We start from the raw sequence: 66,649 nt of genomic DNA, 5'->3' as shown, positions 1-66,649 counted from the left end.
AAGAAGAACAAGAAAAAGAAGAAGCAGGAGAAGCAACATCCGCTGTAAATGGCATCTCACTGGCACCAGTGTCTGCTCACGTCTGCATTTCTTCTTTAATGTGTAAAGGATTATCGATGACTTCAAATTGACCACATTAATGAGTGTGTGTGTGTGTGTGTGGGTGTGAAAGTTTGGCCTGTGATGGACTGCAGCCCCCCTTCTATCTTGCGTACAACTGGCTCTGCCACCCCACAACACTAAAACTGGGTAACCCTGGTTACAAAATGGATGACTGGATGGATGGAAGCTTTTCAGAAGGACCCAAAAACAAGACCGCAGCCCTGCACTGCTTGGATGAGAAGACATGTTTCTATAGTAACATTGGCTTGAATATTAACAGGATGCCATGGTTACCATAAACTGTGAAAATAAATATTTACTGGATGTGGATAAAATGTTAAAATATAAAACGAGCTCATCAAATGATGGAGAGAAAATCTGCCCACGTATTGCAGACCCGCCACACATCCCGTGTAGAATGTAATCCGTGCAGGGAACAAAGGAGGGGAATTCTAAATGCATATTTTTCAGTTGTTTGTGCGTTTTGCTCAGTTAAAGCATGAAAAGCTGAAAATAGTCCTGCAGAGCACTTAGCCATGGCTAGCATATTTTGAAGTTATTTTTATAAATGTCATTTTTATGGCTTGTTTTGCCGACTCTGCTGTTGAAATGGCCCCACATGAGCTGCTGGCGTTGAAACTGCAAATCGGTAAATATTGCATACTTCTGATTAGAATATTCAGCTATTATTTCAGCCCACTTTGCTAATTGTAGGGCCGTGGGGAGCCTGAGCTTATTAAAGCTGCTGGCCATAATTTACAGTTAATATTAAAATTTATATTTCTGGGGCACCCTGCTGGTGAAGTGGCTACTCACATGTAGCAAGACTTTGAATCCCAGCCATCCTGATGGTCTCCAGTGGTTACAATTGTAATCCTCGGCTCACTTTTATTTTTGTGCTTTTTAATTTCAATGCTATTATGGAGTTTTATAATATATATATATATATATATATATATATATATATATATATATATATATATATATATATATATATATATATATATATATACTCAGCAAAAAAAGAAACGTCCTCTGACTTTCAACTGTTTTTACTTTCAGTAAACTTAATGTGTAAATATTTGTATGAACACTAAAAGAGTCAACACCATAAGACATAAACTAAAAATGTTTCACAATGTGTCCCTGAATGAAGGGAGGCTCAAAATCAAAAGTACCAGTCAGTATCTGGCGTGGCCACCAGCTGCTTGAAGTACTGCAGTGCATCTCCTCCTCATGGACTGGACCAGATTTGTCAGTTCTTGCTGTGAGATGTTACCCCACTCTTCCACCAAGGCACCTGCAAGTTCCTGGACATTTCTGGGGGGAATGGCCCTAGCCCTCACTCTGCGATCCATCAGTTCCCAGACGTGCTCAATGGGATTGAGATCCGGGCTCTTCCACTGCGAGGATGATCAGCTGTCCTTCCTGTCTCCCTGTAGCGCTGTCTTAGGTGTCTCACAGTGCGGACATGGCAATTTATTCAGCAGTCCTCATGCCTCCCTGCAGCCTGCCTAATGCACGTTCACGCAGATGAGCAGGGACCCTGGGCATCTTTCACAGTCGGTAGACAAGTCTCTTTAGTGTCCTGCGTTTTTAGAACTGTGACCTTAAATGCCTACTTTCTGTAAGCTGTTAAGGTCTTAACAACCATTCCACATGTTAATTAATTGATTATGGTTAATTGAACATGCATGGAAAACATTGTTTAAACCTTTTACAATGAAGATCTGTAAAGTTATTTGGATTTTTAAAACATTATTGTTGAAATACACAGTCCTGAAAAAGGGACGTTTCTTTTTGCTGAGTATATATATATATATAAATATATATATATATATACAGTGGTATGAAAAACTATTTGCCCCCTTCCTGATTTCTTATTCTTTTGCATGTTTGTCACACAAAATGTTTCTGATCATCAAACACATTTAACCATTAGTCAAATATAACACAAGTAAACACAAAATGCAGTTTTTAAATGATGGTTTTTATTATTTAGGGAAAAAAAATCCAAACCTACATGGCCCTGTGTGAAAAAGTAATTGCCCCTTGTTCAAAAATAACCTAACTGTGGTGTATCACACCTGAGTTCAATTTCCGTAGCCACCCCAGGCCTGATTACTGCCACACCTGTTTCAATCAAGAAATCACTTCAATAGGAGCTGCCTGACACAGAGAAGTAGACCAAAAGCACCTCAAAAGTTAGACATCATGCCAAGATCCAAAGAAATTCAGGAACAAATGAGAACAGAAGTCATTGAGATCTATCAGTCTGGTAAAGGTTATAAAGCCATTTCTAAAGCTTTGGGACTCCAGCGAACCACAGTGAGAGCCATTATCCACAAATGGCAAAAACATGGAACAGTGGTGAACCTTCCCAGGAGTGGCGGCCGACCAAAATTACCCCAAGAGTGCAGAGGCGACTCATCCGAGAGGTCACAAAAGACCCCAGGACAACGTCTAAAGAACTGCAGGCCTCACTTGCCTCAATTAAGGTCAGTGTTCACGACTCCACCATAAGAAAGAGACTGGGCAAAACGGCCTGCATGGCAGATTTCCAAGACGCAAACCACTGTTAAGCAAAAAGAACATTAGGGCTCGTCTCAATTTTACTAAGAAACATCTCAATGATTGCCAAGACTTTTGGGAAAATACCTTGTGGACTGATGAGACAAAAGCTGAACTTTTTGGAAGGCAAATGTCCCGTTACATCTGGCGTAAAAGGAACACAGCATTACAGAAAAAGAACATCATACCAACAGTAAAATATGGTGGTGGTAGTGTGATGGTCTGGGGTTGTTTTGCTGCTTCAGGACCTGGAAGGCTTGCTGTGATAGATGGAACCATGAATTCTACTGTCTACCAAAAATCCTGTAGGAGATTGTCCGGCCATCTGTTCGTCAACTTAAGCTGAAGCGATCTTGGGTGCTGCAACAGGACAATGACCCAAAACACACCAGCAAATCCACCTCTGAATGGCTGAAGAAAAACAAAATGAAGACTTTGGAGTGGCCTAGTCAAAGTCCTGACCTGAATCCAATTGAGATGCTATGGCATGACCTTAAAAAGGCGGTTCATGCTAGAAAACCCTCAAATAAAGCTGAATTACAACAATTCTGCAAAGATGAGTGGGCCAAAATTCCTCCAGAGCGCTGTAAAAGACTCATTGCAAGTTATCGCAAACGCTTGATTGCAGTTATTGCTGCTAAGGGTGGCCCAACCAGTTATTAGGTTCAGGGGGCAATTACTTTTTCACACAGGGCCATGTAGGTTTGGATTTTTTCTCCCTAAATAATAAAACCATCATTTAAAAACTGCATTTTGTGTTTACTTGTGTTATATTTGACTAATGGTTAAATGTGTTTGATGATCAGAAACATTTTGTGTGACAAACATGCAAAAGAATACGAAATCAGGAAGGGGGCAAATAGTTTTTCACACCACTGTATATATATTGTGATGGACGGCTCATCCCGGCCAACACATCCAGGCTGCTAGATGTCATCTTCCCTGTAGCACAGAGGCGCCCCGGGTTCCCGCAGGGCACCATGGGAGATGAAGTTTTGGTTCACATCCCTGCCGGGTGCCATGGGTGCCATCATAGGATGCTGCAGGGAGACGCGAGGATTTTTATTTTCCCTATAGCCCGGAAGTACTCCCATGTCACGGGGACAGAAGAACAGGAGTACTTCCAAGCTGAAGAAAAATATGTCTTTATCTGACCCGGAAGTGCCCTGGAATCACATCGACAGAAGGACAGCAGCACTTCCAGGTCAAGGACTATTTAAAGGTCTATGAGAGACCCAGCAAGCTGAGCCGGAGTTGGGTGGTAGTGTGACGGAGCTGCTGGGAGGAGAGTAGGATTTATTGTATTTGTAATTATTGATTTATTGTTTATTGTGGTGGTAGTGGTGCACTGTGGCACCATATCAAAGAAAAGAAGAAATTAAAATTATTTCTAGTACTTTTACTTGGTGTCCTGGATGTTTGTTTGTGGGGTTTGAGGAGCGACAGCGCCCCCTAGTATTACATATAAATGTAAGGTGACTAACTGGGTGACATATCAACACCCAGCCTCCACCATCGGTCGTAAAAACATGAAATTTGGAAGACACGTTCCTTTTATGTCGTAGGCACCCGCTAAGAAAGGTTTTTTCCAAATTCTGCCCCTTGTGGGTGAAAAAGGGAAAGGTATGTTTTTTACAAATTTGATCATCATACAAATAATGTAATAAAATTTTTTTGGAGAAGAAAACATAAGTGTAAAGCACTTTGAGCTACTGTTTGTATGAAAAGGTGCTATATAAATAAATCTTGCTGTTGCTGAAATGTTGCTATAAGAAGCAACTTTAATAAACAATTATTGATGAAATTTCAGATATGAAAAATTCAATAAAAAAAATCAATCTTCATAATAAAAAGTGTAAAAGGGCCCTTACGGAAAAGTTGCAATCAAATATGTGATTTAGCGCATATAATCAGAAATATAAAGACCTGATATACTTTCAAATATTAAAAATATACTATGTCAATATTTATTTAATAATAAAAAAAAAAGTATTTTCAAGAAGTTCAACTTAAAAAGATAAAGACATAACCAATAGCATATTAATTAATATTACCGTTGCTGAGTTATTATGAGCGATGTGTCTCATGAATGCTTTATTTGAGACTAGGGGGCTCTGCCCCCTGCTCGCTTCGCATGCCAACCCCCGTGTAGGCACTACGCCACTTCTCGGATCTGCCGCTCACGTATGGGCAAGTGAATATACAATTTAAACAGCTTGTTATTTTCATGGGAATTGATCTGCATAATAGAATGAACTACTTTACATTACAGCAAGTAATTAACCATAGTAAAAAAATAGTTAAACGTAATAAATTGAAAGAAAATTATGTTTCAGGTTGTGTTAGAGTTAGGCTTTGAAATTAACACACAAATACTTTTTAAAACTTACACTTTTACTGTAAAACTTCAGTAAAAACAATATTTTTTGTCAATATCGCTTTGAATTTTGATTCCATGTTTGGAGTTACATCGTGACAACGCAACGTATAACTAACCGTTAACCGACATTTTTTTCGAATGTTTGTCTCTCTGATTTATTAATTGTCTTTGCCAACGCTATTCTAACGGGAAACTGTAAACATTTTAATATGAATGAAATATCAAGATCTCCTTTGGTGTCTAATGTTATCCAGGGAAGACGTACTACATTACCTTTCTTGTTGCCTGTTAAAATTTTACAAGTCAGAATTGTCGACCAATTTTGAATACAACTAATCTGGTCCAATTGCATAGCCCATCACTCAGATATAAATTATGCAATAACATTACGATACATCCTTCTTTCTACAGTAATTCGGCCGGCGGAAGACCAGACGGTGTTAACGGTTGTAGTTATCCTTCGTGATATTGTAAGTTATGTTCTCATCTTCCACACCATCAGCACCAACTGTTTCAGCATAGCCTATTGATACGCATTTAACCAATTTGCAGTGTATCTAATCAACAATTTTCACGTTAATTCATTTGACTTCATCGTTTCTTGGTGCTAGGATTGCCTGTGTAATCATTTCTTTTGTTGACAACTCTTCGGGATGAAATTCTACAATAAGATTTGGACATAATAATATAATAATATCTTTTATTGGGAACTTAAAATGAGGAAAGTGTAAAAATTTCTAAGAGCGCAGGAACCGTCTGACAAAAGCATTCACACGAATGAGAGGTGAGACGGCCGTGGGCGTGGACCGTTAACCAGAAATGGTTGAGAGGAGGGCGGGACTTAAAAAAATCTCTTGGCAAAAGTCTCGTCTCGTCTCAAGATTTTCTTTTATAATAGAGAGATATACAAGCAGATGCTAATAAATAAAGATGTGTTTTAATAAAAAGTTTTACTTAGCTCACACTGATGAGCTGATTTCTACTATCTATTTAAAATTAGTGATAACTGAGACTGCAGTTTGTTGTGAAGTCATCCGAGAAGGGGTGAGTTCTTAGAATGAAATTGATATTTCCAATTATTCAAATTATTTATTTACTTATTTTTACTATTATTAAAGGTTTACTCTGTTGGCCTAGCTCTCTTTCTCATTGGTGGGACTTGATTTTTGTTAAACTTGACTTGTTTGTATGGAATGCTATTAGATTTTAATAACATCAATAAAATGGAAAAAAAAGAAATTGATAAAAAATTCTTATCTTTTTTTTATTTGAAATAATGCATCATGAAGAAGTATTTTTCTTTTTTGTTATACGTTTTATTTTGTAAATTTAGTGTGACAACTTTTAAGTCAAATTATCGCAAAGCCGGTGAAGCAGCGGGTGTCAGCTAGTATTACAATATTGGCTGACACTGTCTGCTGATTCTGTTACACTTTTAGAAAAGACACAACACCCCCTTCGACTGTACACATAAAGGGTCTACACTGGGTCCAGAAAGTATTCACAGCGCATCACTTTTTCCACATTTTGTTATGTCACAGCCTTATTCCAAAATGGATTAAATTCATTTTTTCCTCAGAATTCTACACACAACACCCCATAATGACAACGTGAAAAAGTTTACTTGAGGTTTTTGCAAATTTATTAAAAATAAAAAAATTGAGAAAGCACATGTACATAAGTATTCACAGCCTTTGCCATGAAGCTCCAAATTGATCTCAGGTGCATCCTGTTTCCCCTGATCATCCTCGAGATGTTTGAAATTTGTATAATGTGTGTTTCAAATGAAGCGTCTGAAGTCTAAATATTCTCAACTGTAACAGAAATTTGTCGTTTTTCACCCACTAACAGAGGGCCATTGAGGGCTAAATCCCTCGTAAAGGGTCAAACATCAAAAATGACATCAGATTCCTACTCGCCGACATTGAAATATTCTAAAACGACACCCCACATGCTTATGTGTGAAATTTGTCATGGTTAGCCTTCTAGGAGTGGCTTTTAAAGGGATGAAACCACCAGTAACGACTCAAATATCAAAAATATGATCATATTCATGACCAGCAACCTCAAAATAGCATAAACAACACTCCACGGGTCTGTATTAACAGTCCGCAGCTTTCCAAAGCTTTGTGAAAAGGAGTAACTCTGACCACTCGTAACTCACTGAACCCATGGGGTCAGTTGATGCAGCTTGATTTACTCTTCATCATAAGAGAGGAATTTTCTACACAAAATAAGGTCCAAAAATAGTCTAAAAAATAGGGTCAAGAGGGCTAAAAACATGGAGAGGAGAACCAAAACGCTCAAAACACTGCATAACTAATCATCAAGACGCAACGAAGAGCGAGTCATATTTGAGGGATTTGTCATACCAGTGAGTCAAAAACAAACTGAATTGATTTTAAAGATGCACAGGACATCTCAACAGAAGAGAAACGGAAGACTCTGGAGTCAGCTGGAAGAAAGTTACAAGGTCTGATGAGAGTGAAATTGAGCTTTTTGGCCATTAGAATAAACGCCATGGTGGAACACTGCACATTAGAATATGAAAGGCACTATATGACAGATAGATAGATAGATAGATAGATAGATAGATAGATAGATAGATAGATAGATAGATAGATAGATAGATAGATAGATAGATAGATAGATAGATTATGAAAGGCACTATATGATAGATAGATAGATAGATAGATAGATAGATAGATAGATAGATAGATAGATAGATAGATAGATTATGAAAGGCACTATATGATAGATAGATAGATAGATAGATAGATAGATAGATAGATAGATAGATAGATAGATAGATAGATAGATAGATTATGAAAGGCACTATATGATAGATAGATAGATAGATAGATAGATAGATGTTAGATAGATAGATATAGATAGATAGATACTATATGATAGATAGATAGATAGATAGATAGATAGATAGATAGATAGATAGATAGATAGATAGATAGATAGATATGAAAGGCACTATATAGTAGATAGATAGATAGATAGATAGATAGATAGATAGATAGATAGATAGATAGATAGATAGATAGATATGAAAGGCAGAATAGATAGATAGATAGATAGATAGATAGATAGATAGATAGATAGATATATGAAAGGTACTATATGATAGATAGATAGATAGATAGATAGATAGATAGATAGATAGATAGATAGATAGATAGATAGATAGATAGATAGATAGATATGAAAGGCACTATATGATAGATAGATAGATAGATAGATAGATAGATAGATAGATAGATATGAAAGGTACTATATGATAGATAGATAGATAGATAGATAGATAGATAGATAGATAGATAGATAGATAGATAGATAGATAGATAGATAGATAGATAGATATGAAAGGCACTATATGAGATAGATAGATAGATAGATAGATAGATAGATAGATAGATAGATAGATAGATAGATAGATAGATAGATATGAAAGGCACTATATAGTAGATAGTATAGTAGATGCCTTCTTAAAGGAAGGACCAGGGGAGAGAACATACACAGGGCATTATCTCCTCCGGAGCGGTAGAAGGCTGCCCCTGCAACGCATAGTGGATGTGGCCAGTAAGATCACTGGTGCCCCACTGCCCTCCCTCAAGGACATTTTCCTCACCCGTCTCACCCGTAGAGCCATCAGAATTGCTGGTGACTCCTCCCACCCCTTTCACTCCCTTTTTAGCCTCCTGCCCTCAGGGAAAAGGTACCGGAGCCTCCAGGCCTGCTCCACAAGACTGTCTAATAGCTTCGTCCACCAAGCTGTCAGGATGCTGAACTCTGTCCACTACCTTCCCTCCTTGCCCCCTGTCCCTGGACCGTAACAAGAGTCACTATCTACCAAGTACCCTACCTCATCTGCTATTACTAGGACTCAATATTACATCTGCTGCTAACTGTCTGTCTTTTTGTACATCTCATAAGCTACTCTATAATGCACCTTCTCATTTTTTTTACTGTAATTGGCTTTTGCACTAATGACTATTGCACATTGTACACAGTTCTACTTTACAAGTTCTAATGTTATTTACCTTATATGTTATACTTTTTATATTTTATTGTACTACTATTGTACTGAGAGAAAAACAGTATTTCGATTCTCCTGTATGTTCTGCACATATAGTGAATTGACAATAAAAGGCTATTTGATTTTGATTTCATGGGAGTTGGAGTTCAGCACAGCCCTAAGCCCTACTTTCTCAGGTTTCTACCTCACCAGTAAGTGTTCTGGACCATGCTAACCGGCCGTCGGAAGTACTCCCAGGTGCAGGATAATAAAAGCCCACTGCCACTGCTCCAAGAGCCAGAGTTGGGAGGAAGATGGACGAAGCTTTCTGGAGGAGGAGGAATGGAGATGGAAGGAGAAACACACAGAGCAAGAGAATAGGAAGAAAGGGCTGCTGCTTTTTTATTGTGCCTGGCGCTTGTGTACTGTGCTGTTTAGGTGGGAAACGTTTGGGAAGAGTTTCCCACAGCAGAATTAAAAACTTGTGCCTGCGTCTGTTTTCTGTCGGGTTTGAAGAACTGGTGCGCCCCCTGCAGGTTAGATGGTCATTGATTGAAAAAGTGCTGGATGTCAAAATTCTCATTAAGCCTGCGGATTTACATTTACCATGCCTGAAACATCTAAACAATTTTCATTATTTAATCTTTTTATATTGCGTATAAATATTTTCTTAACTGAAATATTTTCATATAAATGGTTCTTTTTTCATTTCCACTTCAGCTTTTTGTATTGAAAATTGCACTTTGTATATTGCACTGTATGCATATATAAAAGAATCTCAAATTGCTACTGTCCTACTTAAACCATATACAGTACTGAAAAGTATTGTGCCGATTCATATAATTCAGACAATACCTGTATTAATGTATGCACTTATTTATTACCGAAGAAAGTCCGTAACCCTCACGTCTGTTCTACACAGCCATTCACGTGTTTTTCACGCACGCATGACCACGCTGCGTACGCCGCTAAAGCACGTTCTGCCCCGCCTCCTAGTCACCTAGCAACAGGTTGATGCAAACAAAGTTGCCGGTTGCCTGGTTACCGTAGACCGCCGCGGTCTGCACTGCACAGCACCTTTGTAAACGCGCTGTTTGAGTGCGGCACCGAGAACTTTGCGAGTGGATATCATGGCTGATGAAGCGGCAGAGGGATTTCCTCGTCTGGAGCTCCAGTCGATTATTGGTTTTAATGGTAAGAAAATAATGCTGTGTTTGTTTGTGAGCGTCTGATTTTTTTTTGTACTTTTTTATTTGCTCAGCCGTGTTTACATTTTCTCAGTAGTTTTAAGTGGATGATGTAAGGTCATCCATTAGAATAACTTTATGAGCAAACTGGAACATACTTCCCCACTTTTAAAGCAGTAAGGAGCCGGTTTGCCTTAGTTGCTGGAGGAGCGAGAAGCTGTGCAGCCGGTGGAGCGGAGTTCGGCAGAAGCTCTCGCTCAGTTCCCAACACTTACATCCCCTTGAATATTTCTCTGCCCCAATCTCTCTGTTCCTGTTACTCGTAGTTATTGTCTCTAAACACTTCAGCCCCCTTCCTCGTCGCTGCTTTCTTTCCATCACGATGCTTATGTCCATTCTCTTGAAACGGTCGCCTTTTCTTACCAGGAAATGTCCCGGGAGGCCTGATCACCCATCCTGACCAGAAACATGTCATCTATCCGCTGGGAAGTACTGTGATCATCCAGAGTCTGACCACCCAGAAGCAGGAGTTCCTCCAGGGCCACAGCAACAATGTGTCCTGCATCACTGTGACTCGAAGCGGCCAGTATCTGGCTTCTGGACAGGTCACCCACATGGGCTTTAAGGTAAACTTAACAAACCGTCAAGATGATTCCAAAGCGATATATACTAAGAATGGAGCTGCCATCTTGTAAACTTTGCACCCAAACTGTGTGCATCTTTTTAAATCGTGCACTGCATGTGTCTTTTCATAGCAGATTCTAAAGGTATTCCAATCCCATCGCTTTCTGACCACTTGTTGAAGATTTCATTTAAAATTCATACATCTATAATTTTGGCCCACCAATCTACACTCAATAACCCATAGAATGGTTTCCCAATATATATATTAAATAAAACAAAAAACTGAAATCTCTTACTCCTGTAAGTATTCAGACCCTTAATTCAGTACTTCATAAAAACTCCTTTGGCAGCAGAACAGCTGCAGGTCTTCTTGGGTGAGTCTCTACAAGTTTTGTACACCTGGATTTGAACAGTTTATCCTATTCTTCCAGATGCTCCCAAGCTCCGTTAGATTCGATGGTAAGTGTCTGAAAACTGCTATCTGCAGGTGTCTCCATGCATGTCCCTTTAAGTCTGGGCTTTGGCTGGACCACTCAAGGACACTCACAGACTTGTCCTGAAGCCACTCCGGTGTTGTTTTGGCTTTATGTTTTGGGTCATTGCTGTGCTTAGATGTGAACAATATATATATACATAGTGAAAAATGCCACACTGGGATTGGCATCATGTCCAGAGCAATACTATATATAATATATAGTATAACTATAGAAAAATGTAATATATAAAAATACATAAATATTATATAAATATAATATAAACATATATTATCTGTCTATATATTTAAAATTATTTATATATTATATAAAGCTCCGGTTTCCTCTCACAGTCCAAAGACATGCAGGTTAGGTGCATTGGCGATCCTAAATTGTCCTTGGTGTGTGTTTGTGTGTGTGTGTGTGCCCTGCCTGGGGTTTGTTTCCTGCCTTGTACCCTGTGCTGGCTTGGATTGGCTCCAGCAGACCCCCGTGACCCTGTGTTAGGATATAGTGGGTTGGATAATGACTGACTGACTATTATATAAAAATATAATATTTAATAATTATATAAAATATTTTATATATAGGCGGCACAGTGGCACAGTGGTAGCGCTGCTGCCTCGCAGTTAGGAGACCCGGGTTCGCTTCCCGGGTCCTCCCTGCGTGGAGTTTGCATGTTCTCCCCGTGTCTGCGTGGGTTTCCTCCCACAATCCAAAGACATGCCGGTTAGGTGGATTGGCGATTCTAAATTGGCCCTAGTGTGTGCTTAGTGTGTGTGTGTGTGTGTGTCCTGCGGTGGGTTGGCACCCTGCTCGGGATTGGTTCCTGCCTTGTGCCCTGTGTTGGCTGGGATTGGCTCCAGCAGACCCCCGTGACCCTGTATTCGGATTCAGCGGGTTAGAAAATGGATGGATGGATTTTATATATATTATCGATCTGTATTTAAAAATATATACAGGCACAGGGGATGGCAAGCGAAGCGAGCAGGGAGCAAAGCCCCCTATTATATATATATATTTATATATATATAGTGGGTTCCATGGGTGCTGTCAGGGGGCACTAAAGGGACTAGTGAGCCCTACTTTGTTGGACTCCAATCTCACCTGGAAGTGCTTCTGAGCCACGGTTTTGGGACACTTGAAGTGCTCCTGGGGTGTTACGTAAAAGGAGCTGCCCGCCTCAATGCAGGGAGCCAGAGTCGGGAGGAGGAAGACAATGCTGGAAGAGCAGAGGAGAGAAGACAGAGTTGCGTAGTGCTGAGAGTTCAATATTGTAGTGTAGGAAACATCAGCTGTAAGAGTTTCACACGATCAAAACCCTTTCTTCACTGGAGAACTTGTGTCCTAGCTTTTGAGTTGGGAGTTTGGGAAGCTGCAGCAAACCCTAGGGGACCACCATATATTAGACTCCCTCATGAGAAATGAAATTAAATCCAATTAAAAGATGATTGCCATCAATTAACTACGTCAAGCATGCAAGCTACAGAAAAGGTCAATAGTCAGAGTTAAATGTTAACGAGTTAGGGGAATGATAACACCATTAACTTTTTCATTCCAATGTCAAGTAGGCATGCATGTTAATGATAAATAAAGCTTTGCAAAGCGACAACCATGAAGTCCCCGTGGGCACCCCTTGGTGCAAATGCCTTGCCCACACTGCTTACTGATTACACCGCTATTTGGCAGACTGGCATGAATCACAGTTAGTACTTGAGTGGCAGAGTGGCCACCCAATCTTTCTGCCACTCCTTTTCTTCTACGCCTTCTTTTTGCCGGGTGTGTATTTATTTATTTATTTATTTGTTTCTTTCTGGAGCTGATTTGTGGACATGTGTTATTGTAAGCCGTGCCATAGCCATTTGTAGACTGTGCCCAGTTGTAGCTGGCTATGTGTATGGCTTTGTGGCTGTCATTCATGCCAAGTGTGTACCCAAGCTATTTTAATGTTCTTTCATTTGTGTAACTTGATGTCGTCCCTTGTGTGTGGGAACCCGTGTATGGTGGTCAATGCCCGAGCTACATCTTGAGGCACCTTGTTTGTATCAGCCTTTGTTCATGCCAGCTGTGAATTCTTTGTATCTCTTTTGTGCATCTTAAGAGTTTCCTGTCATCTGTGCGAGGCCATCGCGGGTCCCAAATATGCCCGTGCAGGCCTGACATTTAAGGAACACGAGGCTGCCAGTTTAACCCTCATCCCCGATGCTCTGTGTGACCCCAAGTGAGGCGATTCATCTGCTTCTGGCCCGACTGCACAGAATCATACAGCATCTTACTATGGTTGCCTATATGCTGTTTGTGATGCTTGTTTTTAACACCTTATTATTTATTGTTCTTATCTGCACCAAATTCAAGGCAGTTCATTTCTTCTTGTTGTCCCATTTTATTGTTTGTCAGCAGGTTTTACAGAGAGACCACGACATAATATTAGAAACACATCAGCAAAGAACACAGCCATCAAACATTAACTTATGTAATAATACGCCAAAGACATCATAAAGGTTTTGGGGCAGCCACCCATATATTGTTTTTCCCAGCTGCAAAAGGGTTTGTTGTATCATAAATAGTTCATTTCACAGAGTCCAAACTAGAACTGGCTATAGTAGCCCAAGATGGAGGCTTTAAAGGCCTGAAGAGAACCGATGTCATCAAAATGGCCAGAACCAGAAGTGACGTCAACAAAGGGGCCGGCTTTGGAAGTGATGTCAGCAAAGGGGCCGGCTTTGGAAGTGATGTCAGCAAAGGGGCCGGCTTCAGAAGTAACGTCATCAAAGGGGCGGCGGAAGTGACATCAGCAAAGGGCGGCCGGAAGTGATGTCAGCAAAGGGGCCTGCTTCGGAAGTGACGTCAGCAATGGGGCCGGCTTCGGAAGTGGCGTCAGCAATGGGGCCAGCTTTGGAAGTGATGTCAGCAAAGGCACCGGCTTCGGAAGTGACGTCAGCAAAGGGCCGGCTTCGGAAGTGACATCAGCAAAGGGGCGGCCGGAAGTGATGTCAGCAAAGGGGCCGGCTTTGGAAGTGATGTTAGCAAAGGCGCCGGCTTCGGAAGTGACGTCAGCAAAGGGGCCGGCTTTGGAAGTGACGTCAGCAATGGGGCCGGCTTCGGAAGTGATGTTTTTCTGAGGCGCCGAAACCTTGCAGGATTTCCTGGGAAAGGTCTGTAGGGAACTGAGAAAGACAGTCAGCGCACTCCGCCGCTCCCTGGTCAGATGTTTCATTACACTTACTGAGGCCCTTTAGCTGCCTCCTAAAAAAAATAAAGTAACAAGCATAATACTTCAATGAAACATCAGATCAAACATAACAGACATAAAAGTTAAACCAACATTTAGGCTTGACTAATGGTGCCACATGAAGGGGTGGGCATCAAACTACAAAAAGTGGCAGTTGAGGGTGCAAATATGGGTGCAGCATTGGCTCAAACACAGGAAGGAGAGGGTGATGGTGAGGAGCCTGTCTGATGTTAAGAGAGGTGTCCAGCAGGGGTCAGTGCTGGGGCCGCTTTGATTTTCCCAGTATGGGAACATGATATTGACTGTACTGCGGTGGGCTGGTGCCCTGCCCGGGGTTTCTTTCCTGCCTTGCTCCCTGTGTTGGCTGGGATTGGCTCCAGCAGACCCCTGTGACCCTGTAGTTAGGATATGGCGGGTTGGATAATGGATGGATGGATGGATATTGACTGTCGTACCGTCCAAATTCAGATCTTGTGTAAGTCTCTCTGCAGGAAGGCAGGGTCAGATGATGAGAACTCTACGAGCAGGATCCTCGCCTGAGTCTTGAGGTGGTCTCCAGGTGGTTACGTGACAGATAAAGAAAGCAAAGTCACAGTGGTGCCTCTGTCCCCCGTGACACTGAAATGGAGCTAATAAACCCGGCACGTTTTCCGTTGGCCTCCCCTTTTCAAATGATTTCATAACCGGTTTTCCTTTTTGCTCTTCCTTTATCTTTTTCTGCCTTGAGAGATGCTGGGTATATTGGGAATAGGATGTTAAGGATAGAGCTGCCAAGTAAGTGGAAAAGAGAAAGGCATAAGAGAAGGTTTTTGGATGTGAAGATGATTGGTGTGATATAGGAGGGGAAGATATGGAAGAAGATGATCCGCTGTGGTGACTCCTAACGGGAACAGCCGAAAGAAGAAGAAGAAGAAGATTACATCTTCTTTATGCTACTTGTTTTTGTCTGCATGCTGTATTTTTACTCTTTAAGCTGCTTGTCTGCCTGTGCCAGTTGTTATGCTTGTTTCCATTTGTATGGGCACATCAGGAATCCTTCCTCATTTGTCCGTGCTACTTATCACAGACAGCTTGCACAGTGTGTGCTGTCCTTTGTATCCTATGCGTGAATATGACGAGTGCTCCCTGCTTTTGCCAGTTGTCAGAGTCTCCCATGCTGCCATTGCACCATTTTGCCAGTTTTTCTATTTATCCTGTTGTGCTCATTAGGAAATCCTCCCATTTGCACCAGTTGCTTTTGCTTCTCGTCTGTGCTCATTTTGAGAGTCTCCTATTTGTGACAGTCATGTGCCCTGCTAACTTGGGCTGTGAGACCCGCTGTGAGTCCTTCTTGCTTGTGCCAGGCTTTTGTGCTGCTTGCTTTGCGCCCACTGAGAGTGCCTGCCGTTTGTGCAGCTGTTTGTACCCTTTGAAGGTCCCGAGTTCTCCCTGCTTTTGCCAGCTGGCAGTACTTCTTGTTTGTACCTGTGGTTAGAGTCCGCCATCTCTGCCACTTGTCTGTGCCTCTTGCTTGTTCTCAGTCGGAGAGCCTTCTGTCTGTGCCAGTTCTCTGTGCTTGTTGCTGGTGCCCCGTGTCGGTGCATCTCACTTACGGCTGCCGGTAGGTTCTCTGGTTTGTGCCCTGCGTGAGTCCTTCCTCCATGTTGCAGCCTGCTACGTTGCTCATCTTTGCCTGTTATGGAAGCTCCCATTTGTGCCAGTTGTTCATGCATCTTGCTTGGGTCAATTATGTGTCACCTTTTTTGCCAACTTTCATTTGCTCTAAGCCAGCAGGTGGCACTGCTAAGCAAATTGTAACAGCCAGGAAAAAAAAAACTACACGGTGGGACCCCAGGGTCAAAATTTTGGGTTCTAAAGGAGTCTGTCTTGCCTGTACGTCCCTAAACAGCACCTATGCAAAATGCGGTCCAGGTCAGTCAAAGGGTGTCAGATAGAGACCAGACAGACAGACATTGTGTTTTATATAGAGAGATCAGATTAGATACACTTTATTAATCCCAATTCAGCAGCAGAAACATAACAGAAACAAGGATACAGCCAATCAATCAATCATTCAATCAATAAATAAATTAAAGTAAATTTCAAAATGAACTTAAAGAGTACATCGGGTGGAAGCACTTCTGGTGAAATGAGCATGTGGCTAAAAGTGCTCCAAGAGAGCGCCTCCTGGAGGGGAATGGGGGGATTTTTCATGATGGCGTCCATCTTTGCCACCCTCCTCTTTTCCACAATGGCTTCCAGGGTGTCCAGAGTTGGCCCTTGTGATGGTGCAGGCTTTTCTAATACGTTTTTCCAGACATTTTGCTTCTTTTGTGCTCACAATTCTTCCCCTGTAGACTGCAGCATAGGCACCACACTGGCTACTATGGACTGGTAGAACATTTCCAGCAGTTTGCTGTACACATCAAAAGACCTGAGTCTCCTTAGGAAGTCCAGTCAGTGCTGGCCATTCTTGTGCTGTCGGGCCAGTCCAGTTTGTTGTTCATATGAACCCCCAGGTACTTGTAGCTCTGCACCAGTTCCACATCCTCCTCCTGAATGGTGAGTGGTCTCAGAGGCTTCTTGGCATGTCAGAAGTCCACCACCAGTGCTGCCTATGATGGAGGAGTCATCTGAAGATTTCTGTGGATGACAAGCACTGGTGTTGTACTGGAAATCTGTTATGCAGAGGATCGACAGGAAGGGAGACGGGGCCGTTCCCTGTGGTGCTCCAGTGTCACACACCACCATTTCTGACCCACAGTCCCTCAGCCTCACAAACGGCTGTCTGTTGGTGAGGTAGGCCATGATCCAGGAGATTTAAAGCCTTCAGTTTTTTCCCCAGTCGATGGGGCAGAATGGTGTTAAAAACATAGGAAAAGTCAAAGAACGTGATATTGACTGTAGTACCAGCTTTGTCCAAGTGGGAGTAAACTCTGTGAAGCATGAAGAACACAGCATCCTCCACACATGAGTGCCTATATGTGCCTGATAGGCAAACTGCAGAGGATCCAGATGTTCTGAAACATGAAAGGGATTGCAGCTTTTTTATCACCAGCTTCTCAAAGGTCTTCATGCTGCGTGAAGTAAGAGCAACTGGTTTGAAGTCCTTGGGGTCACTGGAATGCCTTTTCTTCGGTTCTGGGACCACAGAGAAGGTTTACCACCTTCTGCAAATTCAGGGAAAGGGAGAACAGGTGTGGAAGGACCTGATAGATAGATAGATAGATAGATAGATAGATAGATAGATAGATAGATAGATAGATAGATAGATAGATAGATAGATAGATAGATAGATAGATAGATAGATAGATAGATAGATAGATAGATACTTTGGCATAGTTGGCAGTAATAAGATAAATAGATATATATGAAAGGCACTATATAAAAGATAGATTTTAATTTTAGCGTAGTAGGAAGGATAAGGTAGCCAGAAAAAGGCCTGTGGTGGCCACACTGTATACAGTGGAATCTTGGGTCACAAGACAGATGTGAAAGGCACAATATGTCTGGAGTGTGGTGGATGCAGCAATGCGCTGTGTGTGTGTGTGTGTGTGTGTAGGAGGAAAGGTTGTGTCATTTTTGAAATATTCTCAAAGCCTCATTTTGAAATTGCGACACTTACTTTCTACAACAAATCCAGAATATAAAATACCTTTAAAGAAGTAGGTTAGACCCTCAAAATTCCTAAGAAGCCAGGAGATGCTGTCCTTACCCGGAAAATTTTTGGTGGTCCCTATGAGGCTTCCATACACTGATTGAGTTTCTTGAGTCCTTCCTTTGAAGAGTCCACCTAATCCATGGTAAAGTGCCACTTGTCACTGATGGGTGTTGTCCACTGAACCCTGGCATGTGATCTCTGCAGTGTGAAGGCAGATGGCTGGGTGTCCAACAGCTTAGACATGCAGAGGCTCATTATATGGAGTATCGCGGGCACATATCAACGTGTTTTTCTTGTCTTCAGGCTGACATTTTAATCTGGGACTATGCCAACAGAGAAGAGTATGCCCGGCTGGTGCTCCATAAGGCTAAAGTTGAAGCACTGGCTTTCTCACCTAATGGCACCTACCTTGTATCTCTGGGAGGTCAGGATGATGGCAGGTAAGCTTCATTTATTTTCAAAAAAGAAAAAAAAATGGAAAGAGAATTATTATTTAGAGAAACTGCAGAAACTAAAGGCTACAGGACATCATTCTCACCTGCTCATCACTGTCTCCCTCTCTTCCCTCAGTGTTGTTCTGTGGAATGTTGCAAAGAGAGAAGCAATATGTGGAAGTCCGGCCTCCACCCACAGCTCAGGGATAAGCCTGGCGGTGAAATTCCCCAACCTCAGAGACGACGTCTTCATCACAGCTGGAAAGTAAGAAATTGCAAAGACTGGCGTGCTGGCCAGAACGTGTGCTAGCATTGTTTTTCCATGGTTTCCTCTTGCAGTGTATGCCATTTGATAGATAGATAGATAGATAGATAGATAGATAGATAGATAGATAGATAGATAGATAGATAGATAGATAGATAGATAGATAGATATGAAAGGCACTATATGATAGATAGATAGATAGATAGATAGATAGATAGATAGATAGATAGATAGATAGATAGATAGATAGATAGATAGATAGATAGTGTAATAACTGGAGACCAGAGGCGTGGAAAGGTTTGGGGCAGCCACCCGTTTAATGCGGTTTCCCGGCTGCAATAGAAATTGAGGCATTTTCAAAACAGTTGTTTACACAACAGAGTCCAAGACAGAACTGCCTGCCTAAGCAAAGGCAGTGAGCTTTATAGCTCAGAGGGCGGAAATGATGTCGTCCTCTGGGCCGGAACTGGAAGTGACATCACCCTTGGGGCCGGAACCGGAAGTGACCTCATTCTTGGGGCCGGAACCGGAGGTGGTGTGTCCTTCCTGGAAATGGCGGCTCCTGGTGGGATTTCCCGGGTAAGACCTGCAGAGAACTCAGAAAGAGCGTCAGCGTCCCCGCCCCCCCTGGGCAGATGTATAAACAGTATTGTCTAAGCCCTTCAGCTGCTTCCCATGCACACGTGTGTGACAATAGATAGATAGATAGATAGGAAAGGCACTATATAATAGATAGATAGATAGATAGATAGATAGATAGATAGATAGATAGATAGATAGATAGATAGATAGATAGATAGATAGATAGGAAAGGCACTATATAATAGATAGATAGATAGATAGATAGATAGATAGATAGATAGATAGATAGATAGGAAAGGCACTATATAATAGATAGATAGATAGTTATAACTGCTATCCAATCCTGTACAGGATCCAACTCTGTTGAAAGGGGCCAGGGTGGCTTGTTTTTCACTTGCCCACTCTGCACTGGCAATGCAGGGCAAAATGGCAGAGGTGTAATGAATTCCTTTTAGCCTTCGTTTTGCATCGTAACAGCAATGATGTGCACCTCATGCAGGCACCTTTTCTGTTTAGTAGTAAATATGCAGCTTGAGCAGTGCAATAAAATGCTGCCATTGGAGATAACAGCAGCATCAACTGAGGACAGCAGACAGAAAACGCTGCCCCATCTCTCACATCGCTGATCAATTTTCAGACTTAAGATCAGTCCTAATTTTTTGAAGTGTGTTCCAGTAGGAGACCTCATTTCAGATCTTCATGTCCCAAATGGTACTGTGGAGGCCAAGGTCAGGTCAGGTCAGATTGGGGAGCAGACACTGGTACAGTGTGTTGCCATACCCACCACACAACAAAACTTGGGATCCTGGTTGGCAACTGATTGGCAACCCCCAAGGCAGAAACATGGTCCAGTCCCACCCTCTGGAAATGACTGGTCATCCCTAACTGACCTTACTTTTTGTCTCTTTCTTCTCCCCTCTTATGTGTCATGTCACCTGCCCTCTAGCATCATTGGAGAACAACGCACTCAGGCCCCAACTCTCTTTCTCTTCCCAGTCCTGGCCCCCCACTGATTGTGTCTTTCTGAGGGGCATCTGTCTCAGTTACAGTCATATCGCTCTCTAGTGGTGTCTGTACTCAGATATTGATATTCTGCTTTGAGGTGTTCCTTCAAGACTTAAGGCTGCCATGTGTCAACACGATGGATCCCTCTTGCCCATCAAGCAATCATTCTGTCTACAAATGTAGTATACTTAAAATTCAGCACATCAAAAACAGCCAGCAGTCTCTCCTTCACACCCAGAGCAGCAGTGTAACACATTTGGTAGCCCACCGTGCTCTTATCCTGTTCAGTGATCATTCACAACTTTTAATTATTGCTTCACCTCAGCTCATCACATGTGCAACCCTCACGGAGCACCAGTGAGCCCCCAAACTTTCCAATACAACAACACGAGTATCAGTTCCAGTAATGATTTATTTTCACAAACACTTCTACAGGTGATGTACAAATACCACACACGCACAATTCCTTCTTTGTCTTTTTTCTCCTTTTCCTCTTCTTCTACTCCTCCAGGCAAGCTTCATCCACATTCACTCTGGCCTGCCTGGATGAGGTCAGGGGGCTTCTTTTGTGCCAAAGCCAGGAGCTCTTCTGGTGTGACCCTACTACAGGTAGGAGGTACTGCTGGGTCAGGCAGAGATTCCTTGAAGTGGGGACAATTTGTCCCTACGGCTCCCCCTGGTGGCACCCATGAAACACGGACAACAATTCCCTGCCTGCCCCGCAGGTATCTACGCAGGCACTGTAGTCCAGGTGGACTTCCACCTATTGTGTTAGGAATGGAAATAGTCCACACAATTGGCTTCTAACTGTCCTTCCACTAAACTGGCCTCCCAGCCTTGTAAGCAGTGGCAGTTTTTGATATGGGCGACATGGGCTGTTGCCCAGGGCCGCATCGTGGTGGGGGTGGCATCTTGGGCAACGGCAAAATTTTTTTTTTAGCGCATGCCCATGCTGCCCCGACATTATGCCAGCGTATTGCATGGGCACCGATCGGTTTTCTATTGCCCATTTGCGGGGAGTAAGGGCGCCCTCCATTTGCAAGGTGCGCCTGCTGCTTGCTGCTTGCCACACAGGGAGGAGAGGAGCGGGGCGGCGGGGGATTCTCTGGCTGGCTGGCACGGCATCTAATAACCATCTCGCAAAATAAAACAAAATAAAAACAAACAAACAAACACAAAGGCACCAGACATTATAAAAATAGACTTATAATTTGCACCGATGTGTTTTCTAAATTCTATCACGGCCATATATGCGGGAAGTGAGCGCGAGGGTCCTCGGTGTGCCTGCTTGCTGCTGCTGCTGCGCTTAAGTCTCACACACAACCTGTCGAAAGGAGAAGGGGTGGGGTGCTTCCAAAGACGGGGTGTTCGCCCAGGGCACCAAACAGGCTAGGACCACCCCTGCTTGTAAGAAACCTTGAAACTGGTTGTGAAGCCAGCCCATGCCTGGTGACCATCACACATGTCTCTTATGCTTTTATTGTTTACAACCATGCCATTCAATTGACTTCAGAGAAGTTTATTATTTATTAAAAGGTGTTCCCATGTTTGCTGTATCCATTACACTCAATGTGCAGCAATTTAGTGATAGCAGACCACAATGCACCACCTCAAACTTCGCCTCCACCATCCACCCAATCCAAATCATCTCCAGTGTAAGGACAATTACATAACGCACCTTGAATGTCTGATGCTTAGATACTAACAGTAAATAAGGTCACACAGGCTGCTGCATAAAATACTTGGAGACACAGGTGACAGACATCACACCTCATGGAAGGCTTTCAAGGAGGTTGTTGAGAATTCTCTTGGCAAGTACAGGACCCCAAACAACGTCCTGCTGGCTGACAACATGCTTCAAGCATACAAAACCATGAAGTGCAACATGCTGCTAAAGAATCATCGTCTGCACTCACTCTTGGACTTTTCTACAAATATTTATGCAGTCGATGGATTGAGAATAACAGTGGACCCAGGATAGAGCCTTGTGGAACACCATATTGGATATCATGTGTCTTCGAGTTGTAATTCCCACAACTAACAAAATATTTTCTCCCTGTCAGGTAGGATTCAAACCAATTTAAGACACTGCCAGAGAGGCCCACCCATTGACTAAGGCGATTTCTAAGAATGTTGTGATCAATGGTGTCAAATGCAGCACTCAGATCTAAGAGGATGAGAACAGATAAATGGCCTCTGTCTGCATTTACCCGCAAGTCATTTACTACTTTAACGAGTGCAGTTTCTGTGCTGTGATTTGTTCTAAAACCTGACTGAAATTTATCAAGAATAGCATCATGCTATCATGGTATAGAATATGTATGAGGACAGTGTGACTGTGGTGAGATGTGTGGTAGGAATGACAGCCTGCTTCAAAGTGACAGTGGGATTGCATCAAGGATCGGCTCTGAGCCCCTTCCTCTTTGCCATGGTGATGGAGAGGTTGACAGATGAGGTCAGACAGGAGTTTCCATGGATTGTAATGTTTGTGGATGACATTGTGATATATAGTGATAGTAGACAGCAGGTTGAGGCAAACCTGGAGAGATGGCGGTACACACTGGACAGAAGGGGAGTGAGAGTTAGTAGGAGTAAGATGGAGTCCATGTGCATGAAGGAGAAGGAAGGTGGTGGAAGGGTGTGACTACAAGAGAAGAGGTGGTGAAGGTAGACAAATTTAAATGTTTGGATTCAACAGTCCAATGCAACGGAGAGTGAAGAAGAGAGTGCAGGCAGGGTGGACTGGGTGGAGAAGAGTGTCAGGAGTGATTTGTGATAGAAGAGCATCTGCAAGAGTGAAAGGGAAGGTCTAGAAAACGGTAGTGAGTCCAGCTGTGTTGTACGGTTTAGAGATGGTCGCAGTGATAAAAAGACGGGAGGCAGAGCTGGATTTTCGCTCAGAGTAACGAGGGTAGACAGGATTAAGAATGAGTCTATTAGAGGGAAAACTCAGATACAACAGTTAGGAGACCAAATGAGACAGGCTCGATTGAGATGGTGTGGGCACGTGCAGAGGGGAAATGAGGGGTACATCTGGAGAAGAATGTCAAGGATGGAACCGTCAGGCAAGAGAAAAAGAGGAAGGCCAAAGAGGAAGTTTATGGAAGTGGTGAGGGAGGGCATGAAGGCAGTGTGGCAGAAAATGATGGAAAAGACAAGGATAGATGGAGACGGATGATCCGCTGTGGAAACCTCTAAATGGGAGCAGCTGAAAGAAGAAGAAGATTTGCATTGTTATTTTTTTTTATTATTATTATTATATAGTCAATTAGTTTACATGAGAAGCAATGATAGTTGAAGGTGGTGAGCAAGATGACTGAATATAATAACTTCCATAATAGCCTGCCTGTGGTTGTAATTAACTGAGGAGATTGAAATCCTTAGCTTTAAATCCCTGAAGAGTTAAGATTTAATATATGAAAGAAAGAAAACATTCAGAAGCAGTACACTAGCTGGAGCTAAGAGCATATGGCTCCCTGATGAGTGGAGTGGACAGGCAATAAAGAATTTTATTCTCATAAGATTAGCAAGGTGACCTAAACAAAGCACGCATTGAATATTAAAGCTCATTAGAAAGTTCAAAGCAGGTAGCCACTTTGAAAAAACGAGCTGCCACAAGTGGATGCTCAGGAGTCTCGTTGTCCACTTGATTTCTTGGATGTGACTGGTTGGGACGATGCTAGGGGGTCCTACTAGTTAATTGGGTAATAGACAAATGACTTCTTTCTTTTTTCTAAACAGCTGCACCTTGCGGGTCTGGGAGCTCGATCTGCGCAACCGAAAAATCTGGCCTATCGAGTGCCAGCTGGGCCAGCTGAAGAGGATTGTCCAGTGTCTTGAGGTAGGTAGATCATTTCCTGAATTTCATGTGGTCGGTCTGCCCCTGCTTGTTTTATTTAGCACCTTTGACAGCAGGTAGAGAGCCGCACGCCTTTCACAGGATGGCACAGTGGAGGCAGGGTTTGACGCTGGTGCCTCACAGCACCAATTGACTCTACGTGGAGTCTGCATGTTCTTCCTTAGCTGCAGAGTATGTGAGTTTTTCCTTCATGCTGTTGTTTTCCTCTCACATCCCTAATGTTATGATATGAAGTTTCGACAGTAGAAAAATGGGTGTGAGGCCTACAAAAAAAAAAAACAAGTAAGGAAGCAGGCCACATTCCTAACTGGTCTTCCCAAACAGAGGCCCACCTGAACTCAGCCAGGCCCATAATACTAGCATATGGCAGCTTCACCTCAAGAAGGCCCAAAAAAATGGAGATCTGGTAAACCAACTAGAAATAAAAAGCTCCACAAGGGGAGGGATGACCGTAAACCATTGGCTTAAATTAGAAGGACAAACAGGAATGTTTATAAATGGAAGATTAATTCAAATAAAACTATATAATTCAAAGAAAAAACAGCAAGAGTCACAAAAGAGTTGCCTGAAAGGCAATCCTAAGCAAATCTATGATAGAATATTCGTGCCAAAATGACAAGCAATCCGACATGTTGTGGTATAGCGGGTCCACGGCTACAATAAAATGGCCAGGTTTTAAATCCATATTGTCACTCTCCGTGGGCGCGATTGAGGTAGTTGGGGCGAGTCGCACCTGCATGTGCGGGTGAGATCGTTCTCAATTGCTTCATTGGCTTCCTGCAGTGTGTGATTAAGGCACTGTGCCCATGGAGACAGGTGTGTGTATATATATATATATATACCTGTATATATACAGGCTGGCACAGAGGGATGTAAGAAAAGAGAAAAAACAGAAGGAGGTTAAAGGACAGAAAAAGGCAGTCATAGGAGATGACCCAGACACCAAGAAGGAGAAGGGAGCTCGAGCTGGAGCTCCAGACGGGAGCATAGGCAGAGGCGCTCTAGGGGCTGGGTTGCCCCACTGACTGAGCGTGCAGAGTGGGGCGAGCGAGACGTAAGACCTCCCAATGGATCCAAAGAGCAACTGAGGGAGCGCAAAGGAAGACAGGAGGTGTGCCGACCTTGGACAGTCTGGCTGCTCAGTGTGGCGGGAGCCAAGACGGGGGTTCGGAATAATGGAGTTTGTGCTGCAGAGGTTCTGCCGGCAACGCCTGTGATGGGTGAGCCGGGGAGACAGAAGGTGGTGGGCTGCAATCAGATGAAGAAAGACTGCATTTTAATCTGTTTTAACGGAATTATTTATTATGGATTTTATCCCCAAGTTTCACTTATTTTATGGATTCGTTTTTTGGTTTTTTTTGAACACTGCACAATGGACATTTTTGGTTTTGTTTTTGACTGTTAAATGAAACCACATGAGCACTTTCCACAATCCCCGGCTCCATCTGAGATTTGTCCTCAATTTGTCAGCCATAACTATCGACGGTGTTGGTTCAGCAGACTCCCATGTGGGAAGAGGGAGTCTGTAGGGACCGGCATCGTCACACATGTTAACTACATTGAAATGTAAAGCACATGCCTGTGGTGCGTTTACATTTAGCACAGTCTTAATGTGTCATAATTAAACGTATATATCAATCTAATGATGGATTGCTTTTCGTGGAATTGTTGTGCCAGTTTAAAATGCAGTACTAAATTTTGATTCACATCCATAGATCACGTGTTTATAACTAAAAGCAAAGCAATCCTGTTGCATTACACTTAGGGGCTTCTCCGAGTGTATTGCATTTCGATTCGCTCTGCCGTGCTCAACATTTGGATTGTGAATTTACCCTTGGGATTAATAAAGTATCTATCTATCTATCTATCTATCTATCTATCTATCTATCTATCTATCTATCTATCTATCTATCATATAGTGCCTTTCACATCTATCTATCTATCTATCTATCTATCTATCTATCTATCTATCTATCTATCTATCTATTATATAGTGCCTTTCTATCTATCTATCTATCTATCTATCTATCTATCTATCTATCTATCTATCTATCTATCATATAGTGCCTTTCTATCTATCTATCTATCTATCTATCTATCTATCTATCTATCTATCTATCTAACATATATTGGTTGATTAGGAGCAGGCGTGATGGGCCTCTGTCTCTGAAGTATGAATGAGACACCCGACTGATCCGCTCACCTTTACACGTGTGTGTGCGATCAGCCAAGCACCCCAATCATCCCTTTAGTGACGCACACTCAAACACACCTGCACCCGATTGGAGCCTGCATTTCCCGGGACTCGAAATTTTCTTTAAAAACCTGCACAACTTCGAAATATAGTTGATTTCATATCTATTGTGACAGATAGGGAGTGCTGTCGTCCCCTTGAACCCTCGGACCAAACACCAGATAAAGGTCCAATTATGATTTATTTTATAATAATAATGTGCACCAAGCACCCTGCACTCCACAATACTCATGCAATAACCAATAATAATCAATACACAATAAATCCTCTACCCTCCCAGACGCGTTGCCACCCTTCCTCCCGACTCAGCTCAACTCTGGGATCTCCCACAGTCCTTTTTATAGTCCTTGACACGGAAGTGTTTCTCTCTCTGTCCATGTGACTTGTAACATTTCCAGGTGAGATAAAAACTCCTTTTCTTCAACCCGGAAGCACGTCATTTCTTCTGTCCATGTGACTCGGACGCACTTCCAGGTTGGAGGGAAAACAATCATTGTTCCTCCCTGCAGCACCTTCTAGCGGACCCCATGGTATCCAGCAGGGCTGTGATTAATAACTCCATTGTCCATAATTCCCTGCTGGCATTCGGGGCACCTCCATGCTGCAGGGAGGGCTCCATCTGGCGGACTGGCCGGCCGTATATCACATTATCTATTATGATGTCATATGTAGCTTTCTATCTGTCTGTCTGTCTGTCTGCTTCCTAATATAGTGCCATACACATCATTCAACTGATCTGGATCAGCTCAAGCTTTCCACTGTCTTGATTTAAAGTAATTTAACCAATGGAATTAATGGATGAAATTATCGCTCTAGAAAAAGATGTCGTAGAAGCTTCAGTGCCTCTTTTGGGCTCTCTGATACCACACACACATATCTGGCTGAGCCGCAGCAGATGACAGCCCCGGAGTTCATCACAGGATTTCAAGAGTGACCCTACTGCTATAGCATTTCAAACGTCCTCTTTATTTACCTCACAGAATTGCTGAGTAGCCAGCTGGCATTGGACCCTCAGAGGTTTACTTTATACAAATCTATATACATTTTTCACGTTTTATTTTTAGTTTCTTTTTTGCTTTCTGGCCTTTTGGATCCACTGGAACTCAGCTCTATAATTTATTGTCTGTTATCTCGGAGTGTGCAGCAGTCATAAACCTCAAGATCACTGTGTAATTCTTAGATGCATTCATTTGACATTCATTTTGTAAATCCAACTCTTTTTTTGTTTATTCACCGCCATGTGGAGTCTGGGCCTGTCCTGGCAGTTGTGGGCACAATCACTTTCTTACTTAAATAATACTTCTTTATAAGGAGAGCGACTCTCCCCTGAAGCTCTGCGTCCTCCAAGGAGGCACTTGTCAGCTTGATGAGTGCGCCATTCTCACACAATGAGCATTGTAGATGTAGGCAGGTCTCCCAGGACTTCAGTAATATTCAGCAGTTAAGGTCAAAGAATGGAACAGAATGAACATTTCCAGTAATATTTTTCTGGAAGGACTGCAAAATTGTAAACATAATTATGGCTCAAATCATTTCAAGTTTAATTTTTTTAAATGAAAAAATTTGAACTGCATGCATCTTAATCTTTTTTGCAGAATGTCAAAGAGCACACTCTCAGGAGCCCATTGTAATTAGTTTCTTTTTAGTTTTTTTAGACCGCATCTGCAATTGTTTGCATTGTTTATCTTTTTTTTTAGAGTTAACTGAAGTCATTGTGTCACTTTTTTCCAGCATTTTGTATATTTTTTTAATGATTGTCGTAGCCCCCCCCCCAACCTCCCACCCTATACTGTTTACTGCTATGAAGTCATTGTGTCACCTTTTTCCACTATTTTGTGTATTTTCATTATGATTGTTGCAGCCCAACAATCTGTTTACCACTCGTTACACTTTGTGGCCACCAGGTGGCAGCCCCCCAAACACCCAACAGAAGTGCAGCAAAGAAGAGGATTTCATTTGGTGTGAAATGCTTCCCAGTAAGCGTTTCCCACTCTTCAGTTACAAGTACAAGTAAATACCAAGCACACAGCAATGCCCTGTCATTGTCTTCTCTCTCTTTCTCCGTCACTGTCTCCTCCACTCCTCCCAGCAAGCTTTGTCTTCCTTCTCCCGACACTGGCTCCCAGAGTAGTGGCAGGCAGTTCCTTTTATATGAAACCTGGGAGTACTTGACCCAGAACCACAGGTCTGGCCCAGGACCACATCTGGGTGAAGTGGTATCGCTACTCCCAGTCCCCGCAGTACCCCCTGGCGACACCCATGGAACCCAACAGGGCTGAGTCAAAGAACTCCAATTCCCATTATGCCCTGTGGGAATCCAGGGTGCTGCTGCAAACCCAGGAGGGCTGCCATCTAATGATCCGGGGGAGAAAATGGGCTGTGTCTATTGTTCTGTCCTTACACACAGAGGGCGTCCCGGCTGGGTAAGGTTCCCAGCTATCCCTCACAACATGTTGACAATTGTGATGCTTGATTTCTGTGTATGACCACTATTGCTGTCTTATCAAATTCAAGTATAGTTCAAATTTATGCATAAAAGGAATTTTGAAGGCAAAGGCTGACGTTCGATTGCAAAAGAATGGTTGTTTGATTTACGTTGCTCTAATTTTCTAAATGTGTTTCTACAGACACACTTTTTAAAGCTGCGGTATTTTACACCACTATTTTTAGTGATGCTAAATTGTAAGCTCGTTATCTTCATTAGTATCCAAGGCCGGATTAAGAACCCCACAGGCCCCTGGGTGACTTAGCTCCTTAGCAGATAGTTGATTATTCTTTTAACAAGTCAGTGTGCGGACACTAGTGATGGGTCATTCTTGAACGATTCGTTCATTTTGAACGAATCTTTAATGTGACTCGGGAAGAACAAGTCATCTTGTGGGAGTGATTCGTTCAGTCGCACGTGCGCATTTGCACAAGTTTCTGTATTGGAATTATCGATTCACTTATTTTGAGTCTTTGGGTTTTTCGAGTCGTTCGTTCATCACGTGACAGCCCCATAAGCTTAACCAACTCAGTCTGAGCCGGAAACAGAACTGATTAGTTCATCTCTCGAGTCTTCGGGTTTGAGTCGTTCGTTCATCACGTGACAGCCCCATAAGCTTAACCTATGCAGTCTGAGCCGGAAAGAGAATTGATTAGTTCATTCCTCGAGTCTTTCGAGTCGTTCGTTCTTTTGTCACGTGACCACTTACCGGCTCAGTACCTCAGTCAAATACTAACATAAAATTCCATTTGTTGTATCTTGGATCATATTTAGAAATTATCATAAAATTATCAAGAGTATCTAAAACGCATTTTCTTATAAATAAAAAAGGTCTGTCAATTTCTGTCACTATGATTTTGTTACTGTTTGTTGAGGATCTGTGGTGTGTTATTTTATAAATAAATAATCCTGTTACAAAAAAATTATTGATTAATGTGTCCTTTCATTGTCTTTGTCTATCAGTATCAGTATCAGTGTCTGGACACTGGGTCATTAAGTATTTCTCGTACGTGATTTGTCACGAGATTTTGGATCAGGAGGTGGGGGGGGGTTCCCCCCTTTGGTCATTTCTATTCGCAGATACTTGATTGTTTCATTGAGTGATGTGCTTTGTGAAAAGGCTCCTTGCCATCACAGGCCCACCCAGAACACCCTGATGGTAGATCTGCCCACTGTTAGTAACAACTATACCCGACCTTGACTCACAATGTAGTGTGAGGCAATTTTATCTACCCCACTGCTCTGATTTTTGATTAACAGAGCTAGTTTTTTTGAAACATGTCTCCAGTAACCTGTGCTACCAGTCTCTATAGGAAAAATAAAAAAACAAATAAAAAAGAAAAACAAGCGCAAGAGACCTACGCTACTTCCCTACTAGCCACACAAGTACAGAGCACACCAACAGAAGCAAAATGTATGATTGAAATAATATTGTTATTGTAAACAAATAAATCAGCTTTTTACACAAATCCCATGCTACTGCGCACCCCCAGCATGGATGGACTACAATACAAAACACTTGATTAACCAATCAAGATCAGACAGACCACAATAAAGACTTGGGGCACCACCCTGGTGACCCCATATAACTGAAATGCAAAAAAAAGAACATGAGGAAAAATTGCAAAACGTCTTTTCAGAAGTGAGTTCCAAAGTGAACTGTTTTGAAAATTGCTAAACTTACCGTCACTGGAAGAGAGGCGGGTCCAGGCAGACTGACACCGGATGTGACATCAGAGATGATATAGCTGTCAATCATCTGGTCTGCAGAGGGAGGAAGAGAAAAGGCATCAGAACATAGCGCCAACCTCTGGAGTGACGGGGAATTACAGTCATCACAGCCCTTAAACTGTCCCCTCTGCGCACCCTTGTGACAGCACAAAGGGGCACTGTTTGTCCTATTGAAGGGACGGGTGTCCCATAAACAGAATGTCAATGTCTAAAAATATCAACTACCCTCTGTGGGCAACAAGGGGTGGCGTCTGTCAACCCTGCCTAGGACTTCACCAAGCACTGATTAAACTCACATGTGTATCTTTAGGATGTGATTGGAAAACCGGAGCACAGTGAAAAAAAGCGCACACAAAGACAAGAGGGGGAGAAGCAAGCTGCCTACTGACGACAACTGGGCATTGGAGTTAAAAGCCAGGTTTGGTGAGGCAGCAGCCAGGGTTGGCTCAAGGTGCATGGCACCCCTAGCTAATGGGTGGGGCATGTTCATATATGGTTATGGTTCTGAAGAATGAAAGACGGGTTTGGAGGGACATTCAGATAAATATGTTACATGTGATGTGCTATACTGAGAACCAACAGAAAAGCAGCAGGAAGGTTGAAGGGCATTCATATTAGTAAACAGAATAGCAGGGGATTTGTATGGTTTTGTTGAAGATCGGCACACCTTCATATTCAGATTTTCTGTACAACATGATATAGTGATAGTCGACAGAACATTGGAGCTGGGATTTGGATGAGTCAAGGCCCCCCAAAAACGTCATGACACCCTTAGGCCGGTGCCTACTCAGACATGCCCCAGGGCTGACCCTGGCAACGGCCATAACTAGTGCTCCACCACGCCACCCTCAGCACCATCTGAAAATTGCCTTCTTTAATCCTCTAAACTCTTTTGTGATTTCCCCCAAAGGTAGAAGATGATGACAGTTTCTTCTATGGAGGAACCTCCAGTGGAGATGTTTTAAAAGTGAATCTGAAAACCAAGCTTCTCAACAGTTGTGCACCTGCAAAGGAGAAGTTCAGTAAGGTAGGCCCTGCTGTAAAACTCCGGTATATTCAAGGGAAAGGTGCTATATGAATGAAATGTATTAGTATTAATAAAATATCATAGATTAGGCATGCTGCCTAGTGAAGACATGTTTGCAAGAGACAGCAGAGATCAATTATTTAAATTGGGCTGCTTAATAATTTACAGGACTATACATTTATGTGCATGTAAAAAAAAAAAAAACATCAAACCCCACTAAACATAAACGCCCAGAGACACCATGTTAGTCATGAGGATTGTCATTCTTGATCATTGTGAAAAGAAAAAAAAAAGATCTCCGTCACCTTCTCCCCTCCAGCCCCTCCATCCCCTCTCAACCGTATAAGGGCAGACCCAATTAAAGAGAGCATCTCTGACACGTCTTGTTTGCCACAGGGTGTGACATCGCTGAAACTCCTCAAGACGGGCGACATACTGGTCGGTTCTGGAGATGGTGCAGTCAGTCTTTGTAAGACGACAAATTTTAAAGTGATCAAGTAAGTCAAATATTGGGGTGGGGGGGGGCTAGTGGGGGGTGAGTGGTCACATGCTGATAATGAAAAGCATGTCACAGTAGAAATCAAAGAGTCACTGTGGTAATACAGGCAAGCTCCAGTGGACATCTAAGAGTTTGTTTCCTGAACAAGTTTGGGTGTTTTAAAGGGGCTTGTCACCTAATTCCTTATATTGAAAACGAATGTCGGGGAATTTGCAAAGTAAAACAGAAAATGGTGACGTCTTGTTCAGACGTTAATCTTCTAACAAGTCTGCAGACAACCCAGAAGGGGCGGGTTCAGGAGAGTAGAAACAGGAAGTGACATCAGAGGTGGAAGAACTGTCAAGGGAGGAAGAGAAAAAAGGCATTAGGCAACAGCGCCACCCTTTGGTTTGGAGTGTAATAATCTTTCTTTTTTTTGTAATCGATTTTTCACTGATGTCAAATAAATATTAAAGCAACAAAAAAGAGAAAGACATTTTCGTATTCAAATTTTGAAGAAAATCCCTGTACCAGCACCCACCCTAAACCCACCCCACCCCAGAGCTATTTAAGACAGTGGATACCCAATTTGGGCTGATGGAACACAAAGGTCACTGATTGGGTGCACAGAGGCCCACACGCCTGGGTGAGGAAAGAAATCTAATAGAAAAGTATCAGACTGAATGAAGGGTTTGTTGTCAGCCATCAGCCATGACTTGATCAGGGAGATAGTATTTTCCCATTTATTAATAGTATGCACTGGATCCCTGTTAATCCGCACGACTGAGTATAACATTCTTGAAATGAGCCTTGAAGTTCTCTCCCAGACGTGTGTGTGTGTGTGTGTGTGTGAGACAGTGTATGTTGTGGAATTTGGCCTGATGAGTACAAAAATCACCTTGAAATGTTCCGATCATGTACCATTTTATCGCATTCGCCTATCTGTGTGATTTCCTCATGTATTATAAGTATAGGTGATCTAACAGTAGTGACACCGCTGCTAGAAAATTTGACAGCCATGCTAAAGAGTCTGAAGAACTGGCCATTGCATAAGGGAAGAAAAGTGTGGCACATAAACATCTTGTCAGTATTTCATATCAAACTTTTTTTTGTTAAAGCGATGAGCAAAGAAGGTAAAGGATTCCGGTATTTGAGACCGATGTTTTCGCAAATAACTGACAACAAAATTAAGAAGGGTGTTTTTGTTGGACCAAAAATCAGACACATAAATAGTGACAAACGGACTGAAGACCTGCTAGTGAGGCTGGAGAAAATCTCATGGAAGGCATTCAAGGTTGTCGTTGAGAATTTTCTTGACAATTACAGAACACCAAACTAAATCCAGCTGGTTGACTACACGTTTCAAGTACAAAACAATGAAGAGCAACTTGTTGTTAAAACTTTGTTTTCTGCATTTACACTTGGAATCCGTGATGGACACAGTGAAAGAATTCATCAGAACATTGCAACGACGGAACAGTGGTATCAGAGCAAATGGAATCCATCGGTGCTTAAACACCGACACGAGAAACATCAGATGCCGAATGCAACGGAAATCAGCAGCAAAACATTTTTAGCTCAAATGAACTAATGCAATGGGTCAGGATCTTTAAGTAAATCATCTTCTTTCTCTTCATCTTTTCCAAATTCTGTGTGGGGTCGATATGCTCGATCAACCTTCACAATAAACCTCAGTCCTACCACAAGTGTCAGACCCCCCACCAGACAGACCCTTTTCCATCTTCCTTAACTTTATCCATCCATCACCACTTTAGCCTCCTTGCTTTCTCTCCCCCTGTACTTCCATTCCCATCACTCTTTTGCCCACATATTCCTTGTCTCTCCTCATCACAGGCCCATACCACTTCAACCAAATGTCCTGTACTTTTTTACATTTCTCTCCCACTCCCTCTGATTGTCTCATTTCTTGTTCTGTCTTTTCTTGTAACTCCACATGTCCATCTCAACATTCTCATTTCTGCCATATCCAACTTCTTCTCCCCTTGTCTCAGCTTCACATATCATTGCTGGTCTTACCACCGTCTTATCACACAACACTCCTGATATCTTCTTCTAATTATTCCACCCACACTGCAGTCTATGGGTCTTTGCTGCATCTAGTTTTCCATCTTGGGCCACCGCTGATCCTAAATATTTAAACATATCCACTCATTCCAATTGCTCTGTCTGCAGAGTAACTTCTGAATCCTGATTATCACAAAACCTCATGTCTTTATCTTCAATCCCCTATCTTTTAAAGCCCTTCTCCATTCTTCCAATTTCCTCTCCACTTCTTCTTTTCTGGTGCTGCATAACACAGTCTCATCAGGAAAATCCACACACCCGTGGGACTGGTCTTATATTCTACAACTCAACACCTCCATGACCAGATCAAAGAGGTAAGAAAAGGTCCCTGGAACAGACCGACTCTAACAGATGTTGTCTGTTACCCCAATACTGCTTCAAATCCCTCATACACATCCTGGACAAACCTTATACACTTCTCAGGTCCTCGCTTCTCTCTCATGCAGCTCCAGACCTCTTGACCTGGTGCTCCATCATATGTCTTCTTCAAATCAACAAAAAGCCATATGCAGACCTTTCTGTTTTTCTCAATGCCCATATATGAGTTGTCTCAATGCAAAGAACCCCATCAATTGTTCCTCTCCCTGGCATAAAACCAAACTGCTCCTCCCTATGGTGGTCTCTTCCCTGAGACTTCTCTATGTAACCCTTTCCCAAATTTTCATTGTGTGTGACATCAGCTTTATCCCACTGTAGTTTCCACAATCCTTATCATTAAGTGGATAAACACACTAAATTCAATGAAAATTAATTTCATGTTTCTCCAAGTTCTTGCGTGATACAGTCAATCTGAAATTATTTTTGTGGTCCACTTGAAGTGGTCTTATCATAATCACCAAAATTGTTTCAGGTAGTGAAACTTTTGAAAAAAATATGCTGTCCAGTGTTGTAACATATTACAAGTCTTATGCTCTATTATGTTGTGATTTATATGGTTTCTTTATAAAGTGGCCTTCATATTTACTTATGTTTTTGGAGTAGGATTGTGATAGAGTAGTGTAACACCCCCCCAAGCCCCCACACACACACACCACCTCAATTGTTTACAGCAATGCTAAATTGCCAGTCTTATAGAATGTCTCGTTTTGCTCATCCAGTTAGATTGCTGGTGAATGTTGGCTACACCAGTTTAATTAGGGTTAGACCTTTGCACAGCGGTTAGGGTTGCTACCTCACAGCTCCACATTGTCTGTGTGGCATTTGTCATTCCTTCCTGTGTCCCTGTGTGAGTTTTTTGTATTGTTTTTACTTGGAGTATTTTTCCACATCCCAATGATATGCCTGGTAGATTGATTGGTGGTCTCAATTGTTTCTATTCAAATGCTTTGAAGAACATGTATGGCTTGCTAAGCACTAGCACCCCTCTCAGGGCTGGTTCCTAACTTGCACCCGGTGCTACTGGGATAACGTTCAACTCCATAACTCCTTAAACCTGAATGAAGTGTGTTCAGATAATGAATTGATTGTTGTTTTTTAAAGAATCTTTGACCTTCACTAAAGTGGTGAGAGATGGCCTCTTGACCAAATGACATTCAGGTAAAGGCCAAAAATCTAGAAATCCCAAACTGTCATTCTTTAGCTTTGGAATGATCATATAGCATGTGATTGCCCAAAAACCTTTGGGTCTGGAGCAGTGATGTAACCAAACCAACTAACTCCATGAATTCTGGAAGCCATCTGGGCAGCACATCATTGCATCCCGTGCAGTGAGACTTTCAATCTACAGTAGATACAGTCTGTTATACTTCATTGTATGTAGAATGTTGAAGTTAAGGAGTTTTAAGGAGCTTGCCCATAAAATATGTGTGATGCCCTTGCTCTATTCTAATTTTGCCATGTTTTCTAACACAAGGTGTTCTCCTTTGCCCCCCCAGACAGGTTCATGTAGAAGGTGGTGTGACCTCCATCAGTCTCCGAGGCCAGGGTCACCAGTTCTTCACTGGGACACAGTCCTCGATGATTTTTCGCTTTAACTTCACAGAGTTCAAGGATGAGCTGTTCACCTCGTGTCACTGCGATGCGGTCAATGACATAGCCTTTCCTTTGTAAGTATCTACCAGTTCATTGTAGACCACCATGTCTGTGGGCTTGAAAAAAAAGCTTGAAAGTGATGTAAATCCCTGTTCTTCTTCTTCTTCTTCTTCAGTGGAACCGCAGAGCTGTTTGCTACATGTTCGAAGAATGATATCCGGGTGTGGCACACAGAAACCAACAAAGTCCTACTGCGCATCACCGTGCCCAACATGACGTGCAATGCCATCCAGTTCATGCGTGATGGGAAGAGCATTGTCAGTGGTAAGGATGACCACTTATTTATCCTTATTCTTTCAGCTTTACATCACATCATAGTTGCTAAAGTCAAGCAACAAAAGCGATTCCGCTATCACTAGTGCACAGTGCCTTTTGAATAAATCATTGTGTGCTGAGCTGGTGTTTGGATTTGTGCCTCAGGGATGAAATGATCACATGAAAAGACTGTTGGTCTGTAGAATCCCAACGTCCTTATATTTGCATTTGCCTGTGGGCGTACGTGGGTGTGCTTTTTATTTATTTTATTTTAGCTCATCTCCTTAACAGCTCTCCGCCAAAAAGATTCAGAAGAATGAGACACAATGGTTTTTTCTCACAAGCGACTATGAGTGCATATTTTATTTATACGAGTGTGTGAATATAGGTGTTTACATATATCTTCATATATACTCTTACTAGCTAGCCACGGTGCCTGTAGAAGACAGGTAATGAAATAATTTAAAATGATTTGCTATTTCTTGCCCTACATGTACTTTCAGCGCCTTTCCTCTGTATTCACGCACATCTGAATGTCGCACCGACACTCCACTTCTCGAGTGCATTCACATAACGCCTTCTTCTCGGACTCTGTCATTATTTTCGAGGTGCCTTTCTCACCTCCTGTCTTGTTTTATACCTCCTGTCTTTGGATGGGTCTCTCTCAGCGTGTGTCTTTACTCCTCCTTGTGCATCTCACGTTTCCTCTTACATCTTGACACCAAAACCAAACTGACCAATCACACCAAAGCTAAACTGACCAATCAGATTACTCTGAGAGACTGGACACACACAGACTCTAGTGTTTTATTATGTAGTAGATATCTATGTACAGTTCACGGACAATACTCTTAGATTTCACAAATGTGAATCTCGCATGTACATTCCATGCTAGTTATAGCATAAAGCTACACGACATATGGAAATAAATGCACTGAATATGTAGATAGGAATAAACACACTCCAGAAACTCTAATTTGGACAACCCGTGGCCAAGACACAAAATTAAGGCTGATGCAGATGTGTATTTATGACTGTTGCAAGATATAGAGCCAAGGTTTGAGGCACCAAAAGGCAGACCCCATATAATGGAATCACAATAAAATGCATTGTACAAATAGCATTAGGAAAAAAAAATCTTTTCAGATGTGAGTCTAAATGTTAACTGCCCAAGATGACAGATCTTCTGTCTTCAATGTATTTATTTATTTAAAGGGCTTCTGTACAAAGCCAGATTTAAAGTCTATCTATCTATTTATCTATCTATCTTATCCTGCCTACTATGCTAAAATATATCTATCTATCTATCTATCTATCTATCTATCTATCTATCTATCTATCTATCTATCTATCTATCTATCTATCTATCTATCTATCTATCTATCTATCTATCTATCTATCATATAGTTCCTTTAATATCTATCTATCTATCTATCTATCTATCTATCTATCTATCTATCTATCTATCAAATGGCATACATTGCAAGAGGAAACCCTGGAAAAACAATGCTAGCACACGTTCTGGCCAGCACGCCAGTCTTTGCAATTTCTTACTTTCCAGCTGTGATGAAGACATCGTCTCTGAGGTTGGGGAATTTCACCGCCAGACTGAAAATGTTCCAAATATTTATTAATGTTCAAATGGTCCTGTAGTTGAGATGCAACAATACATTCTAAAAGGGAAGACTGAAAATAGGACGATAATTGCTGAAACTGTCGGGATTGATAACAGCATTCTTGATAACAGGAGTGACAGCAGCAACTTTAAGGCAATCAGCGACTACACCAGAGGAAAGGGAAGAATGAATAGCAGCAGTCAAAAGAGAAACGAGGAGAGGCAAACAAGCTTTAGCCGAGACAGTGAGAATGGAGTCAAGTTGACATATCGATGAATTCGGTTTATGAAAAATCTCTCTGATATTGAAACCTCATTAACTAAATTATATTTATCTGTATTTATCTGTATCAGTGGCACAGTGGGTAGCGCTGCTACCTCACAGTTAGGAGACCCAGGTTCGCTTCCCGGATCCTCCCTGCATGGAGTTTGCATGTTTTCCCCGTGTCTGCGCGGGTTTCCTCCGGGTGCTCCGGTTTCCTCCCACAATCCAAAGACATGCACCCTAAAACTAACCCTAACCCTAACCCTGTGGTGGGCTGGCACCCTGCCCAGGGTTTGTTTTCTGCCTTGTGCCCTGTGTTGGCTGGGATTGGCTCCAGCAGCCCCCTGTGACCCTGTAGTTAGGATATAGCGGGTTGGATAATGGATGGATGTATATGTAAATGATATTTAATGGCTTGCGGTGTAACCATCCCTTCAAGGTGGATACTTCATCTTCCTCTTTCCACCGATCCATGCATGTTCAGTGTGTATGATTACGCCAAATGTACGAGGTCTGTCTATTAAAAAACAAGGCCGTGTTTCTATCTCTTAAACAAAGCAGTGAGAACTGATTATGAGCACTTGCTCTGCCGGTTTAAACCTGTCCAAACCCGCAAGACAAACGACAACACTCTCTGCCGTTTCGTTGATTGTCAGTCACTGTTTAATGCAGTTGTGTTTCCCCTTGTATGCCAGAGTCATGCTAAGTTTAAAAGTTGAGCAATGCGCCAACTTGAAATTTTTAGTAAAATTGAACAAAACACCAAAAGAAACTTTTCAAATGCTTACTGAGGCTTAAGGGGAAGACGTATGTTTGTCCTAAATTGAAATCGGTGCTAAAAGGAACACAGTAAAAAAGTAAAGAAGAAAATGTCAGATGTCTTGAAACAGCTGAGAGAAACTGATCTGCTCCACGCCTTCGACCAGTGGAATCCAAGACTGCATCTGTGCGTAATTGTGAATGGGGAGTATATTGAAGGGGATAAGCGTTAGAATTGTTATATAAATAAAAGTGAGTTATTGTGTCTGTCTTATTATTTAATAGACAGACCTCGTATTTTCACTCGTCGTTGTGAGAGCAGAGAGACTTTTGTTACCAGGTGACAGTCCATAAACGTTGTAACTGTTGTAAACGTATATAATATATGACAGCATGATGCTGAGGCCAAGAATTAAGAAACCATAAAAGCTCGTATTGGAGAACAAAACCTGAAAAGGTGAATCGTCAGTCCTACCTAAAAAACGAAGATGGATTTGATAGTTCTAATCATCATGGATTATGGGAAGATCGTTTCACTTCTCTGCAGCCAGTGTCTTAAAAGTAGTGAACGATGGCTTTACAGTCTTGGAAGTGGAAGCTAACCGTGGAACTCATGCTGAAAGATGTTTGCTCATCGTTGTGGTGCTGGGTACCCGTGAATGACCACCATGATGTCCAATCTAATGTGAGCCATCAGTAGTAACCAGGTTAGGATTGTCACAAGCAGTGGATTGCAGGTCCATTGTAAAAGGTTGTTCCATGGACTTGTGTCTGGGTCAAGGGTGGGCAACTTTGATCCTGGAGGGGCACAGTGGCCAACCCAGTTGCTTAATTAAAAACCAATCCTTGCCGATCTCAGAGTTTATTTAATTTTATGACTTGTTAGTCTGTAATGTTAGGCTCTTATACCGTAGATTTTTTTCCTTTCCTAGGATATCATCCAAATGGTATGAAGACTAAAGCGGATTATTTTCAGTCTGTCATGTTTTTTATTAAACCAGATAGTGCAGGATGAATCCACAACAGTGTAAATGGAAACAAGTTTGATGGAGAACTTCTGGATCCTTTGTCATTTTCATCTTATTGCTAGTAAGGAGTCATTATTAATGCATCTGTTTAAGACTGAAATAAGCAGTTAAGGTTGGGGAAACTTAGCCAGCCAGACCACTAAAATGAAGCATCAAAATGTCACTTGAGCAATAAGTGCTTCGTCAGCAATAATTGAAACTGGGTTGGAACAAAAACCTGCTGCCACTGCGGCCCACCGTGACCGACACAGCCCACCCCAGTCTAGGCTCTTAAAATGACATCCAATTTTGTGCTTGCTTCTGTATCTTCCAGCCTGGAATGATGGTAAGATCCGCGCCTTCACTCCAGAAAGCGGCAAGTTGCTGTACATCCTCAACAACGCACATAGCATGGGAGTGAGCGCAATTGCTGTCACCAGTGACTGTAAGTGGGTCATCAGTGGTGGAGGAGAGGGACAGGTATGTCGCTCAGAATGAGAATGTCATTTTTTTTTTTACATTGTCATCATCTCACAGATTCTTTACGTGGCTTTCTTTCAATGTATTTCAGGTGAGAGTATGGGAAATCACCCCCCGTTCTCAGCGACTACTGGAATCCATGAAGGAACACAAATCCTTGGTCTCCTGTATTAAGGTGAAAAGTAACAATAGGGAGTGTGTTACCACCAGTTCTGATGGGACCTGCATCATCTGGGATCTGGTGTAAGTGCACCTGCCTGACAGTCAGCCGCCCAGTAAAAGCTTTTAAAGTCCATTGGCCTCTTCTTATCATATAACACTTCTGCTCCTCTCTAAAACAGGCGCTTTGTCAGGAATCAGATGGTTCTGGCCAACACGATGTTTAAATGTGTCAACTACCACCCTGAAGAGTTCCAGATCATTACCAGTGGCTCGGACAGGAAGGTAAGAACATACATACCTGGGGTATAAGCAGGGCCACCATTAAAGTGAATTAAGTATTTGCCTTGGGCACCGATCATAAGGTGGGAGGACCCATCAACACGGGTTAGCTACTGAACAGTCGGCACTCTAATAAGCTGGCCCTAGGGTGCACTGGGTATAAGGTATGTACAACTCCAATTCCAAAACAGGTCGGAGAGAATGAAAAATGCTAAAAAAATAAAGTATAAAGACAAAGTATTCTATGTTTTACCTAATCAGCTGCATCATTTTTACATTTATTCTGTAATTGATGCCTGCAAGATATTCGAAAAAAATTTGGGACAATGGTAGTTTAAGACTAATAACGATGTCCATCCATCCATTATCCAACCCGCTATATCCTAACTACAGGGTCATGGGGGTCTGCTGGAGCCAAGCCCAGCTAACACAGGGTGCAAGGCAGGGCACCAGCCCACCGCAGGGCACACACACCAAGAAACAATTTAGGATCACCAATGCACTTAACCTGCATGTCTTTGGACTGTGGGAGGAAACTCACGGAGACAACATGCAAACTCCACGCAGGGAGGATCCGGGAAGCGAACCCAGGTCTCCTAACTGTGCACTACCCACTGCGCCACCATGCTGCCCTCAACTGATTACATTTGAAGAAAAACGGAGGTGTTCTAAACTTTTTGACCTGTAGTGTATGGGACATCACATTGAAAAAGACAGCAAAGTTAAGTTTTGCAAGAAAAACAGAAAGAAAGAATCTGTTCATTTTTTGCCACTTAGATTGGATACTGGGAAGTCTTTGATGGTGCTGCAATAAGAGAACTGGAAGGCTCCCTGTCTGGATCCATTAATGGCATGGACATCACGCAGGATGGCAGACATTTTGTCACAGGTAAGTTTCATGACCTATGCCATGCGTGCCTCAGTGTCATGAGGGTTCATCCCCTGGCTGGGGTTTAAATTCACACTTTATGTTTCTTTTGTTCCCTTTTGGTTTATGTTGCTTAAGTGCATCATGATGCATTTTTGGCTTTGTCTATGTATATAAGCTGCCTTTGTTTTGTTTAATGTCTTTTTTTATATCTTTCGTTATGTTTAATGTATTTTCTTAAACTCAGAAATGGCCCTGCGTGACAACACAGCCACTCCATGTTAAAGCTTACAAAAAAATGGCAAAAACACTAATGTGTGACCGAGTGAACAGACCGAGGGACAACAAAAGAATAACTGGAGTACCAGCCAGGCTACCCAATTTAATCGGCACAAACAATAGCAAAACAAAATAATAAAAGAACAATGCTCTTGACACCAAGAAATTCCAAAATTCTCGAAATAAGGTCCATCAGCAGGAGCCCTGCCCACGATGCAGGTTGGGTTCAGACTGAATGTCATGTTCTCACAGCCTGTCCATTTTTATGGTTTTCTAGGAGGAATGGGTGGAGCCAGTGCTGGATGTTGTGGGCGTGGCCAGCTGGCCTCCTTAGGTGTTTATTCTGTAAACTGTGGTGGACAGAGAAATAACACCTAGCGTCCTGCAGCGTAATCGCTTACCTCATCAGAGCCATGAAGGTGCCATCCAGGTGCACACGTGTGAGAATATGATAATAAAATTCAGTATATTCTCAGTTAAGTCATTAATGCAAAACATAAAAGACACACACAATAGGGAAGCAGGAATTGTTTAAAATAAAAAACAAATAGCAAACTGTCCTAATTAGTAACAGATACAGTATATTGTTGATAGTGGCTGCTGTATTATTTTAAACAGTGATGCCTGAAAAGTAGATTATGTGCCGCACTTCTTTATTATCATTGAAATGACATCTTTTTTAAACTGAACCAGTCTCTTAAATTAACCAATAAAGAAAGATTTTCTCTATAATTATCGTCGTGTTCCCACTGTGCTAACCCTCAGCCAACTACACCTTAACAAAATGAATAGCTGGATAAAGGTAATTAAATTTTAATACAGCTTTTCAGTGCCCTCTGTAATGGCTTAAACATGGAAATGATGCAGCACCTTGCTTTGTATACAGGAAACAATCATATTTTTTTTTTTACATGAGTTATTTTCACAACTCACATTTGTTTGGTATAACTAAATAATGCATGGCCCCCGTGAAATTTGCTTACATTATCTTATGTTGCTTTTCTTTATTCACATCATGCAGCAAACAAGCAAGCCATACAGAATGAGGACGGTTGTCTCACAGCTGCAGGCACCTGAACTGTGGCCTGGTCATTGTCTGTGCATAATTTGCATATTCTTAGTCTTCTTGATTGTTCTCCAGGTATTTTGGTTTCTATTCACATTAAAAAGATGTGTACGGTAGGTAACACGTCAGTCCAAAATGGCCTAACATAACAAATGTATGTGTGAGTGTGGACTGTGAGAGAATAACTATAAGTATTTTGGTCTGCAGTGTATATTGAAATATAAGCATTTGTTTTAGAAATGTCATGAAGAGAGTTACTGAAATTGGTTACGTGAATAAAAGACCAGAAGGTACTAGGAGGAAGGTTAAAGTAATACAAAAAAAATGAATGCCATTTTCTGGCACCCCGTCCATTTTATGGTGTTCTAGGTGGAAAAGGTGGAGCCAGTGCTGGGTGCTGTGGGCGGGGCTAAATATCCTCATTGGGCGATGATTAAGAGATCAGCAGATGTCGTGTAAACAACAAGACTGGACAGTTGTCACAAATACCGACATTTCAAGGATTACAGAACCTAAAGGATAAAAAAAGAACAAGAGTTTAATAAAATAGACTTTTATTAGGAGAATTTATTTGGGTGTAAGCCAATGAACAACCAGAGTAAACGTATGCATTAATCAGCATTATTATGTAAATTCAGTTGCTATACGGATCTCTCCCCTCATTATTCTGACCATTCTATAACAGACTTCAGTGTTGAATGCTCCCTCTTTGGCATTTGCGGAGCAGTAAATTAAAGACACAATGGACAAGTTTCCTCCTGCCTGATTACTGACTCAAAGAGGTTTCATCAGACTTGTCCTAGTAGAGGATACGTTTCTTTCTTTAAATCATATCTTGATTTCTTCCTCATTGTGTCTTTTGCAACATGCTAAATACGACTCGTAATATTTAATTTGTGTGTTTTATTTCAGTCTGTTTTTCTTTTTAGAATTATTTAAATAATTGTTCTGTAACTGAACCTCAGAGGTTAAAGTGCCTTTCCTGGACACTTTCACACCACAAAACAGCAGCTCATCCAAGGCTGATTCCTGTCTTGCATCCCCTTACCCTGCAATGGAAATACCTGAAATGCAAGGGGAGGCCTCCATACCAAAAGGATCTACACAAAGCTATTGTGGAAACCGTACCCCCAACACAGACAGACCGACACCAGGATGTATAAAACATGCTCCTTTATTTATTTTTCTTTACTGCACCACAATGCCTTCTCTCACCAACTCTTTCCTTTCTTCTTCTTTCACCAACTCTTTCCTTTCTTCTTTTTCTTTCTCTTCTTCTTTCTCTCTCTTTCACCTTTGACCTCCTCCTCCTCACAAGCTTCGTCTCCTTCCTCCCAACTCTGGCTCCCTGTCTGGAAGGAGGCGGCCCCTTTTATCAGGACCCGGATGAGCCCCAGGTGCTCTCCTTGACGTCACTTCCTGGTGTGGCGGAAGTGTCAGGAAAGCCCCTGGAAGCACTCCGGGTCTTCTTGGAACTGTTTCCGGGAGCACTTCCTGGTGTGGCGGAAATGCTGCCATCCAGGACTCCCCAACTGACCGGGCGCCCCCTGGCGGTGGCCACGTCCTCTCACGGGCATCCCAGCTCCGTCTCTGTGGCCCCCAAATAGACCCGGGCGGCTGCTCTCTCGTGGCCGAGGAGAAGTATTGTCCCCGTTGGGGACTGTCCAGGCGTCCCGGCTGGGCAGTGTCCCCGTACATCTGTGACACTATATATCCACCCATCCATTATCCAACCCGCTATATCCTAACTACAGGGTCACGGGGGTCTGCTGGAGCCAATCCCAGCCAACACAGGGCGCAAGGCAGGAAAGAAACCCCGGGCAGGGCGAAAGCTATATATTTAATTTTTAAAGACAACTAAATATGGTTTAACGAAAAACACAGACAAGCATAAAGGTTTGGGGCACCAGCAGGCAAACCCTGTATAATCTCTATATATATAAAATCGAACGTCTGTCTGTCTCTCTGTCTGTCTGTATGTCTGTCTGCTTTTCACTAGAGAACAACTTAAAGGATTTAGATCGGATTGTCTTTGTATAATTTGCTTGAACATTATGGTTGATTTTGCGACTTCTCTCATCACACTAAGAATCATATTTCGCTTGCAGTAGCAATATATTCTCGCTAATCCGAGACAGAGGCTGCAGGCCGAGGGACAGGGAAAAGTGTGACATCAGGAGTGGGGAGCTGGGCAGGGCCCTCCTCACTGTCCTGTTTCACTACTACGCGGTCAGAGCCGATAGGGACGGCTAATTGAAAATAAACGTGAGTTATAAACATGTTGAAAAAGCCAAAAAAGGATGTATTTATAGGTGCAAGTCTCAAAGTCACTGTCCAAGATGGTGACACTTCTGGTTATGTACAGGCCAGGAAGGAAGAGGCGGGACCAGGGGATGGGCACCAGAAGCAATGTCAGTGGTGGTAGGGCTCCAGTCGGTAGAAAAAGGAAGAGAAGAGGTGTTAGTAAACAGCACCATCTTGTGAATCAGCAAGGTGTTACCACCACCAGAGCCTTTAAGCGGTCCCCAAGGTGCACGTCTGTGAAAATGGTTAAATCTTTACTATCCGTGTATTTTGTTCCCACAGATTCTCTAATCTGCTGTTATAAAAGTTTAACTCACCTCATCACACCCACTGTCTAATCGCACTTATTCAAGGGAAGGTCCTTGCTGTAGGCTTTGGGAAGGGGTGGAGACGGACATCAGGGGATTGTATTTGCAGCCTTGCACAGGAGAAAAAAATTTGGACACGGGCATCAGTAGGCTTTGTGCCCTAGGAACCAAGTTATCCAAACTATTCTATAACATTTCAGTAGTTATTTACCGCTCATCTTTGCTAATCTTTCTGATCATAAAAATTGGTCATTACAATAGCAGTCGATGAGAAAAAGAATTGTGGTATTTGAGGGTTCCTCTGGAGTGCCAAAAACTAATCAGCACATCACCATCTCATAACAGGCTTAAGTTTCGAGTATTTTTCCGTCCAACCGTTTTACCTCTATGCCGTCCCAGACAGACAAAACTCATCATTGAAATATCAATGTTTTCAGTATTGGAAGACCCTAAAACGTCAAGATCCATCAAAAACCGGAGATGGAAATTTTTGATGAATCTGAATCTTTCGCTCCTCCCTCTATGATAGGTTATGGTGGGAGAGGGCACAAAGTAAAAAAATTCAAAGATGCCTATTGCGCAGCAGTGAACCGTGAGTTTGAGCAGTAACTGGTCCATCATACTCTTAAATGTCCAAGCACGCTACACTGAGCAGAGAGGTGTGAGTATGCCATTGAACCTGATTCGTGATTGCAATTTTTCCCCATGAATGAGGAATTCCCAGTAAGTGTGGATCATAAGCTCACACCGACTAAGTACCTGCACTTTGTATACACTTCCCGTCGTTACTATCAACTGGATGGTGTAGTGAGGTCCTTGGATAGGCCCCACTGCAGCCTAGAATACAATATAATCTATAAATATAATTCACTAAGGCAAGACACCCATGGAAAGCGTGGATTCACTAAGCCGTCGACAAGTAAGACACCTATGGCGCATGCAGGAAGGAGCCACGCCGGAGGTGAGTTGCCATATGCAGCGTGTAAAACGGTTTGCGAGGGGTATCCCATGGGATCCTTAAAACAATCCTTTACAACTGAGGTTAAAACACAATGAAGTGAGCAGTCTTTTAAAACCGAGTTTTCGGTTACGACGCACGACCTCGTACACCATAGCAAACTGTTTTACACGCTACATACAGCAATTCGCATCCGCGACAAACATGCGTCTTCTCAGATGCTCCTGCAGGAACACGGAAAGTCTACATGAGTCACAGGTGCATCTGGACTGTGCAAAGACGACAACGACTCAAGTGACGAGTTGGAGGTGGGCACAGGAGCGATGGCGGTCCGCCAGTTTTCAGTCACGGACGATTGTGTGTTGGTTCATTCCGTGCATTGTTACAATGTTGCTTTTCTTGCTGATTTATTACATTACCAATTTTTCAAATGTTAATTTTCTCCCTGTGCTTAGAAATCATTAAAAAAACAGCCTGATTATATGGCGTATGGTACGCCGCGGGTTGGCTAGTACAACTTATTTGTTGTATAGCGCTCTTCACTGTGAACAATTCTCGGTCAAGATACAAGTATAGCTTTTCCTAATTACTAAATGTGGAACTGGTACACAAACAGATACAGATTTGTTAAAAAAAACAAATAATAATAAATGGAACCCAACAGTATCGGTCTATTAATTCATTGATGAGCTGTGGCCCGTTGACAATGAAGGAGACTAAAACTGTAGAGGAGTACGTCAAAGACATAATCACCCTCCTGGAGACTTTTGCCAACTGACTGCCTACCTCCTCCTGGCCGTTTTGTAGTGGAGTCTGTGCTGGCCCTCCAGTCTGATGAGAGAATTCTTTCCCTCCGATGATGCTAACGCTCGTTTAACTGAGATGACTTTTCCATCAAGTGTCACATCCAGATACGGAGGAGAGAAACAGAATACAGGAGGATTACTAGTGGTTTACAAATCTTGCATTACCGTATATACTCATGGATAAGTTCTCCCACGGATAAGTCGGGACTTGATTTTACCGTATAATTTCTGGTACAGTGGAACCTCGAGATACGAGTTTAATTCATTCCAGCACTGAGCTCGTATAGTGAATTTCTCATATCTAGAACAAACTTCCCCATTGAAAATAATGGAAATCCAGTTAATCCATTCCGCACCCCCAAAAATATCAACATAAAAATTAATTTTCCTAACAAATAACACTGATAAATATTATATACAAGTGGAACCTCGGTTTGCAAGTAACTTGGTTTCCGAGTGTTTTGCAAGACGAGCTAAATTTTTTAATTTTGACTTGATAAAACGAGCGATGTCTTGCAATACAAGTAGTATGGATTCACTTTGTCTGCTGAGCGTCATGTGATCATAACTGAGCTGATGGTTCTTCTCTCTCGTGTGCGTCTCTCTCTCCTTATCTCTCGCCAAGCGCTGCTCTCTCCCTCTCTCCTTATCTCTCTCGCTCGCTCGCGTGCGCGCGCCTCTCTCTGTCTCTCTCTCCTCTTGAGGGCAATCGTCTCCTATTCTCTATCTGCATGTCCTCGATATTTTTGGATATGCTTATACGACAAACTGCTACAGCGAAACAATAAAATCACAAGCGCACAAACGCGTAGATCCTCACGCTACAGGAGAACAAGTAACACTGAGTGAGCTGACAGGCTGGCAGCGTCAGCTTGGGTGAATTCCTGAGTCGAGGTGGATTGGGAAACGCGTCACGCATACGTACAGTCTGGCTCGTGGCTCTTTACGCGAGCCAATTCTCGTATTTAGATCTGAATTTTTTGCTCATACTTTCCTCTTATCTTCAATTTCTCGTATACAGAGGTGATCGTATCTCGAGGTTCCACTATATTTTATAATGTCGGTCGTGTAAGTCGAATGTGGAAAACTCACGCTATTGGTCCAAGAGATTATGATATGCTAATGCCCAGCTGAGAGAGTAACCACGGAGCACACAGCCTTTTTTTTATGTATTGTGCCTACGTGACCACACGGCAATACCCGAACTATTCCGAAGCAACGTTTGCACTGATTTGTGTTTTTTTTTATCTCACACCCTCATACACCTTTATCGTAAGAGCATCCCTTATCTACAATGGCGCGTTCGATCAGAAGAAAATATGACTCTGGTTTTAAATGAAACGTTGTTGAAGTAGTGAAAGAAATTGGTAACTGCGCTCCTGCAACAAAATTCGAAGCATATGAGAAACTGATGTGAGATTGGAGGAAGCAAGAGGATGTAAAAAAAAAAATAAAATTAAGTGTCACATTTTTGAACGGGCATATAAGTCGGTGTCTGATTTTATGATCGATTTTTGGGGTTTCAAAACCCGACTTATACACGAGTATATATGGTACTTATATTTCTGTACCAATGACTAACAAACAGAAATGTGATCTCTTACACATCAAGATTTGACCAAATTCCTTGAATCCTTTAATTATTCTGTGCACTGTAGAGAGTGAAATGTCCTACCAACTAGTCTTTGGGGACATTGTTCTCAGAGTGCTGACGCATCTCTTGGCAGATTGGTGAGCCTCGGCCCATCCTTACTCTTAGACTAGGCCCTTTATGGAGGCTCCTTAGAACTCGACTGTCTCGCCTTCTCTCAGCATTGTTAGTCCTAAACTCCTCCTGTGCACCGACTTCAGAATACAGTAATCCCCCCTCGATCGCGGGGGTTGCGTTCCAGAACCCCCCGCGATAGGTGAAAATCCACAAAGTAGAAACCATATGTTTGTATGGTTATTTTTATATATTTTAAGCCCTTATAAACTCTCCCACACTGTTTATAAATATTCTCCGCACAGTTATACAGTAAATGTATATCTTCAAAAACAGCTTTTCAGGTAAAACGTGGAATATCTTATCTTTATACTGTTCATGTTGGAATAGGAGTCAAAGTAAATTTACAAATCACTTACAGGTATTTTTGGTTTTTATTACCATTTTCTATACTGTCCCGACATATTTAGAATTGAGGCTGTAGTAAAACATTAGCAGGTTTGAGAAATGTTATGTTATGAAAATTACTATTATTAGTATTCCATTCATTAACAAGTTCAATTCTGTATTTTTTTTTTCTAACCTTACCACATAATTTCTGTGGCATTGTTTGTCGTTTCTAAAGTGCCCTGTAAAAGCACACAAACCCCTGCAGCGCAGCTTCTGGCTGCATGTGGAACTTTGCATAGCTTTGTATAACTGTTGCCGCTCGTAGCTGTTTCTACCTGCACAATGTCATTTAAATAATTATTACAATTCGAAGCACTGTGCTCATAGTGCAGTCCAGTATGTTATCATTCTGACTTCTACGTTGATGTCACTCTTCATTTTTTTTTTATGTTTAAAACTGCGTCTGATTGGCCGGGAGAGAGAAAGAAGAATTGGGGTGGGACGCCTTCATGGATTGTCTGTTTTTCTTTTCTGTGTCTCTTCTATGGAGGCTCAGGTACTGTATGTCTAAAGTGTAATGCTATAGTGGATTCAGAATGTCTTCAGACCCCTTCACTTTCTGCACACTTTATTGTATTGTAGATTTAATTTTAAATAGATACATTTGCCCCTTAGGCGGCATGGTGGCGTAGTGGACTTGGGTTTGCTTCCCGGGTCCTCCGTGCACGGACTTTGCATGTTCTCCCCTTGTCTGCTCTGGTTTCCTCCCACAGGTTAGGTGCATTGGTGATCCTAAATTGTCCCTAGTGTGTGTGTGCGTGCCCTGTGGTGGGCTGGCGCCCTGCCCGGTATTTGTTCCTGCCTTGCGCTCTGTATTGGCTCCCGGGATATAACGGGTTGGATAATAACTGACTGACTGACGTTTGCCCCTTAATCTGCACTCAACTACCTGTAGTGACAAAGTGAAAACATGTTTTCAGAAAGGGCTGCAAATTTATTAAAAATCAAAAATTGAAATCTCTCCTTCATTTAAGTATGAGACCCTTCATTCAATACACTCTTAAAAATTCAGGTTCTTTAATGGTACTTTATGGTTCTTTGCTGGGTTGTCTGGTTGAACCCTTGCTTGACAAAGCACCATTTCATTCTGGGATGAGTTCTCCGCATATGAAGTTGGTTGTTTGTGCTTTGAAAAATTTTGTAATATGTAGAAAAAACTGAAATCTTTGATGTACAGTAGGCTGCCTAGCAGGACACTAACAGATTAAGAAAATCGGAATTTAGCCTGTGTTACTGAAAGCAGCCAGAATCCTTTTAAAATCACGAGCCATTGGTATTTCGCAGGGTCGGTTGTGGCTGGGATAAGCAACACGACGTGCAGCTCAGGTGATGGGCTGATAAATACGCTCACGGGACTGAGTATAGCAAATCTCTACTCACATGCTGTTTTTAAAGATAACTTTACTATTTTTCAAGTCAAAGCTGTTTCTGCACAATCATGGTATACATTAGTTTGCCACATGAAATTGCATGCTGGAGTTTAATAATACATTTTAATAATAATTATAATAGTTCTTTACTAGCGCTGCTGCCTCGCGGTTAGAAGACCCCGGTTCACTTCCTGGGCCCTCCCTGCGTGGAGTTTGCATGTTCTCCCCGTGTCTTCGTGGGTTTCCTCCTACAGTCCAAAGACACGCAGGTTAGGTGCATTGGCAATCCTAAATTGTCCCTAGTGTGTGCTTGGTGGGCTCACCGACAAAAGTGCGATAGACATATGAGCCCCAACAAAACCGTGACGGACAAATGAGCGCCGACAAACTCACTAACTGGTTTTCGACAAATGCGCGCCGACAAAATCGCCACGACAAAATCGCGAGAGAGGCCAAGAGAGTGGGACGCGTACGTGCGCATTATGTACACATTATGTGCTAGGTTATAACTGTATTCAAAGATGCTAATTGCACTGAGTTTCGCTCCTCCGGTAGATGTTGGGTCCGCTTTCGATGAACTGAGCGAGAGTAGACCCGACAATCTCCAGAATGTTTATGATTACTGCAGGCCCGGCCTTAGGCATAGGCGAAGTAGGCGACCGCCTAGGGCCCCGGCGTCCGGGGACCCCGGATCGGCGGCGGCCAGGCCCCCAGCCCGCCCCTCCCTTCGCATGTTTAAATCACGTGGGCCAGCGGGGGGCGTGTCCACGTGGGCGGCTGTCTATAAAAGCGGAGCGGTTTGAGTCAAGATCTCTATGGGTCGAATGGGCGAAAAAGGGACGCAAGGTGATGACCTCGTAACGTTACAAGAAAACGTCTCCTTGGTCTAATTTTCACGCATTTCGCAGAGCTTCCAGGGCCCCTGGACCCCCCTTTCGCCTAGGGCCCCATAATACCTAAGACCGGGCCTGATTACTGGGAGGACAATTACGTTGGTCGATTGAGACGCAATCGTATACAAAACGGAATTACCAGCAGTAAGGCAGCCAGCAAGTCTAAATGCACTCAACTATCAATGTCTTGCAGCAATTCTTCCTACATATGCAGGGCGTGATCTTAAGGACTATCTGCGTGCCGTGTCTAATAATATTGACTTCTAAAATAAACATTATTATATATGCTTTAAACTAGTAATTCATATTTAATAAAACTTTCGCGATTTTGTCGGCGCGATTTTGACGCCGCGTTTTAATGGCCGCTATTTTGTCGGCACTCATATGTCTATCGCGCAAATGTTGGGTCACTGCTTGGGTTGTGTGGGTTTGTGTGCCCTGAGGTGGGCTGGCTCCCTGCCCGGGGTTTGTTTCCTGCCTTGTGCCCTGTGTTGGCTGGGTTTGGCTCCAGCAGACCCCCGTGACCCTGTAGTTAGCATATAGCGGGTTGGATAATGGATGGATGGATAGTTCTTTACATTTTTATAGCAGTTTTCTCACTACTCAAAGCACTTTACATAGTGAGTGAATGTGTGGCACCCACCTGGCAGCCATTTTTGTGCCAGTACACTCACCACACATTGGCTTTTACGTGGTGAAGGGGTGAGAGCCGGACCGGCACCACCAGTAAGGCGAATTAGTCATTTGTCTAGGTTGCAGATCACAAGGGGGGTAAAACCCAGCCACACGGGTTAGCTACCAAACATTCATTTGGCGCACTAATAAGCTTGGCCTAGGGTGCAAGATAACTTAGCACTGGCACTGGGTGAGAGATAGCTAATAAGATACAGGGGATGTTTAGTGGGCCAGAATGACAAGGCCATGGTGGGCAGTTTATCCTGCACATCGGGATACACCAAGGAAGGATGTCCAGGGATCTTTAATGACCGCAGAGAGTTAGGACCTCAATTTTACTCCTCATCCAAACGATGATGGCATTTTTACATCACATTTTACAAGTCACTGCACTGCGGCATTGGGATCCATATACACACCACAGGGTAAGCGCCCCCTGCTGGCCTCGCCAACACCTCCTCCAGCAGCAGCCCAACTTTCTCCCTGGTTAGTCTCCTGCTCCAAGTATTGGTCGGGCCCGGACATGCTTACCTGTTCTGTGATATAGCTGATCTTGCATTTCAGAATGGAGTTACTGGGGGTGCCATTGTGAAGAAAAGCCCGAAAATTAACTGCTGTGGAAGATCAGCCTCGGCACAGACAGGCAGACACCAATGGTTCAAAACCCACAACACATTTATTTACACTATACAAATAATCCGTCCCTGCGCCACATACCCTCAAGTCCCGGCTTCTCCAAAGTCCCGTCTTCGCCGCCTCCACTCCTCTCCTCTGAGCTTCATCCTCTTCCAACCGACTCCAGCTGACGACTGGAGGGAGGCAGCCCCTTTTATGTCCACCCGGACGTGCTCCAGGTGGCCTCTGACGAGCTTCCTGGTGTGATGGAAGTGGCGCATGAGCACCCGGAAGCACTCTGGGTGTCCCCAGTAATCCTTCCGCCAGCACCTCTGGGTGTGGCAGAATTGCTGACGTCAAGGGCTTTACAATCGTCCTGGCGCCCCTTGGCGGTGGCCATGGGCCCCTATAGGGCTTTCATGCTCAATTCCCGTGGCCCCCATACAAGCCAAGGCGGCTGCCCTCTCATGGTCCGAGGGAGGTACAGTCCCTCTCCTGGCCTTTCTAGGTGTCTCGGCTGGGCACAGCCCCCAGCTGCCCACCACACTGCATATACGAGGGGGGACCCAAAAATAACCGGAAATATTTTTAAAACGTGTTTAATTTAATTTTCTGTACAAACTACAATTAGTCTCCTTCAAAGTACTCTCCATTGGCAGAAATACACTTATCTAACCGTTTGTTCCACTGTTCGAAACATTTTTTAAATTCGTCTGAAGTAATGCCCATTAATGCTCTGGTCGTTGTTCTACCTCTTCGACGTCAGCAAAACGCTTTCCTTTCAAGTCTTTTTTCATCCGAGGGAACAAAAAGAAATCACACAGAGCTAAATCCGGTGAGTAGGGTGGGTGGTTCAGGGTTGTCATACCGTTTCAATAACAATAGTGTCTGCAACACTTTTCTCAAGAAGAAAACAAAATTTCACTGCCGCACGTTGCTCACGATAATCGGCCATCGTAAAAAAACGACGCTTGCACAAAACTACTTTTACAAAATTCACTGAACACAAGCACAACTTTCCAGACTGATGGCACTTGTCAGACTGACTTGTGAGGAGTGTAACTAGATCGCCCTAGCGGCCCAACCACGTACTACAAGTACCAACCTAACAACAACAAAATTCCGGTTATTTTTGGGTCCCCCCTCGTAGTTATGTGTTAAGCCAAAAATGTCCCTACCACGATTTTGAAGAAATAACTTCAACTTGAAAATTACCAAAGTTACCCTTTGAACATATCGGCCCGTGTTTGAGGGGATGTTATGCAGTGCTGGACATAGAGGGTGTGGTAGAAATCAAACATATCAATTAAAGAAAGAAACTTCTCCTCAGTGGCGTAGGAAGACGGGTGCGGTGGGTGCGGCCCACACCGGGTACCAGCTCTGAGGGGGTGACAAAAAATTGCCGGTTTTGTATTAATGCGCGTTTTTGTTACATAAAATAACATGTCAAATAATTTACATGGGCTTTAACAATCCCTACTTGCAGCAAATTGCGGGTGAACGATGTGACGCTGTAATGATTTAGTATTATTGTGTGGTGCATGGGGGGAGGGGGTTTCCTGTCTCGTTTCTTTTGAACTGTGCTGGTGCTCAAGTAAACAAACAACCGGTCCTGTGACTCATTGTCTCATCCCTGCCACAAATATATCATCGCCCCAAGTCGTTCTGTGCAACAAGATGATATTTTTAACCCGAACATTATAATAATATAGTCAGCGCGAAACGTTTTAGACAGTGGGGTAGGGTATTGTCCGCTCTAGAACCGACCATAAAGTAAATAAGTTTACTTTAGGATCGTTCTACGAGCGAACGGACATTATCTCCCTCCCCATCCCCCTATCTTAAGGCCCCTATATATACAAGCCGGGACACACAACGAAATCACGTGTCCCAATTCTGGTTAATTGGAGATTTGGCGTAATTTTTGGCGACAAATCAGAGGCCAAGAAGGGGCAGTATTGAGAAATTATCATTGCCGTTCTCTTGATTTTGCTCATTATTGCCTTTATTTTACGTCGCCAAGACGGTATTTTTAAACATATTTGTTTCTAATTTTTCTACGCTTCTTCAGTTTTTCCTTGAAATTCATGCAGGAAATCTATGGTAACTTAAACATCCTTCTATATAAAAGCGGTCGGGATTGTCCTTCCGTCCTGTGAGTGCTACGCAGGCGTGGAGTTTCACACACGCCCCGTCCATTTTGCAATGCGATGGGATTTGTAGTTTCGTTTTTCCAGGTAAAAGATGATTTTTTACTCCAGACTGTGCGATATCTTCTTCTTCTTTCTTACTATATAAAAGCGATCCCTCCTAACCCATTAACAGCTGTGTTTGGGGTTCTTCCAGAGGGGTTTAAAGTGGAGAAGGACAAACAAATTGTGATTGCATTCACTACACTGTTGGCACGCAGACTCGTTCTGATAAACTGGAAGAATCCAAACTCTCCTCTTTTAAGTCAGTGGGAAACCGATGTGTTATATTATTTGAAATTGGAAAAAATCAAATACTCAGTTAGAGGATCTTGTCAGACCTTTTTCAAAACATGGCAGGATCTAATCAGTAATATTTTAAAATAAGCTCAAAAAGCACAGAGAATTTATTAATTTAGGTATGTTTACAAGCCTTAAATTTTATGCTGTTTGGCTTGCTCTCTCTCTCAGGGGTGGGGATCGATCTGTTCTTAACATAATTTTTCTTTTTGTAAAATCTTGATTGCTTTGTATGGATTGTAATAAAATTAATAAAAATAAAAAATAAAAAATAATAAAAAAAATAAAAGCGGTCGGGATTGTCCTTCCATCCTGTGCGTGGAAAGCGTAGCGGTATTCCGCTTATCACAGACTTACTACTTGCAGCTTGTGGTACGAAGCGACATGATGTGAGCAGAGCTCTGGTGCTCCCGTTGTTCCCTTGCTTTTGTGCGCGATGCGCTGGAAAAATAGACAAAATGATGTCTCTGGAAATAATTAATGTTGATGGGGTACAAATGCCTCACCGCGTAGTAAATATCAGGGGGGTTCAAAAGGGCGACCTCAATATAGAAAAAAAGTTTAAATTTCATCACAAAAATAACAGAAACTACGAGTATTAAAGTAATACCGCTCAAATGCAATACAGTGATCCCTCGCTATATCGCGCTTCGACTTTCGCGGCTTCACTCTATCGCGGATTTTAAATGTAAGCACATCTAAATATATATCATGGATTTTTCACTGGTTCGCGGATTTCTACGGACAATGGGTCTTTTAATTTATGCTACCCACTTCCTCAGTTGGTTTGCCCAATTGATTTCATACAAGGGACGCTATTGGCGGATGGCTTAGAAGCTACCCAATCAGAGCATGTATTACATATTAACTAAAACTCTTCAATGCTATAAGATATGCATCCCGCGCAGAGCTTGATTGTTTGCTTGTCTCTGCCTCTCTCTCACCCTCTCTGACATTCTCTGCGCCTGACGGAGGGGCTGTGAGCAGAGGTGCTGTTTGCACAGAAGCTGTTTGCCTAGTGGATACGGACGCACCTCTTAAGAAATGCCGCTTTATCGCGGTGCTTACAGAAGCACACTTATTGATTTGAAGGTTTGCTTTAATCTCGATCTCTCTCTCTGACGTTCTCTGCACCTGACGGAGGAGATGTGAGCAGAGGGGCTGTTTGTACAAAGGCTGCTTGCTTAGAAGATACTGACGCTCCTCTAAAAAATGCCGCGGCAAACTTAAAAGCACAAGTATTGATTTTTGATTGTTGCTTTTCTTTGCGAGCGCTCTCTCTCTCTCTGAAATTCTCTGCTCCTGAAGAGAAGAAGATCTATTTGCATTCTTTTAATTGTGAGAAAGAACTGTCATCTCTGCCTTGTCATGGAGCACAGTTTAAACTTTTGACTAAAGGGTGTTATTTCATTTCTAGAGGGCTCTAATAATGTTAACTATGTGGGAGAGTTTATAAGGGCTTAAAATATGTAAAAATAACTACACAGACATATAGTTTCTACTTCGCGGATTTTCATCTATCGCGGGGGGTTCTGGAACGCAACCCCCGCGATCGAGGAGGGATTACTGTATAACCAAATTAATGAGTTTGTATAAAATACCAAATTGATCTACATATTGAATTGCTTTAAGAAGTGGTCAACTTAAAAGTCGGTCGCCTTAAAAGTCGGGTCAGCCTAGTGTGCATAATTTATTGTTCCAATTTCGATGTACTTTTCGAGATGTGATGTTCATAAGACTTCAATAGTGATACCGTTTTTGGCAATTTATTCCTATCTGGCTGCAAATACGTCGCCTGTTTTTTTTATTCATAAAAAATTTTTACAAAATAATTAACATTATGCCCTCTTTACTTAACCAATTGAATAAAAAAATTGCTTTCTCAATAAATTTCATTTTATATTTTGGTGGACATGGGGGTGACAAGTTTAAACTCTGCACCGGGTGCCACCAGACTTTGCTACGCCACTGCTTCTCCTCAACCAGGACAAGTTTGATAAAAAACCTTATCAAGTCAGTAATCAACCAGAACAAAAGTTTATACCTGCATTACCATACTGAGATGAGAGCATCTCTCTGTTACAGCAGAATGAGAAGGGGCAAATATTCTTCGAGTCAAGTCAGGGAGCATGCACTGGTACAGGGCATTGCCATGCCTGCTACATGACAAAACAACTCAGGATCCCAGTTGGCAACCCCCCAGGCAGACACACAGTCCTGTCCCACCCTCCGGAAATTACCCTCTATCTGCCGAAGCCAGGTGTTACGTGGGCGACCCCTTGGCCAGATCCAGCCACTCGGGTCCCCAACAATGAGGATCTTACGAGCCGGATCACCTTCAGGGAAACGTGCCACATGGCCGTAGTGCCGTAACTGACGCTCCCTCGCAATGCAGGTGATGTGCCTCATTCGGGACTCCATGAGCAACACAAAGTCAAACCAATGGTACCCAAGGAGAGATGCAGTACCAAAGGAGTCCAGTCTTTGTCTCAGGTCACTGGATATCGTCCATGTCTCACAACCATATAGCAAGACAGGAAGCACCAGGACTCTAAAGACTTGGACCTTCGTCCTTTTGCAGAGATATCAGGAGCGCCACACACCCCTTACCAGCGACCTCATGACCCCCCATGCTCTCCCAATCCGTCTACTGACTTCATAGGAAGAGTCACCAGAGACATGACTGTCATTGCCAAGGTAAGTAAACCTCTCGATGAGGTCGACACTCTCTCCTCAAACAGACACACTGCTGATGGCCATGCCCAAGAGGTCATTAAAGGTCTGGATTTTGGTTTTTATCAGGACACTCGCAAGCCAAGACACTCAGACTCCTCAGCGCCCCAATCAGAGCCTCCATTGACTCTACGAAGATCACAGCATCGTCAGCAAAGTCAAGATCTGTGAATCTTTCTATTTAATGCTTCCAATTCTCTTTCTTCAAGCTCATCTTTATATGCCCCAAGATTCTTTACCCATTCATTTCTTATTATTCGTCTGTTCCCAACAGTCTTATAGTGTTGCTGATACCGGATGTCTGCCTTTGTGTCCCCTCACATTAGCCTAGTAGACCACTGCCAATAGCATTCTGCGTAGACACAAAGTCATCTTTTCCGTTCCTACTAGTAACGTGTAATAAAAGTACCGGAAGCTGTGCGATTGCAAGGTTTTTGTGATGGAGTTAATACTCATCGTTTGTGAGCGATTATCAAATTTGATGGGAAGGAAATGTTTGATTTTTTTTTTTAATTTAGAATTAAGTGGCTAGTATTGGTGAGCTTTGTTGAGCAGAATGGCCTTGTCTCGTTCAGATTGTTCTCATGTTCCAATGTTCTGTGAAAGGCACTCAAGTGTGGTACATAAGTTACACCTTTCCTAACGTATGACTCTGTTTGTTTTACAAACCCTATACAGGTGGAGATGAGAAGCTGCTTAAAGTCTGGGGGTACAATGAAGGTGAGATCACTCACATCGGGGTAGGCCACAGTGGGAACATCACTGGCCTGAAAATCTGCCCCAACAGCCACTGGATCATTAGCATCAGTGCAGATGGGGCAATCCTGCGGTGGAAGTTTCCACACCATTAGGAAGAATTTCCAAGCATTATTCTGTTTTCCAGTTTATGGAGAGCAAGCTACGGTACTGTTGATCTGTTTGATGTTTTATAAGAAGGACTTGTAAAAGTGTACACTCTGGAAATGCTGTGGAAAGACGCCATAACTAACCCCCCTCTTTACCCTGGGCACTGTGAATCAGGCCACTGAGTGTGACACCCAGATATGGCTGCCTCAGCCCCCCTCTTAAATACACATGGGCACCGCAGGGTTTACAGGACCATCTGAGAAACCCAAAGCTGCCCGTCTGGACCCCTGAAGTTCACGTCTGGGTGAATTAGCTGTAGCATTCATGTTTTGAAGCTTGTTTTAATAAACAGAACTAGATTGTAAGTAATTCTGGTTACAGATTAAGAAATGCAATGCTATCTGGTGGTAAGAAGAGGATTTATTAGCATTTTTTTAAAAGTATGTGGAACTACAACCAACGCTATGCCCTCTCACCTTTGGATGAAAAGGTTCCCTTTTATATCTGCTTCCTGGTAAAGGCTACCCATAATGCAATTCTGCATCAGTGTCTGCAGGTAATGGAGCATCACCTTTGAAATCCATTATCTAATATTTATTGTAAGCTGATGTTGATTTCAATGTGAAATGTGTATTGCAGTTTCTGATGTAACCTGGTGGGGGTGACCGTCATCTGAACCCCCGACTTTTGATGTGACAATCAGAAACTCCATTTGTGAAAAGTAAAAGCCACCTTAAATGTGATTAGATGGGAAACTTCTTTATAAAAATCTATAACTGGATCTCCAATAGAACCTGGTAAGAGTCCTCTTTGTGTCAAGTTTACCGCAGCTTCTCTTGTGGTTAGATGGAGACACTCTCTGTCTAGGATAAGGTTTTAAAAATGTCACCACTATGTACTAAAGTTTGGAAAATTTAAGACAAGTGACTTTTGGTTTGTATCTGTAACTTTTAAAAGGCACTGGATCCAGACCCCTCGAATTCAGGGAGAGGGGAGCCTGCCCTGCAGTCTCAGTCTCTTATGTGTCCTGCTGGAAGCCATCTCACGGGAACGGTTAGGCTAATCTCATGTGACTTAGTGAGGACTCATTTATAGAATTTATATTCCCATCTGTAATGTAACCTGCTGGAAGCCCTCTTCATAAAATGTTTAATGTAATCTGTAATATGACTAATTGGGCCCTTGTGGTAAAATGTTTAACTCCTTCTTCTTCTGTGAAGTTGTAAGAGCCTACCCTTGTCTAATGCATACTCTGATCTGATCAGTAGTGTGACCACATGAAGACCACCTCTGTTAACTTTCAACCCAATCTCACAAATGACCTGATGGAACCTTGGAATGGCTTGGAAGGTTAAAGTAGGAGGGATTATAAAAAAAAATCAATCCCAATCTATAATGCAAAATGATGGAGACCACCTTTGTTAATTTTCAACGCATCTCATAAATGACAAGACAGATAAATTGATTGATTTTTAATTTTAGTATAGTAGGCAGGACTAGATAGATAGATAGATAGATAGTTAGATATGAAAGACACTATATAATCGATAGATGGATAGATAGATATGAAAGACACTATATAATCAATAGATAGATAGATAGATAGATATGAAAGACACTATATAAAAGATAAACTATACAATAGATAGAAAGATTTTAATTTTAGCGTAGTAGGAAGGATTAGGTGGATAGATAGATAGATAGATAGATAGATAGATAGATAGATAGATAGATAGATAGATAGATAGATAGATAGATAGATAGATATGAAAGACACTATATAAAAGATAAACTATACAATAGATAGAAAGATTTTAATTTTAGCGTAGTAGGAAGGATTAGGTGGATAGATAGATAGATAGTTAGATAGATAGATAGATAGATAGATAGATAGATAGATAGATAGATAGATAGATAGATAGATAGATAGATTGGCATGGTTGGCAGGAATAGATAAATAAATATATATGAAAGACACTATATAAAAGATAGATTTTAATTTTAGCGTAGTAGGAAGGATAAGGTAGATAGATGGATAGAAAGATAGATATTAAAAGCACTATATAATAAATAGATAGAATAGTAGGAAGGATAAAGTAAACAGAAAAAGGCCTGTGGCGGCCACACAGTATATAGTGGAAGCTCAGGTCATGACCGCAATTAGTTCCAAAACTCTGGTCGCAACCCAAACTAATTTCCCCCATAGGATTGTATGTCAATACAATTAATCCATTCCAGACCGTATGAAATGTATGTAAATATATATTTTTAAGATTTTAAGCACAAAAATAGTTAATTATACCATAGAATACATAGTGTAATAGTAAACTAAATGTAAAAACATTGAATAACACTGAGAAAACCTTGAACAGAGAAAACTAACATTGCAAGAGTTCACGCTACAGCCTTACGTACCGCTCGCTGTAAGCACTTTTTTTAATGAGTTTTAAGAACAGGGAAAAAAATGAAAATTTGAAAAATCCTTCATTTATACAAAAACTAACCATAAACAACCAAGAAAACTAACCTTGCATGCACACACGTCTGACCGAGAACAAAGTACAGGGAGAGACTGAACACGTGCGGAAATCATCGGCTTGTATGAACTGGAAGGGAAATTGGCTTGTTTGTCACCCGAGTGTGTGGTCATGAATTGATGCAAAAGTTGGCAAACTTTTTGGTCGTAACCTGATTTGTACTTGGTCAGAGACGTTCGTGACCCGAGGTTCCACTGTACTTTAAAAAGTAGGTTTGTAGCAAAGAATGGTATCTTTACAGGTTGTTGTCCAACACAAAACTGAGTAACACTGATACAAATGGTGGTTACATAGGTAAACTGGAAGAAATTATGTCAGAAGGACCGGAACCAGAAGTGATGTCAGAATAACCAGAAATGGAAATAATGTCCTTAGACTCAAGTTGGATTTCCTTCTGCTGCTCTGCAGAGTAAAGAGGGAAAGGGTTAATGAACACTGCCATCCCCTTGTCCGTAATGTAATTTGCAATCATCTTTAGCTGCCTCCCATGCACACTTGTGTGACGATAGATAGGTAGAACTTTATTTGTCCCCAGCGGGAAATTTGGCTTTTTATAGAAGCTCTTCAAATATACGGATGGAAGCTTGGCTTGGGAAAAAGTATAAGTTAAGGTCTGACGTTAGACGGATTATAGAGAAAAAACTATGATGCAAAATGATGGAGACCACCTTTGTAAATCTATATTAAAATTGCAACTTAGTTTTTCTATTGCATTCTTTACTGAGTGCAAACTCTGAGTACTTGAACATCCATCCATCCATTTTCTAACCCGCTGAATCCGAACACAGGGTCACGGGGGTCTGCCGGGGCCAATCCCAGCCAACACAGGGCACAAGGCAGGAACCAATCCTGGATTTTCAGTTAAAATTCAAGTATAGATGATACTAATTACTAAATACAGAACAGGTACACATATACACATATAAAAAAGAGATTTATTAAAACATAAGGAGAACAAGGTAGAGACTGATTAAACATAAATGGAGCCCAACAATATCTGTCCATTAATTAATTGATGAACTGTGGCCAGTTGTCAAAAAAGGAAATTAAAATTACGAAAATGAAAGTCAAAAACAAAGTCACAGGCCTGGAGAACTCAGCCAAATGGCTGCCTACACGCTCCTGGTAATTCTGTGGAGTTTGTGCGGGCCATCCAATCTGATGAAAGAATCTTTCTATCGCATAATTCCAAGGCTCTTTTATCCAAGATTAATTTCCTAGCCTTGTTGCAGAGCAGTGACTTAAGTGCCACCTACAGATCCTGAGAAGAGAAACAGCATTGAATAACAGGGTTAGTAAATATTGTGTTACTTATACTTCTGTACACATGAAGTATACACAGCTAATCAGCAGCTCTAGTCAGGGTATAGTAGACTAAATCAGGGTATGCTAGACTATGTGTTATGTAAGTTGCTAAATGTCTTCTTTGTGAAAGTGTAACCCAGTCTCTGATATTCTGTAGGAGGGCACCTGTGGGAAAATGCAAAACAATACTGATGTGGCCAGCGAACGCCCCTTTTTAACACACATTGGAGTCTCCCCATAAATTGCGACAGCAGTCTTGAGTAACAAATAATCAGGGAGACACTTGAAGGTGTCAGTCATCTCATTTTGGTCTGGTGTTTTATGCACACTATAGAAAATGGACTGAACAACTACCTTAAACAGGACTATTTCTACTTTTAAACTACTGCTATGTGCTCACTCACAAGGAAAACTGCTGGCATTAAAAATCCTTTTAGTGTATAAAGACGAAAGCAGACAGACAAAGGGAACATCTGAAATCAGTTCGTCTGAGAACAAACTGCATAGGAGTAAATATCCAAAACACATTCTATCTAGGCACCCTGCCCAGGGATTTGTTCCTGCCTTGCGCCCTGTGTTGGCTGGGATTGGCTCCAGCAGACCCCCATGACCCTGTGTTAGGATATAGCAGGTTGGAAGATGTCTGACTCACTGACTGACATTCTATCTATCCATCCATTCATTCCCTAACCTGTTTTTTTTCTAGTTCAGGATCACAGTGGCCAGACTCTGCCCAAGCAGCATTGGATGGAAGTCTGGAATTAATCATTAACGGGATGCCAGTCCATTGCAGGCTACACTCGTATGCACCTACACAAGTAGGAACATTGGACAATGAAGGTTTTGCTTCCTGAACAGCTTTGGGTGTATTTTATGGATTTTGGCCTGCTGATAACAAAAATCATTTTTAACTTTTTTGATCACATGCCATTTTATTGAAGTCACCTACTATTGTGGTTTCTTCTCATATTATAAGTGCATAGGGTGGTCCAGATCTAATTATGCAATTTTCATGACGCTATAACCTATTAGATAGATAGATAGATAGATAGATAGATAGATAGATAGATAGATAGATAGATAGATAGATAGATAGATAGATAGATTAAGTTTATTACATACAAAATCACCCGAAAAATCACGGATCATCAAGAAGTGTGCGAACTGACGACATAAAGAATCGTCTTTGCACCGAACTGGAATCATCCCCGCATAAATCAAAGTCATCCAGACAATCTGGATCTGTATAATTAGATCTGGACCACCCTGTACATATGCAGTCTAACAACTACAACTGGAACATTTGCGATGATCTAAAAGTAGTGCCGCTGCTACTATAAATTCAACTCAGGTCTATGTCTGCTCCATAAGCATTTGGTTCTAGCGCAGAAAAACACTTACCGACCCAACAGAGATTTTTGCCTCTTCTTCATATAAACGTTTAATGAAAGCGATGAACAAGGAAGGTGAAGGATTTCAGTTTTTCAAAGGGAATTTTTTCATGAATAACTGATTAAGGAAGGGATTTTTGTTGGTCCACAAATCAGACACGTCATCAGTGACAAGCACTTCAAAGATCTGGTAGTTGGGCCTGATGGAAATGGCATGGAAGCCCTTCAAAGATGATGTTCAGTACCAAACTAAGTCCAGATGATTGACTACATGCTTCAAGTGTACAACACCATGAAGACCAAGATGTCACTAAGGATTCGTTGTCTGCATTCCTATCTGGGCTTTTCCCCTGCTACTCTTGGTTCAATCAAGTGTCAAATATGGTGAAAGGTTTCGCCAGGATATTGCAATGATAGAACAACGAAGTCAGGGCAAGTGGAACCCATTGATGCAGGTTGACTATTGTTAGACACTGAAATGAGAAACATCAGATGTGAAGTATAAACGAAAATCTGCGGCAAAACATTTTTAGCTCAATTGAACTAATGCAATGTGTCAGCACCATTAAGGGAATAAACACACTACATTCAATAAAGGTTCATTTTATGTTTCTCCAAATGATTACATGATATAGTCCATCTGAAATTATATTTATGTTCAACTTGAAGCTGCCTATCATATTACATATAACTACAAGTGGGACAATCTGTGCTGATGTAATAGTAGCACTGCTAAAAGGAATACACCAGTGAATGGGACAGCTGTGCTGAAGCGTCCCATTACGTTAAAAAGAACTGTCATTTGGCTTCAGTGCAGAACATTGTGGCACATAAGCCTCCTGTCAACCCGTCAAAGAAGTCCCTCTTCTTAGAAAACTTGGACCAAAGAAAAGTTTCATTAAAGAAATGAACAAGAAAGTTGATGGATTTCGATGCTTGAGGCAGATGTTTCCAGAAAATAACTGAGGTCAAGATTAAGGAATCACATGAAAGGCATGGAAAGATTTGGTTGAGAATTTTCTGGGCAACTACAGAGCACCAAACTACACCCAGATGGTTGACAACATGTTTCAGCTGTACAAAACCATGAAGTGCAACATGTCGCTAAATATTTGTTGTCTACATTCACACTCGTACTTCTCCCCTGATGATCTTCATGCAGTCGGTGATGAACATGGTGAAAGGTTTCACTTGGACATTGCTAAGGTGAAAAAACAGTATCAGAGCAAGTGGGACCTAATAATGTTGGCTGACTATTGTTGGATGCCGAAACGAGAACCATCAAATGCCGAGTATAAATAAACATTTGACGTTAGTCAATCTGACATTATATTTGTGCTCAGCTTGAAGCTATTTATCGGAATCACCGAAATTTTTCAAAACACTAAACTTTGGAAAAAAAATATTTTCCTGTCTAATGTACCACTTAAACAGATATGTGAAGAAAACCAGACAAACATTCAAGGAACGTGCAGACTCTACATGGGCAGTGCCAGGGCCAAGATTCAAAACATCCAACCATCCATCTCTGTTCCTTAACCCTTTATCCAGGGCAGGGTCATGAGGCAGCTGGAGCCTTACCCAGCAATCATAGGGCACAAGGCAAGAACAATCCCTGGACAGCGTGCCACATTGCAGGGTAAGGACATACATGCACAATGACACACTGTGAGGCTAAGGATCTGCGCTGGTATCCGGAAGGTTCTCGGTTCAAATCTCTGTTACTGCCAAAGGCTTTCTACTCTGACGGGCCCTTG

General features: G+C 42.2%; 1 protein-coding gene across 1 annotated transcript; it reads left to right on the top strand.

Annotated features, from left to right (window-relative positions):
- Positions 1-10,147: 10,147 nt before the first annotated feature.
- On the top strand, positions 10,148-60,447 carry cfap52 (cilia and flagella associated protein 52). The gene is made up of 14 exons (XM_039740456.1): positions 10,148-10,274; positions 10,694-10,893; positions 18,540-18,676; positions 18,807-18,935; positions 24,264-24,363; positions 31,762-31,878; positions 32,275-32,375; positions 36,316-36,486; positions 36,588-36,736; positions 40,708-40,853; positions 40,945-41,096; positions 41,195-41,297; positions 42,072-42,183; positions 59,492-60,447. The coding sequence occupies exons 1-14, from the start codon at positions 10,211-10,213 to the stop codon at positions 59,662-59,664; spliced, it is 1,854 nt and encodes a 617-aa protein (XP_039596390.1). The 5' UTR covers positions 10,148-10,210; the 3' UTR covers positions 59,665-60,447.
- The last annotated feature ends 6,202 nt before the right edge of the window (positions 60,448-66,649 follow it).

The sequence above is a fragment of the Polypterus senegalus genome, chromosome 17 (genome assembly GCF_016835505.1).
Source record: "Polypterus senegalus isolate Bchr_013 chromosome 17, ASM1683550v1, whole genome shotgun sequence".
NCBI classification, from domain to species: domain Eukaryota; kingdom Metazoa; phylum Chordata; class Cladistia; order Polypteriformes; family Polypteridae; genus Polypterus; species Polypterus senegalus.
The sequence above is the reverse complement of the archived record's forward strand: the minus strand, read 5'-3'. Positions and strand labels throughout refer to the sequence as shown.

Excerpts from the sequence above, each read along its gene's own strand:
- cfap52 (XM_039740456.1), top strand. The coding sequence starts at position 10,211 with ATGGCTGATGAAGCGGCAGAGGGATTTCCTCGTCTGGAGCTCCAGTCG. Across the intron at positions 41,097-41,194 it reads TGCATCATCTGGGATCTGGT|GCGCTTTGTCAGGAATCAGA; the intron begins GTAAGTGCACCT and ends TCTCTAAAACAG. Across the intron at positions 42,184-59,491 it reads TGGCAGACATTTTGTCACAG|GTGGAGATGAGAAGCTGCTT; the intron begins GTAAGTTTCATG and ends AACCCTATACAG.